Source organism: Chiloscyllium plagiosum, unplaced genomic scaffold (genome assembly GCF_037043375.1).
Source record: "Chiloscyllium plagiosum isolate Xiang-an unplaced genomic scaffold, Cpla_swu_hap1 HiC_scaffold_12, whole genome shotgun sequence".
In the NCBI taxonomy this organism is placed as follows: domain Eukaryota; kingdom Metazoa; phylum Chordata; class Chondrichthyes; order Orectolobiformes; family Hemiscylliidae; genus Chiloscyllium; species Chiloscyllium plagiosum.
Window position 1 is genome coordinate 90,071,222 of NW_028270150.1, and position 72,089 is coordinate 90,143,310.

The 72,089-nt window shown below is 49.0% G+C and overlaps 1 protein-coding gene across 1 annotated transcript; it reads left to right on the plus strand.

Moving 5' to 3' along the window:
- The first annotated feature begins 1,743 nt into the window (after positions 1–1,743).
- Positions 1,744–29,871, plus strand: LOC122555531 (seven in absentia homolog 3-like). The gene is made up of 2 exons (XM_043701550.2): positions 1,744–1,878; positions 29,024–29,871. The coding sequence occupies exons 1-2, from the start codon at positions 1,744–1,746 to the stop codon at positions 29,549–29,551; spliced, it is 663 nt and encodes a 220-aa protein (XP_043557485.2). The 3' UTR covers positions 29,552–29,871.
- The last annotated feature ends 42,218 nt before the right edge of the window (positions 29,872–72,089 follow it).

Sequence of the window (72,089 nt, forward strand, 5' to 3'; positions counted from 1 at the left end):
GTGCAGGTCAGGTGAATTGGCCATGCTAAATTGCCCGTAGTGTTAGGTAAGGGGTAAATGTAGGGGAATGGGTGGGTTGCGCTTCGGCGGGGCGGTGTGGACTTGTTGGGCTGAAAGGCTTGTTTCCACACTGTAAGTAATCTAATCTAATCTAACCCTGACTGTAACTCTCCCCACGACCCTGTCTATAACTCTCCCCATTACTCTGTCAGTAACTCTCCACCAGACCCTGACTGTAACTCTCCCCATTACCCTGTCTGTAACTCTCCCCCAGACCCTGACTGTAACTCTCCCCATTACCCTGTCTGTAACTCTCCCCCAGACCCTGACTGTAACTCTCCCCCACACCCTGTCAGTAACTCTCCCCCAGACCCTGACTGTAACTCTCCACCAGACCCTGTCAGTAACTCTCCCCCAGACCCGGACTGTAACTCTCCACCAGACCCTGACTGTAACTCTCCCCCAGACCCTGACTGTAACTGTCCCCCCGACCCTGACTGTAACTCTCCCCCAGACCCTGACTGTAACTCTTCCCCAGACCCTGACTGTAACTCTCCCCATTACCCTGTCTGTAACTCTCCCCAGACCCTGACTGTAACTCTCCCCATGAACCCTGACTGTAACTCTCCCCATGACCCTGACTGTAACTCCCCCACAGACCCTATCTGTAACTCTCCCCAGACCCTGACTGTAACACTCCCCCTGACCCTGACTGTAACTCTCCCCCAGACCCTGACTGTAACTCTCCCACAGACCCTTACTGTAACTCTCCCCATGACCCTGACTGTAACTCTCCCCATGAACCCTGACTGTAACTCTCCCCCAGACCCTGACTGTAACTCTCCCCCAGACCCTGACTGTAACTCTCCCACAGACCCTATCTGTAACTCTCCCCAGACCCTGACTGTAACTCTCCCCATGACCCTGACTGTAACTGTCCCCCCGACCCTGACTGTAACTCTCCCCCCGACCCTGACTGTAACTCTCCCCCAGACCCTGACTGTAACTCTCCCACAGACCCTATCTGTAACTCTCCCCAGACCCTGACTGTAACTCTCCCCATTACCCTGTCTGTAACTCTCCCCATGAGCCTGTCTGTAACTCTCCCCATGACCCTGTCTGTAACTCTCCAACTCCCTGATACTCCTACAAACCCCAGGAGCAAGAGTTGATGGCGTTCCTACACTGAGTGTTGTTCGTTTTGCCGGACTGGATTCCTGGCTGAACCTGGAATGGGTGTCAGTGCAGCGCTGGGACAGTCCTGTCCCAAAGCAGAACCGCAATAGGAAATCAGTTTTTAAAAAAAAATAATAGAAATTGAAGTTCAGTTCCCTCTAAAAACAAGAAGAAAGGTCACAGAGTCAAGTGTTTTTTTTCAAGGTTTTTAACACTGTTTTCCAGATTGGCTGTGCTTACAGTTTCCAAGCAGGAAGGACAGTGGTGTTGAAGAGGGTTTATCAATGTTATCTCTACACATCAGGGGGTATCTGTGTGTGTGTGTGAGAGACAGAGATGGGAAAGGAAGATGGGGAGGGCTCTTTTTTATTGGCTCCCTCTGGTACTTGAGGATAACGTTGCTGCCTCTCTGATTGGTCAGTTCCTTGCTGCAAGAACTCTTGAGCATTTTATATCGACTTGCCAAGCTCCACTCAACTCTGCCGCCGTTCAAAATTATCCTCAGTCTGCCGCTCACCCCTTCGATGTCTGCCTCCAGCTAAAAGGAGGAGGGGATTTAAGGTGACAATGCTATTCTTTACACACTGTTTTGGCTTTGTGTTAGACCTTGTGCACTTCAGGTCCCAGTACTACAAGGCAAGTGCAGCTTTCTCAGCCGCTGTCCAACTTGTGTGTGTTGTGCGCCCTACAACCAGCCCGACGGTAAGTCCTAGTACAGAGTTTAAATGCTGAATCAACCGCCACGGAAAGCAGCTTAGGTTTCCATTTTTTCCATCTCTTCCCCCCCCCCTATAACCCCTGGCTATTTAAATAACAATCCAGTGACCCACTTATTTGGGAACGTGGTGATTTGTCCTCACTCACCCTTTTTTGAGTTGTGTGCAACTACAGGTCACAGCAAGCAAACGCTTCTCTCTCAGTTACACTGGCCCAGAGCTGCCAGTTATCAAGCCCCCCTCCACCCCCCCCCCCCCCCCCCCCGACAGACTGGCAAATCCAATCGCTCCCCCAGCAACAGAATCCAGAAAGGCATTTGCCTTTCACCGTCAATGATGAGGGTGGCAGTTTCTGGAAGAGCACAGCAGTTCAGGCAGTATCCGAGGAGCAGCGAAAGCCCTTCATCAGGAATACAGGCAGAGAGCCTGAAGGGTGGAGAGATAAGCGAGAGGAGGGTGGGGGTGGGGAGAGAGTAGCGTAGAGTACAAGAGGTGAGTGGGGGAGGGGATGAAGGTGATAGGTCAGGGAGGAGAGGGTGGAGTGGACAGGTGGAAAAGGAGATAGGCAGGTCGGACAAGGGGACAGTGCTGAGCTGGAAGTTTGGAACTAGGGTGAGGTGGGGGAAGGGGAAATGAGGAAACTGTTGAAGTCCACATTGATGCCCTGGGGTTGTTCCGAGGCGGAAGATGAGGCGTTCTTCCTCCAGGCGTCTGGTGGTGAGGGAGCGGCGGTGAAGGAGGCCCAGGACCTCCATGTCCTCGGCAGAGTGGGAGGGGGAGTTGAAATGTTGGGCCACGGGGCGGTGTGGTTGATTGGTGCGGGTGTCCCGGAGATGTTCCCTAAAGCGCTCTGCTAGGAGGCGCCCAGTCTCCCCAATGTAGAGGAGACCGCATCGAGAGCAACGAATACAATAAATGATATTAGTGGATGTGCAGGTAAAACTTTGATGGATGTGGAAGGCTCCTTTAGGGCCTTGGATAGAGGTGAAGGAGGAGGTGTGGGCGCGGGTTTTGCAGTTCCTGCGGTGGCAGGGGAAGGTGCCAGGATGGGAGGGTGGGTTTTAGGGGGGCGTGGACCTGACCAGGTAGTCACGGAGGGAACGGTCTTTGCGGAAGGCGGAGAGGGGTGGGGAGGGAAATATATCCCTGGTGGTGGGGTCTGTCGGAAATGTCGGCGGATGATTTGGTTTATGCGAAGGTTGGTAGGGTGGAAGGTGAGCACCAGGGGCGTTCTGTCCTTGTTACAGTTGGAGGGGTTGGGTCTGAGGGCGGAGGTGCAGGATGTGGACGAGATGCATTGGAGGGCATCTTTAACCACGTGGGAAGGGAAATTGCGGTCTCTAAAGAAGGAGGCCATCTGGTGTGTTCTGTGGTGGAACTGGTCCTCCTGGGAGCAGATATGGTGGAGGCGGAGGAATTGGGAATATGGGATGGCATTTTTGCAGGAGGTGGGGTGGGAAGAGGTGTAATCCAGGTAGCTGTGGGAGTCGGTGGGTTTGTAAAAAAATGTCAGTGTCAAGTCGGTCGTCATTAATGGAGATGGAGAGGTCCAGGAAGGGGAGGGAGGTGTCAGAGATGGTCCAGGTAAATTTAAGGTCAGGGTGGAATGTGTTGGTGAAGTTGATGAATTGCTCAACCTCCTCGCGGGAGCATGAGCTGGTGCCAATGCAGTCATCAATGTAGCGGAGGAAGAGGTGGGGAGTGGTGCCGGTGTAATTACGGAAGATCAACCGCTCTACGTAGCCAACAAAGAGACAGGCATAGCCGGGGCCCATACGGGTGCCCGTGGCTACCCCTTTGGTCTGGAGGAAGTGGGAGGATTCAAAGGAGAAATTGTTAAGGGTGAGGACCAGTTCGGCCAAACGAATGAGAGTGTCGGTGGAAGGGTACTGTTGGGGACGTCGGGAGAGGAAAAATTGGAGGGCTTGGAGGCCCTGGTCATGGCGGATGGAGGTGTAGAGGGATTGGATATCCATGGTGAAGATGAGGCATTGGGGTCCAGGGAAACGGAAGTCTTGGAGGAGGTGGAGGGCGTGGGTGGTGTCTCAAACGTATGTGGGGAGTTCCTGGACTGGGGGGAATAGGACAGTGTCGAGGTAGGGAGTGTCGAGGTAGGGAGATCTCCTGGGTGGGAGATCTCCTGAGGTGATGAGGTTCTGTATGGTCTGGGAGATGATGGTTTGGTGATGGGGGGGGTGGGGTCATGGTCGAGGGGACAGTAGGAAGAGGTGTCCTCGAGTTGGCGTTTGGCTTCAGCAGTGTAGAGGTCAGTGTGCCCCCTTTATCTGCTGGCTTGATGGTGAGGTTGGGATTGGAGTAGAGGGATTGGAGGGCTGCGCATTGTGAGGGTGAGAGGTTGGAGTGGGGGAGGGAGGTAGCCAGGTTGAGGCTGTTAATGTCCCGGCAGCAGTTGGAAATGAAGAGGTCGAGGGCAGGTAATAGACCAGCGCGGAGTGTCCAGGTGGATGAGGGCGGCAGTGTCAGGTTTAAATAAAAGGGCCCTCCTATAAAATAAAACTGGGGCGGGCGACTGGAAAGCACTGGGTGATGTGGAGGGTGGACGCAATCTTCACTTTGTGGGGTGGTGGGTGGAGTGGGGAGGAAGGGGGGAATCTTTAAGAATTTAGCTAAAGCTGTTCTGAAAGAAAGGTCACTGAACCCGGAATGTTAACTGATTTCTTCCCACAGATGCTGCCAGACCTGCTGAGTTTCCCCAGCAGTTTGTGTTTTTGTTCCTGATTTCCAGCATACGCAGTTTTTTTGTGTTTCTTTTCTTTCTAGATAAAGCTTTGTTTATTATTTCATTGTGATCACCGACACTTGAGAGTCTTGTGAATTTAAATGGGCATTTGCTATTCAGTGCCACCTGCAGGATTTAACACTCAGCGGTCAGCTAAGGGAGCCCAGGTTAAAAAGAAAGTATACATCTGCCTTAAATATACTGCTGGAAATCTTGGTCGTATTGGTACTCCTTTCCTTATGCCCGCAACATCGACTCTCCCCCTCCTTGGATGCTGCCTGACCTGCTGTGCTTTTCCAGCACCATTCTTCTGGACTCTGATCTCCAGCAGGCTGGTTGCCCTGGGCCGTCAGAGACTGAGGGGTGACCTTGTAGAGGTTTGTAAAATCATGAGGGAGCATGGATAGGGTCAACAGACAAGGTTTTTTTTACCCTGGAGTGGAGGAGTCCAGAACTAAAGGGCGTAGGTTTAAGGTGAGAGGGGAAAAATTTAAAAGGGACCCAAAGGGCCAACCTTTTCATGCAGAGGGTGGTGCGTGTATGGAATGAGCTGCCAGAGGAAGTGGTGGGGGCTGGTACAATTACAGCATTTAAAAGGCATCTGGATGGGTATATGAATACACCTGCGCATGTACCTACAGCGCAGACTTACAATGTCACAAAGTTAAAAATCACACTACACTGGGTATTAGTCCAACAGGTTTATTTGGAAGGGTTTAGAAGGATATGGGCCAGTGCTGTCAAATGGGACTAGATTAGTTTAGGATATCTGGTCGGCATGGACGAGTTGGACCGAAGGGTCTGTTTCCGTGCTGTACATCTCTCTGACTCTATCTGCGAGTTCCCACTTTCTCCTACTCCTTTTGGAACCTGATTTCTTCTTCTATTGTGCGATACGATGGCCTTGATAATAATAAGCAGCATTGTTAGTTTGCCTGTATATATGAGCTGCCTCTAGGAATTTGCTTATAAACAGTGAACGTCAATACCTCTGTGTTTATTTTAAACATTATTTACTGAGTGCCTGCGGTATAGGGGCACATTAGTGGTCCCACAGTGTGCAGGGATAGGGGTATGAACATCTCAGAAAGGCCCAGGGTAGGCTAGTGAATGGCCAGTGTTTCAAAGTGATTCCCATTCCAGAAACTGCATGGGTTACACATCATTCAAGTCAATGGAGCTGGAAGGCTGGATATAGATGGGGTGGCTTATCTGCACAGTCTGTTACAAACCAGAAATGTATCTGCTGTGTTTGCTGATCTTCTGCTAAATCTGCATAACCCCCTGATGAGATGAAGTGAAATTCATCTTTGCCACTGCTTCCATCCGTCTCTGCCTGTGTGAGTCAGAGGAGGAGAGTGAGATTGATACCTGGAATGATTGCGTTGTCGTACCAGGGTAGGTTGGACAGGCTGAGCTTGTTTGCATTGGAGTTTAGAAATGCCAGAGATGACCTGGTTAAAATGGGAAATGTGCTGAATGGGACTTGACAAGGTGTATCTGGGAAGAATGAGTAATCTTGAGACGAGTCGTTTAAAAATAGGATAGAGAAAAGGAGTTTATTTTCTGTCTGTCAGAGGGTTGCTGTGAATTTGGAGCTCTCTGTCTGAAAGTGGATGTTTGTAAATATCCAGGATTATCGGGAGAGGGTGGGAAATGTGGAATTTAAAACACCAAGGAGTCAGCTACAATCTTATTGAACGGTGAGGCAGGTCTGAGGGCCCGAATAATACATTTCTGCTTCTTTTTGGTACGTGCATAGGAATTGGCAGCATCTCCAGAGATTCCAGTCGGAGCATTTAGTGTTTCAATCCTTTCCCAAGCTCCATCACCCAGCATTCCCATCAGCCCATCTCCTTTCATTGCCACCCCTCCATTCGCAAACTTTCTCCATCCCCCTCCAATCCTATTCTGTCCCCTTGCATTCCCACTCCATCCCCGATTATTCCCACCAACAGTCCCCTCCATTCCCAGCTCCGCTCCCCCGTGTTCCCATCCTGTCCTGCTCCATCCCTACTCCATCCCCCTCCAATCCCCCCCCCATACTTGCTCTTCCCATTCTGTACTGAGAGCAATTTTTCAGCTATTCCGAACACAACGGGGAATTTAAATTTTGATCATTTGGGATTTATTTGGATGTGATGCACCCCATTAATCTGAAAGTTACACCACACATGCAGTACATTCTCTTTAGCATCGAGCTGAGGAATGGATCAATAAATGAATTGTGACACTAACGGCTTTACATGGTTTAAAAAGCCTTGGTATCGATGATGACAATTATTTCACTCAGTTCCCCCCCTCCAACTCCCCGTCCTTTCATCTGACACGGCATTAACAAGTAAATTCCTTTAGGGAATATAGATTTACTTTTTGAAAAGAAGGCTACATTTTATTCAACATTTGAACAGAACTGCCTTTTAAAATGAACTAATATTGTTTGGAAAATAAATGTTCTTTTAAAAGGTAGCACTTAGCTCTAAAAATACAGGTATTATTGCTCCCTCGGGATTTATTAGTGTCTAATTTCAGTTGCTTTTCCTCTAACAGTGCTGGTCTGGACCAAAAAAAAAGGTAATTACATTTCTTAATTTGAGCACTATCTGGTGGTGTTACTAATGGCACTCAGACAGAGATGGCTGTTTCAAATGGCATTTATTGCAAAATGCTCAGCAGATTGCTGCCACTTATTGACTTCTCTGAGAAATGGGAGATGGTTCATATTGTTTCCTTTTCAGGTTTATTTGTCTGCTATTCCAAGTCTGAGGCTGCATGCTCCCACCCACCAATTCTCCACCCTCACCCCCACACTCTGCCCATCTCCGAACCATACCTATCCCAGAGTGTCCCTTTCAGCACACACCCTTCGGCTCACAACCGGTGCTCCTCTCCCAAACCCCTCTCCAATAGACTTCGCTCACTTTGACTGAGAGTCGAGGCGAATACCTGTCAGCCCCCTCTGGCTGAGCTGCTTGGAGTGAATGGGCCTGAATTTGATCATTTCTGCAGTCACTGCAAGTTACAGGCATGTGCCTGCAGTGAAGACTTACAATGTCACAACGTTAAAAATCACACCACACCGGGTTGTAGTCCAACAGGTTTATTTGGAAGCACTAGCTTTCGGAGTGCTGCTCCTTCATCAGGTGTTGTGGAAGAGGACTCCCCTCACCTGTCCATATCCTCCCCCCACCTGTCCATATCCTCCCCCCACCTGTCCATATCCTCCCCCAACCTGTCCATTTCCTCCCCCAACCTGTCCATTTCCTCCCCCCACCTGTCCAATTCCTCCCCCCACCTGTCCATATCCTCCCCCCACCTGTCCATATCCTCCCCCCACCTGTCCATTTCCTCCCCCCACCTGTCCATATCCTCCCCCCACCTGTCCATATCCTCCCCCCACCTGTCCATATCCTCCCCCCACCTGTCCATTTCCTCCCCTCACCTGTCCATTTCCTCCCCTCACCTGTCCATATCCTCCCCCCACCTGTCCATATCCTCCCCCCACCTGTCCATTTCCTCCCCTCACCTGTCCATATCCTCCCCCCACCTGTCCATATCCTCCCCCCACCTGTCCATATCCTCCCCTCACCTGTCCATATCCTCCCCTCACCTGTCCATATCCTCCCCTCACCTGTCTATATCCTCCCCTCACCTGTCAATTTCCTCCCCTTACCTGTCCATTTCCTCCTCTCGCCTGTCTATATCCTCCCCCCACCTGTCCATATCCTCCCCCACCTGTCCATATCCTCCCCCAACCTATCCATATCCTCCCCCAACCTGTCCATATCCTCCCCTCACCTGTCTATATCCTCCCCCACCTGTCCATATCCTCCCCCAACCTATCCATATCCTCCCCCAACCTGTCCATATCCTCCCCTCACCTGTCCATATCCTCCCCCCACCTGTCCATATCCTTGCTGCACATATCCATATCCTCTCCACATACATCCATATATTTCCCCAACTGTGCGTATGCTCCCTCACCTGTCCATTTCCATGTCACCCTCCATATAATCCCCACCATCTGTAACCCGCCACCGCCCCATATCTCCTCCCATAGCTCCCTCCCCGCATCTCCCCCAATTTCCATGTGTCCCTCACCCATCCATATTATCCCTGCACCTCTCCTAATCCCAGCATTTCCAACCTTTCTCCTCTCTGGGTATTGAAGCGCAGGGAATAAAGAAGCTTTGCAATTAGCAAAAACCGTGCAGTTTGAATTGAAGGACAGCCGAGCGAATGGCCTCTGCAGAAATTCGTGCAAAATGTTACTTTTAAAATGACCCGTGAAGCACCACACGGGCTGTCACTGCCTCGGAACAATATTGCTGCATGTGAATCATTGTCGGCATGTGCCAGCACGTCCTGAAGCTTCCGTAAGCGGTGCATAGCCTGCTGGGATTTGGCCGGAAGCAAGCCGAGAACAGGAAGTGTGTGGGACCGTTCACCGACAGACTTAGTTTGCACTGGGTCGTACTGCTGGTAACATCGGGGGGGGGGGGGGGGGGGGGCCACAGCCAACGAGGTGGTGGTGCTCATGCTCACAGCAATTGTTTCCATAATCCCCCATTCCCTCTTGCAGCGCTGCCCTTTTGGAACCATCAAAGGGTGAGGCTGGACGTCAGCCCTTGTGGCACTGTCGCAGGCACATTGCCACTGGCATCCAGTGACTGCCCAGTCCAGCCGTGCTCCCGCACCCCCATCCCCACCCCCACCCCCAGTTCAGACTGTGTAACGCCAGCTGTTTGCACACCAGGAACAGAATAAGCCAATGCAACGTCTCATTGTTGGGGGCATCACTGGCAAGGTTGCCATGGTGTTACCCAACCTGTGGCCTGGTCAAAGGAGTTGGTGAGGGACCTTTCATGGGTTTATTTCATGGTAATAGAAGCAGGCAGAGGCCATTTGGCCCATTGAGCCTGTTCTGCCATTCATTAAGATCATGGCTGATCTATCCATTGTCTCAGCTCCTCCCGCCTGCATTATCCCCCTAACCCTTCATTCCCCTACCATGTAAAAACCCATCCAACTGTGTCTTGAATATGTTTAATGAAGCTGCCTCTACTGCTTCCTTGGGCAGAGAATTCCATAGATTCACTACTCTTTGAGAAAAGCAGTTCCTCCTCATCTCTGTCCTCAATCTACTCCTGCTAATCTTGAAGCCATGTCCCCTAGTCCGAGTCCCTCATACCAGAGGAAACAATGTGCTTGCCTCAGTCTTATCTATCCCTGTCATAATTTTATAGGTTTCTGTAAGATCCCCTCTCATTCCTCTTGGTGCAGACGGGTGGCTGGGAATCGAGTATCCTGGTGGGTGACTGGGGTCACGCTTGGCCGGCCAGGTTGTAGAGACGTTCGAGTATCCAGGGGGAGGCCATTCGTCCCATCCAGTCCCTGTGGGCTTCCTTCCCTTAATAAAAGGAATGTCAGTGAACTGCTCATGCCTTCACAGGATTCTTTTCTGACAAACAGAAGTGGAGAAGTGGCCACGTTGGAGCTAAATTCTCATTCTCCAACACAGAACTTGAACTCTGATTTACCAAATGACTTGTCCAGTCCCACATCGTGGCCTGCCATTCGAGCTGCACTGCCAACAGCCTCAGTGGGGGGCGGGGGGGGGGGAAGAAATGGTGTGTGGAAAGAGTGTTAAGAACTGGGAGATGTTAGAGATCAAAAAGCCCTCTAGTACCATTCAGGAGTCATTGGCGTAATTATCTCTGCTCCCTGTGACTAACAGATTTATTTCGACCCCGGCATTTTGCAACAGGAACTTGTAAATGTTAGCTCAGTTTGCCAACCTGACGCTCACCTTCTGCTGCCACCTCACAGCATGTCGATGAAGGAAAATAAAATCCGATTAATTCAAAACTTTGGACCCAGGCCAGACAATTAGTGAGCAAGAACTATCCCCGGGCATCTGGCTGTACAATGCTCATGTGTAGAATGGCTACTCAAAAGAAACCACCCCTCCCCCCCCCCCCCCCCCGGTATAATGTCAGAACAGACAAGTGTATCGCAGTTCCTGCAGATAAATGTTGTCACCTACAAGTATGAAATTGTGCTTGCTCCGTCCTTGTGGGGATACATTACCTCAAGAATGACTTTGCTTGCAGTCGGCTGACCAAATGCAACCCATCTGATGTTGCATTTTGAAAAGGCAAATCAGGGCAGGATTTATACATTTAATGATAGGCTCCTGGGGAGAGTTGCCGAACAAAGAGACCTTGGAGTGCAGGTTCACAGTTCCTTGAAACTGGAGTAACAGATAGATAGGATAGTGAAGAAGGCATTTGGTATGCTTTATCAGTCAGAGTATTGAGTTTAGGAGTTGGGAGGTCATGTTGCAGCTGTACAGGACATTGGTTAGACCACTTTTGGAAAACTGCGTTCAGTTCTGGTCTCCCTGCCGCTATGGGAAAGATGCGGTTGAAAGGGTTTAGTAAAGATTTCCAGGATGTTGCTGGGGTTGGAGGGTTTGAGCTATAGGGAGAGGCTGAGTGGGCTGGGGCTGTTTTCCCTGGAGTGTCGGAGGTTGAGGTTTATAAAATCATGAAGGGGCATGGGTAGGATGAATAGACAAGGTCTTTTCCCCAGGGTAGGGACATCACAGGGGGTGGTGTGTGTATGGAATGAGCGGCCAGAGGATGTGGTGGTGGCTGATACAATTACAGCATTTAAAAGGCATCTGGAAGGGTACATGAATTGGAAGAGTTTAGAGGGATAACGGGCCAAGTGCTGGCAAATGGGACTAGATTAGGTGAGGATATCTGGTTCGGCATGGATGAGTTGGACCGGAGGGTCTGTTTTAATGCTGTACATCTCCATGACTACCTGAGCTCAGAGCACTTCCACTAGGAATCTGTTCGTTGACACAGTAATACAAAAACCAGGAGAGTTCTATGTGACTTTTGGAATACTGCGTAACAATTCTGGTCACCCTGCTGCAGGAAAGATGTTGTTAAACTAGAAGAGGTGCAGATAAAGTTGACAAGGATCTTGCCAGGACTGGAGGGTCTGAGTTATAAGCAGAGGCTGGGGCTTTTCTCCCCTGGAGTGTCGGAAGCTGAGGGGTGACCCATAAAGAGGTTTATAAAATCATGAAGGGCATGGAAGGCAGTATGGTGCATTAGTGGTTAGCACTGCTGCCTCACAGACCCAGGGACCTGGGTTCGATTCCAACCTCGGGCGACTGTCTGTGTGGAGTTTGCACATTCTCCCCGTGTCTGTGTGGGTTTCCTCCGAATGCTCCAGTTTCCTCCCAAAGTCCAAAGATGTACATGTTAGGTGGGTCGGCCGTGCTAAATTGCTCATAGTGTCCAGGGATGTGCAGGTCGGTGGTTTAGCCACGGGAAATACAGGGTTACAGGGATAAGGGATAAGATCTGGCTGGAATACTCCGCGTAGGGTCAGTGTGGACTCAATAGACCAAATGGTCTGCTTCCACAGTGTAGGGATCTCTCATACTTACCATGAGGTCCATCCTCAGTCTCAATAAGAGACCAGATTTCAATGGATAATTGAAGGCCATAGGGATGTATGTGTGGCCAGGCTTTCTACTGTCTCCATTATCAGAGCCAGGTCCCACATAGGAGTAAAAAGTCATTCAAGTCTTTCATATTATTCCACTATTCTATCAGATCCGAGCTGATCACCTCAATTTCATTCATCTGCACTTACTCTCTGTGCTTTAAAACTACGCCCAAACCATAATTGACTGATAACAAAAATGAAATACCGATGATCTGAAATAAAAAAACAGAAAATGCTGGGAAGTGCTGGCGGCGAAATAAGCCGGGTTAATATTCCAAATAGAGCGTGACTCTTCGCAGGAACTTAAAAATGGTAGGAAGGTTATGAAATGAGTAACTCCGAGTGTTGGAGATCTGAGACGGCAACAGAAAGTGCTGGAGGAACTCAGTAGCTCTGGCAGTGTCTCTGGGGAGAGAAAGAGTTTAGAGTCCAGGGAGCCTGCTAGAAATGTGATGGGCTCTGCTCAGATGAAAGAGGAGAGAGAGAAAATCTGCGTAGAGGGCAGGAGAAATTAAATGACAAAGATGTCATGCAACTGAAGGCAGCAGGACAGGTAACAATTGTAGTGAAGAAACAAAGCATTGGTCCAAACTGAGTGTGGATGGCAGGACAATGAACAGCTCTATCAAAAAGCAAAACGTGAGAAAGAGAGAGAGAGAGAGAGAGAGAAAAAAAAGCCAGAATCGATATGGGAGAGAACATTCATGGGCTGAAATAGATGAACCCTATGATGAGTCCAGGAGCTTGTAAATTGAAAGATGTAGTGCTGTTCTTTGATCTTGTGTTGACATTCCTTGCAGCAGGATGAGGACATGGATGTCAGTTTTTTTTATAATTCACTCAAGGGATGTGGCTGGGCCAGCGTTTATTGCCCATCCCTAGTTGCCCATGAGAAGGTGGTGGTGAGCTGCTGCCTTGAATCCACTTGCTGTGGGTTAACCCGAAATGCCCTTAGGGGGGGAATTCCAGGATTTTGACCCAGCGACAGTGAAGGAATGGTGATATATTTCCAAGTCTGGCTGGTGAGTGGCTTGGAGGGGAACTTGCTGGGGGTGGTGTTCCCATATATAAGCTGGCCTTCTTTTAAATGGAAGTGATTGTGGGTTTGGAAAGTGCTGTGTGAGGATCTTTGGTGAATTTCCGTAGTGCAACTTGTAGATAGTGCACACTGCTGCTACTAAGTGTTGGTGGTGGATGGAGTGGATGCTTGTGGATGTGGTGTCAGTCAGGTGGGCAGCTTCGTCCTGGATGGTGTCAATCTTCTTGAGTGTTGTTAGAGTGGCATCCATCCAGGCAAATGGGGAGTATGCCATCACAATCCTGACTTGTGCCTTGCAGATGGTGGACAGGATTTGGGGAGTCAGGAGGTGAGTTAATCACCGCAGTATTCCTGGCCTCTGCTCTTGTTGCCACTGTATTTATATGGTGAGTTCAGTTGTGTTTCAGATCAATGGTAAACCCAAGAATGTGGGAGAATCAGTGATGGCAACACTGTTGAATGTCAAGGGCTGGTGGTTAGATTGTCTCTTATTGGACATGGTCATTGCGTGGCATTTGTGTGGCACAATGTTATGCAAATGTGTGAAAGCAATTAAAATAGCCAACAACCTCCATTCTATTGATCCTGATCTGGTAAATTTCCGTGGTCTTTGGAACTGTATCCAATCAAATGAGGGACCCCAACTGCCATTTTCCTTTTGTGTGCCGAGTAAAGAGTCATTCTGGACCCACAGGTTAACTCTGCTTTATCTCCGCAGATGCTGCCAAGCCCTGCTGGGATTTGGGAGCGATTTATGTTTTTGAGTAGAACAGGTTTCCCAATTGCACTTTTAAATGGCTCCGCTCGGACTTTACGTCCCCTTTGCTACAGATTTTCCCGCTAGAGAAAATAGGGTGTTTGCATCTATCTTTTCAGAGTCACCTATAATTATAACCATACCTGTTAGATCCCTCCTCAACCTTTTCAGGTGAGGAAGCAAGCCACGTTTTGCTGAGAGATACCTGTGCACAGACTGCTCTGAGTTTCGTTATAAATTAGCAACAAATGTAAAACTGACTGACTTTGTCAAGCTGTCATTGACTATGTGACTGACTGACAGAATTTATGTGAAGCATTTGGTAAAAAGCTGCGAATTGTTTGCCAAACCACCCCCCCCCCCCCACACACACCCAGCTTGCAATCACTTAATTGTTTTTAAGAAGCTGCACACTGTTAAATTTAGAGCAGTTGTCCTTTAGTAACTGAAGGTGGGGAGTTCCTTTTGTAAAAGAAACTGTGCCAGAAATAGGATATTGTAAGCTTGACACTGATTGCGTCTCGAAGGGCTGGCTCATCCATCTCCTGGATTTCAGACTAATGCACTATTCCCAGAGTCCCTTTAACTGTAATCATTGAACCTGTCCAATAAAGTACAGACAGTCATCAAATACTGAAGGCCTGCATATGGATGAGGCTGTAATGGGTTGGAATATAAACAGATCGGCCCACTGATGCGGTAAATTCAGTCAGCTCCTCAGCTTTCAAGCCTCTCGCTACCAGAATGCTGAATTGTACCAGTTCAGCTTTCAGTCTAATACAGTTCAAAGTCTCTTCATATTTGATCCAGTCACTGGAATGACAGAAGAGCCCCTGGACTGCTCGATCAAGCTTTTAACCCCCACATTCTTTCCAAATAGTTTTTATCTGAAGAACTTGACGCTACATTTATTTGAGCAATTGGCTATAAAAATGAATGTAATGGTGCATCATACAAATGTGTGAAACGACAGTCTGCCTCATATATGTGTGTGTTTGTATGTGTGTGTATATGTATATATAGGGTAGATTCAATCCATTCTGTATAGTTCCATCCACCTCATTTAATTTCCTTTCAAATTGGTTTAACAGCCATAATGACAAGATATTTGCAATGGACAAATGTTCAAACAAAAAATCAGTTCACAACAAATCACAGAATCGAGCAGTGCAGAATGGGAAACTCAGTTCATTTAGTCCCCTGCACACCCTGTCTCTTTCCCAAAACCCCTGCAAATGTTACCTTTTACAAGTGTTTAACCCATCATTGTGTTCACTAACATTCACCTTCTATGTCAGTGCTAACCAGTGTTCACTGTCTGGGTCAAGCAGTGCTAACCCGTGTTCACTGCGTGGGACTCACAGTGCTAACCAGTGTTCACTATCTGGGTCAAGCAGTGCTAACTCGTGTTCACTGCGTGGGTCTCACAGTGCTAACCAGTGTTCACTATCTGGGTCATGCAGTGATAACCAGTGTTCACTGTCTGGGTCACACAGTAATAACCACTGCTCACTATCTGGGTCATGCAGTGCAACCCAGTGTTCACTGCCTGGGTCACACTGTGCTAACTAATGTTCACTGTCTGGGTCACACAATACTAACCAGTGTTCACTGTCTAAGTCATGCAGTGCTAACGAGTGTTCACTGTCTGGGTCACACAATACTAACCAGTGTTCACTGTCTGGGTCATGCACTGCTAACCAGTGTTCACTGTCTGGGACACACAATACTAACCAGTGTTCACTCTCTGCATCACACTGTGCTAACAGTGCTCACTCTGGGTCACTCAGTGCTAACCAGTGTTCACTGGGTCACACAGTGCTAACCAGTGTTCACTGTCTGGGTCACGCAGTGCTAACCAGTGTTCAATATCTGGGTCATGCAGTGCTAACCAGAGTTCACTGGGTCACATAGTGCTAACCAGAGTTCAGTCTCTGGATCAGTAAGTGCTAACCAGTGTTCACTATCTGGGCCATGCAGTGCTAACCAGTGTTCATTCTGGGTCACGCAATGCTAACTAGTGTTCACTGTCTGGTTCACACTGTGCTAACAATGTTCACAGTCTGGGTCACGCAGTGCTAACCAGTGTTCACTGTCTGAGTCACACAGTGCTAACCAGCATTCACTACCTTGGTCATGCAGTGATAACCAGTGTTCACTGTCTAGGTCACACAGTGCTAACCAGCGTTCACTACCTGGATCATGCAGTGCTAACCAGTGTTCACTGTCTTGGTCACACGTACTAAGTGTTCACTGTCTAGTTCATGCAGTGCTAACCAGTGTTCATTATCTGGGTCACACTGTGCTAACCAGTGTACACTGTCTGGGTCATGCAGTGCAAACCAATGTTCACTGACTGGGTCACACAGTGCTAACCAAGTGTTCACTCTGGGTCACGCTGTGCTAACCAGTGTTCACTATCTGGGTCATGTAGTGCTAACCAGTGTTCACTGTCTGGGTCACATAGTGCTAACCAGTGTTCACTGTCTGAGTCATGCCCTGCTAACCAGTGTTCACTATCTGGGTCATGCAGTGCTAACCAGTGTTCACCGTCTGGGTCACACAGTACTAAGTGTTCACTATCTGGGTCACGCAGTGCTAACCAGTGTTCACTATCTGGATCGCGCAGTGCTAACCAGTGTTCATTATCTGGGTCATGTAGTGCTAACCAGTGTTCACTGTCTGGGTCACACAGTGATAACCACCATTCACTGTCTGGGTCACACAGTGCTAACCTGTGTTCACTGTCTGGGTCATGCAGTGCTAACCAGTGTTCACCATCGGGTCACACTGTGCTAACCAGTGTTCACTGTCTGTGTCACACAGTGCTAACCAATGTTCACTATCGGGGTCACGCAGTGCTAACCAGTGTTCACTGTCTGGGTCACACAGTGCTAACCAGTGTTTCCTGTCTGGGTCACACAGTGCTAACCACTGTTCACAGTCAGAGTTACACTGTGCTAACCAGTGTTCACTGTCTGGGTCACACTGTGCTAACTAATGTTCACTGTCTGCGTCATGCAGTGCTAACCAGTGTTCACTATCTGAGTCACACAGAGCTAACCAGTGTTCACTCTGGGTCACACAGTGCAAACCAGTGTTCACTGTCTGGGTCACGGCTGACCCGTGTTCACTCTGGGTCTCACAGTGCTAACCCGTGTTCACTGTCTGGGTCACACAGTGCTAACCAGTGTTCACTCTGGGTCACACAGTGCTAACCAGTGTTCATTCTGAGTCACACAGTGCTAACCAGTGTTCACTGTCTAGGTCACGCAGTGCTAACCACTGTTCACGGTCAGAGTTACACTGTGCCAAACAGTGTTCACTGTCTGGATCACACTGTGCTAACTAATGTTCACTGTCTGTGTCATGCAGTGCTAACCAGTGTTCACTGTCTCGGTCACGCAGTGCTAACCAGTGTTCACTGCCTGAGTCACACTGTGCTAACTAATGTTCACTGTCTGGGTCATGCAGTGCTAAGCAGTGTTCACTGTCTGGGTCACACAATACTAACCAGAGTTCACTGTCTGGGTCACGCAGTGCTAACCAGAGTTCACTGTCTGGGTCACATAGTGCTAACCAGTGTTCAGTCTCAGGATCACGAAGTGCTAACCAGTGTTCACTACCTGGGTCATGCAGTGCTAACTAGTGTTCACTGTCTGGTTCACACTGTGCTAACAATGTTCACAGTCTGGGTCACGCAGTGCTAACCAGTGTTCACTGTCTGAGTCACACAGTGCTAACCAGTGTTCACTATCTGGGTCATGCAGTGCTAACCAGTGTTCACTTTGTGTCACTCAGTGCTAACCAGTATTCACTATTTGGGTCACATAGTGCTAACCAGAGTTCACTGTCTGGGTCACATAGTGCTAACGAGTGTTCACTATCTGGGCCATGCAGTGCTAACCAGTGTTCATTCTGGGTCACGCAGTGCTAACTAGTGTTCACTGTCTGGTTCACATTGTGCTAACAATGTTCACAGTCTGGGTCACGCAGTGCTGACCAGTGTTCACTGTCTGGGTCACACTGTGCTAACCAGTGTTCACTATCTGGGTCACATAGTGCTAACCAGAGTTCATTCTGGGTCACGCAATGCTAACTAGTGTTCACTGTCTGGTTCACACTGTGCTAACAATGTTCACAGTCTGGGTCACGCAGTGCTGACCAGTGTTCACTGGGTCACACAGTGCTAACCAGTGTTCACTATGTGGGTCACACAGTGCTAACCAGCGTTCACTACCTGGATCATGCATTGCTAACCAGTATTCACTGTCTGGATCACACAGTACTAAGTGTTCACTGTATGGTTCATGCAGTGCTAACCAGTGTACACTGTCTGGGTCACGCAGTGCTAACCAGTGTTTACTCTGTGTCACGCAGTGCTAACCAGTGTTCACTGTCTGGGTTACACAGTGCTAACCAGTGTTCACTGTCTGGGTCACACAGTGCTAACCAGTGTTCACTGTCTGGGTCACACAGTGATAACCAGTGTTCACTGTCTGTGTCACACAGTGCTGAACAGTGTTCACTATCTGGGTCACGCAGTGCTAACCAGTGTTCATTGTCTGGGTCACACAGTGATAGCCAGTGTTCACTATCTAGGTCACACAGTGTTAACCAGTGTTCACTGTCTGGGTCACACAGTGCTAACCAGTGTTCACGATCTGGGTCACGCAGTGCTAACCAGTGTTCACGATCTGGATCACACAGTGCTAACCAGTGTTCACTGTCTGGGTCTTGTAGTGCTAACCAGTGTTCACTGTCTGGGTAATGCAGTGTTAACCAGCGTTCACTGTCTGGGTCACACAGTGCTAACCAGTATTCACTATCTGGGTCACGCAGTGCTAACCAGGTTCACTATCTGGGTCACGCAGTGCTAACCAGTGTTCATTGCCTGCTTCACGCAGTGCTAACCAGTGTTCACTGTCTGGGTCACGCAGTGCTAACCAGTGTTCATTCTCTGGGTCATGCAGTGTTAACCAGCATTTGCTCGCTGAGTCACACAGTGCTAACATACGTTCACTGTGTGGATCACGCAGTGTTAACTAGTGTTCACTGTCTGGGTCACACAGTGCTAACTAGTGTTCACTGTCTGGGTCACACAATACTAACCAGGGTTCACTCTCTGCGTCACACTGTGCTAACTAGTGTTCACTCTCTGCACATACTGTGCTAACAGTGTTCATGCTGGGTCATGCAGTGCTAACCAGTGTTCACTGTGGGTCATGCAGTGCTAACCAGTGTTCATTATCTGGGTCATGGAGTGCTAACCAGTGTTCAGCCTCTGGATCACGCAGTGCTAACCAGTGTTCACGGTCTGGGTCATGCAGTGCTAACCAGTGTTCACAGTCTGGGTCACACAGTACTAAGTGTTCACTATCTGGGTCATGTAGTGCTAACCAGTGTTCACTATCTGGGTCATGCAGTGCTAACCAGTGTTTACTCTGTGTCACTCAGTGCTAACCAGTATTCACTATCTGGGTCACATAGTGCTAACCAGTGTTCAGTCTCTGGATCACGCAATGCTAACTAGTGTTCACTGTCTGGTTCACACTGTACTAACAATGTTCACAGTCTGGGTCACACAGTGCTAACCAGTGTTCACTGTCTGAGTCACACAGTGCTAACCAGCATTCACTATCTGGGACACGCAGTGCTAACCAGTGTTCACTGTCTGGGTCACACAGTGCTAACCAGTGTTCACTATCTGGATCATGCAGTGCTAACCAGTGTTCATTATCTGGGTCATGTAGTGCTAACCACCGTTCACTGTCTGGGTCACACAGTGCTAACCAGTGTTCACTGTCTGGGTCATGCAGTGCTAACCAGTGTTCACTGTCTGGGTCACACAGTGCTAACCCACGTTCACTACCTGGGTCATGCAGTGCTAACCAGTGTTCACTGTCTGGATTACACAGTACTAAGTGTTCACTCTCTGGGTCATGCAGTGATAAGCAGTGTTCACCTTCTGGGTCACACTGTGCTAACCAGTGTTCACTGTCTGGATCATGCAGTGCTAACCCGTGTTCACTGTCTGGGTCACGCAGTGCTAACCAGTGTTCACTGTCTGGGTCATGCAGTGCTAACCAGTGTTCACTATCTGGGTTACGCAGTGCTAGCCAGTGTTTCCTGTCTGAGTCACACAGTGCTAACCAGTGTTCACTGTCTGGGTCACGCAGTGCTAACCAGTGTTCACTGTCTGGGTCACACAGTGCTAACCAGTGTTCACTATCTGGGTCACGCAGTGCTAACCCGTGTTCACTGTCTGGGTCACGCAGTGCTAACCCGTGTTCACTGTCTGGGTCACACAGTGCTAACCAGTGTTCACTATCTGGGTTACGCAGTGCTAGCCAGTGTTTCCTGTCTGGGTCACACAGTGCTAAGCAGTGTTCACCTTCTGGGTCACACTGTGCTAACCAGTCTTCCCTTTCTAGATCATGCAGTGCTAACCAGTGTTCACTGTCTGGGTCACGCAGTGCTAACCAGTGTTCACTGTCTGGGTCACGCAGTGCTAACCCGTGTTCACTGTCTGGGTCACGCAGTGCTAACCCGTGTTCACTGTCTGGGTCATGCAGTGCTAACCCGTGTTCACTGTCTGGATCACACAGTGCTAACCAGTGTTCACCTTCTGGGTCACACTGTGCTAACCAGTGTTCACTGTCTGGGTCATGCAGTGCTAACCTGTGTTCACTGTCTGGGTCACACAGTGCTAACCAGTGTTCACTATCTGGGTCACACAGTGCACCCGGAGGAAACCCACGCAGACATGGGGAGAACATGCAAACTCCACACAGTCAGTCGCCTGAGGTGGGAATTGAACCCGGGTCTCTGGCACTGTGAGGCAGCAGTGCTAACCACTGTGCCACCGTGCAGCCCACTATCTGGATCACGCAGTGCTAGACAGTGTTCACTGTCTGGGTCATGCAGTGCTAACCAGTGTTCACTATCTGGGTCACGCACTGCTAACCAGTGTTCACTGTCTGGGTCACACAGTACTAACCAGTGTTCACTATCTGGATCACGCAGTGCTAACCAGTGTTCACCATCTGGGTCTTGTAGTGCTAACCAGTGTTCACTGTTTGGGTCACACTGTGCTAACCAGTGTTCACTATCTGGGTCACGCAGTGCTAACCAGTGTTCACTGTCTGGGTCACGCAGTGCTAACCAGTGTTCACTGTCTGAGTCACACAGTACTGTGTTCACTATCTGGGTCATGCAGTGCTAACCAGTGTTCACCATCTGGGTCACACTGTGCCAACCAGTGTTCACTGTCTGGGTCATGCAGTGCTAACCAGTGTTCACTGTCTGGGTCACGGCTAACCAGTGTTCAATCTGTGTCACACAGTGATAACCAGTGTTCACTATCTGGATCACGCAGTGCTAACCCATGTTCACTGTCTGGGTCACACAGTGCTAACCAGTGTTCACTATCTGGGTCACGCAGTGCTAACCAGTGTTCACTGTCTTGGTCACGCTGTGCTAACCTGTGTTCACTCTGTGTCACACAGTGCTAACCCGTGTTCACTGTCTGGGTCATGCAGTGCTAACCAGTGTTCACTATCCGGGTCACGCACTGCTAACCAGTGTTCACTCTGGGTCACACAGTACCAGCCAGTGTTCACTATCCGGGTCACGCAGTGCTAACCAGTGTTCACTCTGGATCACACTGTGCTAACCAGTGTTCACTGTCTGGATCACGCAGTGCTAACCAGTGTTCACTGTCTGTGTCACACAGTGCTAAACAGCATTCACTGTCTGGGTCACACAGTACTAAGTGTTCAGCCTCTGGGTTATGTAGTGCTAACCAGTGTTCACTATCTGGGTCATGCAGTGCTAACTAGTGTTCACTGCCTGAGTCAAGCAGAGCTAACCATTATTTATTATTGTACCCAACACCACCGTAATATTTGAGGATGTTATCAAGGATACTTTAAGTTGATGGGGTGGGATTGAATTGCAGACAGTAATCCATCCTGAGCTACTCTCGATTAAAATTAACATGAATATCAGTCAGGAAAAGTAGGAGCATGGATTTGTGGAATGGCTTTGACAACCTCAGGAGTGATCTGGAAAGGCTGAACTGTCCAGGAAGGAGACGACTGAATGGCAGATGTTTTAAGAGCAAGAGGAGGTTAGATTGGGGAAATGTAAGGAAGATCTTTCCACTGATGGGTGGGTCACAAATTTATCATAACATAAATCCCAACTGGGAAATCACGAGCAACTTTCTCACTCGGCAAGTGCTCAGTAAAAGGTGGATCTTAAGGAGGGTTTTCGATGGGAGGAGGAGGCAGAAAACTGTGTTGGGGCGAGTTCTACTGAGCTGCAACTAAACACCTTTGGAGAGCCTCAAGGTAGGAATCCAGATGGGCCGGGGAACTTGGTGGAGGGTTGCTCCAGCCGAAGGACAGTGCTGAGTTAGTGAGGGAGAAGACCATGGATAGATTGAATCAGAGTACTTAGAACATTACAGCGCAGTACAGGTCTTTGATGTTATGCCAACCTGGTGAAACCGATCCAAAGCCCATCTAACCATAGAACATTTCAGAGGGATGAGAGTTTTAAAATTGTGCTGCCAGAGGAGTGGGAACAATCGATAAGGACAGGCTAATGGATTAGTGGACAGGGTATAGATCTCATAGACAAATCCTTCATTAGTGCGGAAACAGTTTGGATGTGTCTTTTACTTTTGACCAGCAACTGGCCTGGTGCCTCTCAGATTAACCGTGCTGATCGATCTCATTCTGAGTGGCTGCAGTGAATGAACAGCTGACCCTGGGGAGAGGTGGGCAGCTGAGGGGGGTTGTGGAGGGCGATGTGGGAGATGTTGGTTGGGGAGGCTCGAGATAACAGCGTTCGATAAGCTGAGAGCAGTTAGCTGTCCTAAGCGAAGCAGATGATTCTGTTACCGGAGCATTGAGACATCAATCAAAGTCACTGAAAAGCTAGGGCTGGGAGTGAAACCTCAGGAAATGGTGGGCTAAGTGGAATCATTCACTTCAAAAGTGGATTTTGCATATAGTGGGTACAATGTATATATGATACTTTTATGAATGAATTATATTTTTGAAATAAAAAGAAATGGGGCACAATATTCCACACACGAATCACACTCTGCTTTAAAAAGTTGCCCCTCAGGTCCCTTTTAGATCTTTCCCCTCTGGTTTTGAACTCCCCCCTCCCTGGGGAAAAGACCTCGCAATTCACCTTATCCATGCCTCTCATGATTTTATAAAACTCTATAATAAGGTCACCTCTCAACCTCTTATGCCCCAGTGAAAAAAGACCCAGCCTATTCAGCCTCTCCTTATAACACAAACCCTCCAGTCCCAGTAATATCCTTGTAAATATTTGGACCAAGGAGTCTGTTTCCATGCTGTTTGACTCAATGATTGTATGGGAGGACATGTCTGGGCTCCACTGCCTTGCCCCATCTAGTTGAATAGTTCAGTGTAAAAGTTTACAAGTATCTATGTTGGCCTGTGGAGAAAGAGTGTTTGAAGGTGACAGGCACTTGTGTGACTGTGGCCCTGCCCCAAACCAATGGCATTTTAAATTACGAGCTGTCATTTTAGAGTTCAAAGGTCATGGGTTCAAGTCCCACTCTGTGAACACCGAATTAGGCTGATACTTCCAGGGCAGTGCAGAGGGAGTGCCGCACTGTCTGAGGTGCTGGCTTCTACTGAGATGTTAAACTGAGACCCTGTCTGCTTTCTTGAGAGCACATGCAAGATTTCATAGGAGTAATCTGAAAAAAGAAAAACTCCTTCAGGATTTATTCTTAAACCATAGTCATAGAGATGTACAGCACTGAAACAGACCCTTCGGTCCAACTTGTCCATGCCGACCAGATATCCCAACCCAATCTAGTCCCGCCTGCCAGCACCTGGCCCATATCCCTCCAAACCCTTCCTATTCATATACCCATCCAGATGCCTTTTAAATGTTGCAATTGTACCAGCCTCCACCACTTCCTCTGGCAACTCATTCCATACACGTACCACCCTCTGCGTGAAAAAAATGCCCCTTAGGTCCCTTTTATATCTTTCCTCTCTCACCCTAAACCTATGCCCTCTAGTTCTGCACTCCCCCACCCCAGGGCAAAGACTTTGTCTATTTATCCTATCCATGCCCCTCATAATTTTATAAACCTCTATAAAGTCACCCCTCAGCCTCCGACGCTCCAGGGAAAACAGCCCCAGCCTGTTCAGCCTCTCCCTATAGCTCAAATTCTCCAACTCTGGCAACATCCTTGTAAATCTTTTCTGAACCCTTTCAAGTTTCACAACACTTTTCTGATAGGAAGGAGACCAGAATTGCACGCAATATTCCAATAGTGGCCTAACCAATGTCCTGTACAGCTGCAACATGACCTCCCAACTCTTGTACAACCAACACCAATTAAAAGAAAAACAAATTAGAAGTTAGGGATTAGGAAAGTTTGTTACTTGTTTCTGACCAGCACAGACTCAATGGACCAAAGTGCTGTAGTCGCTGTGTGGTCTGAAATTCCTTGACTGTTTATCTCATTGCTATTAGTGGGAGCTGGCTGGCTGCAAATCGATTGCTGAATTTCCCACAGCATCAAATTATTGCATCGGCTATGAAGTGGGATGATCTGACGTTCTGGCAGATATTATATAAATGCACAAAGACCCTTTTCGGCCCCAGAGCTGTTTGAGAACTCACTACTCGATCTTAAATGCCAGGGCGTGGGGAGCTGGTGGTGACCTGTTGGCTCACTGTGTGGATTAGCATGCTCCCTACAACTCCCTATTCCAGTAAATGTTTGGGGCCTGGCAGATTTGGGATGTTTTCCACTTGGATGTATCATATCCTCCATCCAACACGGCCCCACGGGGTTGGATCACTCTAACACTCCAGCATTGACTGAAATCTCCAGGTCCAAGGAGGGGTCTCAAACTGGTCACTCTTACAGGCAAACCCAGGCCTAAGCAAAAGGATCTCAGTGGAGCTTCAGCCTTGAGAGAGTTTGAGGTTAACATGCCCTTTTGTATGAAACCCTACTTCCTGACAGCATCCTGGAAGGTCGTAGCTGTCATTTTAAAGCTGTGCTCCCACCCTATAGTCTCTCCTGACATGCTCTGTCAATCCCTTTTATCACCTCTATTAGTTTTCTCTTTCTGATTTATTCTTTAGGGGGATGTGGGCCCCAATCACTGACAAGGCCAGCGTCGAACTGATTGCCCGTTGAACTGAATAGCTTACTAAACTACTTCAGAGGACAGTTAAGAGTTATCCTTGTTGCTGTAGGCCTGGACCCGCATAGAGTCATACAGCACAGAAACAGGCCCTTCGGCCCAACCAGGTTTCCTAAACTGAACCAGCCCTGTTTGCCCACGTTTGGCCCATGTCTGTCTGAACCTTTTCTATTCATGTATCTGTGCAAATGCCTTTCAAATCTTATAATGTTACCCACCTCTACCACTTCATCTGGCACTTCAATCCATACACGCACCAGTCTCTGCATGAAAATGTTACCCCTATGGTCACTTCTAAATCTTTCCCCTCTCACCTTAAACCTATGCCCTCTGGTTTTGGACTCCCCACCCCTGGGGAAGAGACCTTGGCTATTCACCCTTTCCATGCGCCTCATGAACCTCTTTAAGGTCACTCCTTGGCCTCTTATGGTGTAGGAGAAAATAGTCCCGGTCTATCCAGCCTCCCCTTATAACCCAAACCCTCCAGTCTTGATAACATCCTTGTAAATATGTTTTGCACCCTTTGCAGTTTAATAACATCCTTTCTATAGCAAGGCGCCAGAACTGCACGCAGTACTCCAAATGTACAACTTTAACATGACATCCCAACTCCTGACCAATGAAGGCAAATGTGCCAAACCACCCTGTATACCTGTGACGTTGCTTTCAAGGAACTATGTACTGGCACCCCCTTGGTCAGATGGGAGATTTCCAACTCTGAAGCGTTTCTTGCATTTTTAAACAACAATTGGCATTAATTTAATGGTCACTCTTGCTAAGACTGGCCTTCAATGCCAGATTTATATGTTGCATTTTTGATTTGATTTGTTGTTGTCACGTGTACCTAAGTGCAGTGAAAAGTTTTGTTTTGCGAGCAGTGCAGGCAGATCATACCGTACAAAGACATGCAGATCATGGGGTGTTCAGGCAGAGCGAGACATGCAAGGTTAAACTGCATGGGACGTGCAGTGCACAAAGCAAGTTCAACATTACATTTGAAGTTCGAGAGGTCCATTCACCTGTCTAATAACAGCAGGGAAGAAGCTGTTCTTGAACCTTTTGATGTGTGTTTAAGTGTCTGTGTCTTCTGCGTGCTGGAAGAGGGCATACCTGGGTGGGAGGGGTCTTTGATGATGTTGGCAGCCTTTCCACAGCAACGAGAAATGTAGATGGAGTCCATGGATGGGAGGTTGGCTTCGTGATGGTTGGAAAAGCACAGCCGGTCATGCAGCATCTGAGGAGCAAGAGAGTTGACATTTCGAGCATAAGCCCTTCATCAGGAACACCATCAGGATCAGACTCTGATCTCCAGCATCTGCAGTCCTCACTTTCTCCTTATGTGATGGTCTGGGCTGTGTGCACAATTCTCTGTAGTTTCTCATGGTCCTGGGCAGAGCAGTTGCCAGAGCAAGCCTTTATGCTTTCTGTGGTGCGCCTGTAAATGTAATGTTGATCTTGCTTGGTCCAACTCTTGTTGGTGAGCAACCTTATGGACATGCTGAATTTCCTAAGCCACCTGAGGAAGTAGAGGTGTTCTTGTGCATCCTTGACCACCACATCGACGTGACAGGTCCAGATTGTAGGTTATCGTCACTCCCAGGAACTTGACCCTCTTGACCCTCACCTCCGTTGATGTAGATGGGGGCACATCCTCCTCCTCTCAATCAAATCCCATTGGCTACAGGATTTGAACCTTTACCCCCAGGGCATTAATCTGGCGCCTGTAGGTTACTAGTCCAGAGGGATTACCATTACCCCACCATCGCAGTTTTCACCCCGCCCAATGTGACCGTCACCCCTGAAGACCTCATTTTCAAAGCAATGCGAACTCTGGTATGGAAAACCAGCCTTTTTCACCTCTTTTAGAATAAATCTTTATTAAAGCCAGTAGTGAGAGCCAGGAGCTGGCTGCTTGTAAATAAATGGATGCACATTCCACATCCGTTATCCCTACTGTTTCTCTCTTACTACTTTATGCTTCCTGTAAAGCTTCACTTCTTTATCTGGACCCCCCCCCCCACCGCGACCTTTCATTTCTTTTCACTTATCCCGCTATGTACTGTCTTAGCCGTTATTATTCACTTGCCAAAATTGAGTGCAGAAATGGAAACGCTGCAGATTTAAATAGAAGTGGCGGCACGTCCCAGAGCTTTGCATCAAATGCGTGTGAATGATTGAAGACAATGAGTAATATCCCCTGTGCCATTGGTTAACCATCTGCTACTTTTTTTTTCGACATGACGGGTTGCATTTTGATTCAACGACGAAACCTTTAATGAGAACATGAATAAGATCAGTGTGGGAATTGATATTCATTGTAAATTGCAGTCGCCGATAGTAATGAACCTGAAATTTTCAAACGCAGACTCGGACTTACAAAGCAGCTGCTGTGATAAATGTGCATCTGCCTACGATATATCATTTAATGGCATATAATGTGCTCTCCCACTCACAGTCTCAATCTCTGGCTGAATACCCTGAACCTATGCACTGCCATTATTCAAAGGCGTTACAGTATATTTGCTGCAAAGACTTCCCATATTGTCCCTTCGTATTGAAGGATGGTTCGGGAATTTCTAAACAGTGACTAAATCTAGAATTGAAAGCTGTCTTTAATAGTGGGGACCCTGAAATGAACATTAGTTGTTGCTAAGAATCCTCTGGTCTCCTTATCTAAGGAAAGATATTCTGATGTTGGAGGCAGTCCAGAGAAGGTTCATCCTGAATATGGAAGAATTGCCCTTGTGAGGAGGGGTTGAGTAAATTTGGCCATTCTCCCATTGGAATATCAATGAATCAAAGGAGACCTTATTGAATCATACAAGATTTGTAGAGAACTTGATGTGGTGAGGCTGTTTCCTCTTGGGTGAGAGTCTAGGACCAGAGGGCATCATCTCTGAGTTAGGGGGTCACCCACACAAGACAGCAGGGAGGAGGAATTTCTTCTCTCAGAGGAGAGCGAATCTGAGGAACTTCTTTGCTGGAGAGGGCTGGGTCATTAAGTATCTTCAAAGCTGAGAGAGACATTTTTTCAGACAGTAAGGGGGGATTGAGGGTTATGCGGGAAAAGGCAGGAAAGGTGGAGTTGCGGATTATCAGATCAGCCAGGATCTAAGTGAATGGCAGAGCAGACTCCGAAAGGCCTACTCCTGCTCCTGTACATTAATGGCCGCACGGATCACTTGGGGAGTGAGACCTACCACCCTTTCATGGACGTAACTCCAGTCCAGTCCCCCAGTGATGTTGGGTTGTCCCAAGTGCCCTTTGAAATGGGGCAGTTAGAGGTTTGGGTTAGAGATTAGAGATTAGGGTTACAGGTTAGGATTAGGTATTATGGATAGAAATTAGGGTTAGGGTTAGATATAAGAGTTAGAGATTTGAGGTTATGGTTAGAGATTAGGGTTAGATGTTAGGGTTAAAGATTGAGGATAGGGTTTGGGATTAGGGTTAGATATAGGGTTAGAGATTAAGGTTAGATATTAGAGTTAGAGATTGGGGAAGGAGTTGGAGTTTTGTGTTAGGGGAAGAAACTAGGTTTATTGTTAGGGGTAGAGACCTGGTTAGATTTGGAGATTAGGGTTAGGCTGAGAGTTTAGGGTTTGGGTCAGGACAGAGAAGCCCCTTCACTCAATGCCTCGTGGGTCTGACCAAATGGATGGGTGGAAGGGCACAAGTCTGTACTAGTCGTGCCAGCGAGTGCCCATCACTTGGCATTTGGCTCCCAGAAAGAGTTGTGGGGGCAGGGTGGGTTTCTTCCTGCCGGGTGGTGGCTGGGTGGAGTAACGCTAATGATCTCTTTCTGTCTCTCTTTCTCTCCCCATGTTGCTGGCCCATGAACCTCAGCGGCAGGCCCCAGCTGCAGGCTGGCTCTCGGCAAGCGGGGAGGAGACCGCGGGAGGCTGCCCGCTGTCCTGGCCATGCCCGGGCGGACCCCGCTGCAGCGAGTGCCGGGGCCTGCTGAAGGCTGCCCTGCCGGACCTGGGCTCGGTGGCCACCCTGCGGGGGGACAGCATCGTGTTCCGGGCCAGCGGCATCCAGGGCCCGGGCCCGGGAGGCTGGGCGGCCTTGCAGTGCTGCCTGGGCCAGCACTTTGTGGTGCTGCTGGAGAGGAATGAGCAGGTGGGCGGGCGGCACCGCTTCCTGCTGCTGGTGCTGCTCCTGGGCACTGCCCGGCAAGCCGAGAGGTTCTCCTACCGCCTGGTGCTGAGCCGCCAGCGCCGACGCCTGACCTGGGAGGCCAACCCGCGCGGTCTGACCGGCACCGGCTCCCCGTCCACCGCCGACAGCCTGGTCTTCGACACCGTCGTCGCTCAACTCTTCGCCGATAATGGCAGCCTCGCCATCAACGTGACCATATCGAGCTGCCCGTGACAGGACTGCCCTCCTCCTCCTCCCTGTGTGACCTCCGCACAAATGTCAGGTCCCTACCTCTGAGCCGGGAGTCCAGCCTCCACGTTCTCCAGCATTGTCTCGAAAATCTCCGTCTATCTGCTCGTGTTTCAAGAAAAAAATTTACAGGTATTGCCCGAAAGTCGAGCCAAAATGACGTAAAGTGAAGAAGCGTTAGTTTATTTGGAAAGAGATTGGCCTTTCTTTCTTAAAAGCAAAAACTCTCTTTGGATTTCTTTCTGTTAGTGAAAACAGGTACTGACGTGGGTCTTCGGTAAAAGTGAAGTGGCTTAAAGCAAACGTTCGAAAAGTAGGAAATACCTGTAGCTGCAACCAACTCAACCAAGACCCGCTCCCCCACTCCAAGCTGCTTTGTGGTAACTGTCTTTCCTTCGATTACTATTACAGGTCGTCCTGCTATAAACCACGCCTCGTATCAATGCGAATTGGCTGTAACGCGATTGACGAATGGGGGCACTGTTTCTAAAGCACAACCTTTTAAGACGCGTGTTGGCTACAACACGATTGCATCGCCAACAGTTTAAGTACTTTTTTTTTCTGCAGCCGGGGTCACACAAGAACACGACCGTCACGTTACAGAAGAACTACCTGTGTTATGTAACAAGCACACTATCAGTGACTGGCTGTCTGAGGGAATAACACTGAGGACTCGGCATTTAGAGTTTCAGGCAAAAGCCCTTGAAGGGCTTTTCCCACTCCTCGGATGCTGCCTGACCTGCTGTGCTTTTCCAGCACCACTCTAATTTTGACTCTAATCTCCAGCATCTACAGTACCCACTTCTGCCTTGCCGGGATATGGGCCAAGCGCAGGCAGGTGGGACTAGTTTAATTTGGGATTACGGTCAGCATGGACTGGTCGGACCGAAGGGTCTGTTCCTGTGCTGGATGACTCTAAATGCCGAGTCCTCAGTGTTATTCCCTCAGACAGCCAGTCACTGATGGTGTGCTTGTTACATAACACAGGTAGTTCTTCTGTAACGCGATGGTCGTGTTCTTGTGTGACCTCGCGCTGCAGAAAAATAAAGCACTTAAACTGTTGGCGATGCAATCGTGTTGTAGCCAACACGCGTCTTAAAAGGTTGTGCTTTAGAAACAGTGCCCCCATTCGTCAATCGCGTTACAGCCAATTCGCATTGATACGAGGCGTGGTTTATAGCAGGACGACCTGTAATAGTAATCGAAGGAAAGACAGTTACCACAAAGCAGCTTGGAGTGGGGGAGCGGGTCTTGGTTGAGCCCTTGAAGGGCTTTTGCCTGAAACGTTGACTTTCCTGCTCCTCGGATGCTGCCTGACCTGCTGTGCTTTTCCAGCACCACTCTAATCTTGACCCATATCCCTGCAAACCTTTCCTACTCATGTACTTATCCAAACGTCTTTTAAACATTGTAACTGTACCTGCATCCACCACTTTCTCTGGAAGTTCATTTCACACGTGAACCACTCTGTGTGTAACAATGTTGTCCCTCGTGTCCTTTTAAAACCTTTCTCCTCTCACCTTAAAAGTATGCTTCCTCATCCTGAAATCCCCACAATTGGGAAATGTACCTTGTTGCTGGCCTTGTCGGTGCCCCTCATGATTTTATAAACCTCTAAAAGTTCTGCTGCAACCTTTATAAGGGGCTCTTGTGGTACAGTGGTAGTGTCCCCACCTCTGAGCCAGGAGGGCCAGACTCATGTCCCATAAGATATATAGGACCGGAATTAGGCCACACAACCCATCGAGTCAGCTCTGTCATTCAATCATGGCTGATATGTTTCTCAACCCCATTCTCCTGCCTTCTCCTTGTAACCTTTGACCTCCTTACCAGCCAAGAACATATCCATCTCTGTCTTAAAATGCACTCCATGACTTGGCCTCCACAGTCTTCTGTGGCAATAAATTCCACAGATTAATCACCTCTGGCTGAAGAAATTCCTCCTCATCTCAGTTCTACAGGGTCGGCCCTTCGCTCTGAGGCTCTGTCTCTGGGTCCTAGTTTCTCCTTAGTAATGGAAACATATTCTCCGCAGCCACTCTGTCCAGGCCTCTCAGTAATCTGGAAGTTTCAATCAGACCTCCCCCACTCCCATCGCCATTATCCTTCTCCAGTGTTGTATTACGATGGATTTGAAAAACAATCATGTGGGATTGCCCCTCTGAGCAGACCCATTTCTGTAATAGTTGCTGTGGAGTAACCCTCTCTTTTCTTTGTTAATTATATAACAAACCTGGAACCAGGTGGCTTCTGAGGGAATAACATTGAGGACTCGGTTTTTGCTATACGTTTTATAAAGCTGGTAGTTTAGGGACTCGTGTGGTGCAGTGGTAGTGTCCCTGCCTCTGATGGGAGGCCTGAGTTCAAATCCCACCTGTTCTAGAGGTGTGGCATAACATTATTGATACAGATTGGCTAGGAAAAATATGGAGAAAATGAGGACTGGAGATCAGAGTGGCGAGTGTGGTGCTCAAAAGCACAGTGGGTCAGGCAGCATCCAGGGAGCAGGGGAATCAACATTTCGGGCAACAGTCCTGATGAAGGGCTCTTGCCTGAAACGTTGATTCTCCTGCTCCTCAGATGCTGCCTGACCTGTCGTGCTTTTTCAGCACCACACTCTCGACTTGGAAAAATATGTACTGGGTATTATTTGTCTGGTTCCCACAGAGGTCACCTTGATTTTGATTTTTGGGATCACTATGTTGGCAATTGTTGGCACACAGTTTGAAACAATGCATACATTGGACGTGTACCTTCCTGAGGGCAAATACTCCAAATTGAGAATTCACTGACTATGAAACCCTTTGCAACAGTAGCTCAGCTGGATTGGATCCGGTGGTTCTGCCGACGGTCTGCCCTCCGTGTTCTGGCCAAGTTTCATACATTTCCAAGTGTTTTTTTTTAATTATTCATTCATGGTTGACAGTGGGTTTGGCCTAGATTTTCTTGGCTTGCTCAGACCATTTGAGAGGGCAGTTAAGAGTCAACCACATTGCTATGAATCTGGAGTCACATGTAGGCCGGACCAGGTAAGGACAGCAGATTTCCTTCCCCAATGGACGTTGGTGAACCAGATGGAATTTTAAACTACAATTTCAGATGGAATTTTAAAATACACTTTCAGAAATACAAGTTTTACCATTGGCAGGTTTTGAACTGAAAGAATTTAGACTGGGTTTCTTGGATTACTAACACTAGGCCACCACCCCAGATCAAATCTTAGTATCCCGTATATATTCTTCTGTTCAGAAATGTTATGACACAGGTCGGATTTGAACCTAAACCTCCTCATCTAAAAGTAGGGTCACTACCATGGTATAACAAGGGCACCTCAGCTAACTGCTCTATAAAACTTACAGCAAATGCCAAACATCAATGTTATTCTCTCAGATGCCACATTTCCTGGTTCCAGATTTATTACATAGCCTCAAGGGCGCTTGGAAATACTAGGCTATTCTGGCTGTGATACTGGGGAAGATTTTCTTTATATGTAAGTGTTATCATACGCAACTAAATGGCTTTCCCACCACCTAATCACCATGACTTTCTTTTTGTTGTTTTTCTTAACAACAGCAAACTTTGTTTTAATGGGTACCTTGTGAACCGGCACTCTCGATAAAAATTATACACCTCAAATACCGCAAAGTTTACTGTCTTATTCAGTCCAATTATTATAATTATTTAATTCATTTACCTCGATGTAAATATAGCTGGTTGTTCAATCGAATTGATTCAATTTCGAGTCAATTTCCCCTCAAATACTGCAATCTACTGCCATGCCTGAGTAGTTAGTTGAGGGTGGGATTGAGAAGGCTCTCAGCCAGTAAGGTTTGTTTAAGGAAATGTTGCATTATTGTTGGATAAGTGCTTTGCGCTGTATAATGGTCATGTGTCTGCCCCCTGCATCAAACTTCTATTACAGAGTGTGTGTTTTTATCGATTGTGTGGGCCTCTTGATTATCCAGAATATCTGATTAAGTGGCCCATTCCTTACACCCAAAGGTGCAAGTCAATAAAATGTTTACTGTATTAATCGACCGTGTAGACTGGGGAAGATTTCAACTTTGTCCTAAAATGTATTTCAGGTGATTGTGAGTCAGCAGCCTGGTCTTGTATCACCTCCTGGTTTTTAATTTCCATCTCATTCTGCTGATAGCTCAGCATCAGTCAATAGAAACCAGTGACTAACAGGGCTTGGTGATCCTGTTAAACAGTTGAGGGGAGTCATTGCTGCTGCTGAGCACATATTAAGCTAAGGGGAGTCCAGAGAGGGGCTGGTACTTGAGTTTGGAAAGGGTGTTGTTAAATCAAAACGCTGCAAGTCCAGGCACAGTGCGACCAGATTTTGAGTTAATTATGTCATGTTACCTTAAAGGGCTCCAACTTCCAAAACCTATCAGTTCACCCTTGCTTAATAGTGAGCTTCCTCCTCCTGTGCTAAGTAGATCCAGGGTTTTGTGTTGTGATTCCCAGCAAGAGGGGGGGGGAAAGGCCATTCGGCCCATCAAGTCCACTCCAAAGAGTATCTCACCCATCTACCCCAATCCCTGTAATCCTGCATTTCCCACTAATCCACTTAGCCTGCACATCCCTGGACACTATGGGCAATTTAGCACGGCCAATCCACCTAACCCACACAGCTTTGGATTGTGGGTGGAAATCAGAGCACCCAGAGGAGACCCATGCAACAATGGGGAGAATGTGCAAACTCTACACAGACAGTCGCCCGAGGCTAAAATTGAACCCGGGTTCTTGGTGCTGTGAGGCAGTCGCGCTAACCACAGAGCCACAGCGATGCCCCAAATTCACCTGTCATTGTCATTGTTGACAGTTTATCGTGGATTGTTGATAAAGTGCATTCATTCAACCCCTTTCACACTGACCAATGGCCTTTTGCGAAGAAAACAGGCCTCGAGCCAAAGAGGAGGAGAGATGGATTCGCAGGGAAGGAGAGTGCTGCATAAGAGACGGTAGGAATGGAGGAGGTGGCAGAGATCGGGAGGTTGGGGGGGGGGGGGGTAGAGGTGATGGGCACCTTGGGCGATTTAAGCTGAGGAACGAGAACTTTAAAGTCGAGACGTTAGGAGGTGTAGGTGTGTGAACAGCGCAGAGAGAGTATGAGCAGGAGGGTTTTGGATGACATTGAGCTAATGGGACGTAAGAAACGAGGAGTTACCTAGAAGGCACCTGGTGTAATTGAGTCTGGAGGTGGTACTCATATGGATGAAGGAGTCTTCTCGATTGCCCAACATCATGTTCATTCTCTGCACTGCTCTTCATAACATCGCTATATATTTACCAGGCGCCTAAAGATCCCTCACTTCATTGACCTTATTTTCCCCATGACTTTCAATTCTACGTTTAGAGTTCATTCTCCAGTTCATTTCCCCTTCCTTTAGCTCAATGTTATACTAGATCTTATTGTGAAGATGTCAGTCATAGCTCAGTGATCATACTTTCAACCTCCCCCATCCCAGTCAGATGGATTCAGGTTCAAGTCCCTGAGCGCAGCATCCACTTTAACTCCAGTCTGTCCTGAGGGAATGCTGCTGCGAGATGCTGTCTTTCAAATAATTAGCCCTCAACCGACACATAAAAACTGGTCCCTATCCCAAGGTGCTTTTTATGGGAACTTGAATGGTGCTGATTGTAGCTTTCATACTCTACTCCTCAACAGTATTCCATTGGCTGGAAAGGTCTCCGAAATATCCTAAGTTCTTGCAAGGCACTGTATAAATAAATGTGTTTTCTCTCTTTAGCTTATATTTTCCTCATGAAATCAGCTGTATCCAGTGGGTACCAGTTTTTGATAATTAGAAATATTTTCTCAACCTCCGTCGTGAGTATTGGTGGAGAAATTGCTCTTTTATTGTCCCTGATTAATCTTTTCTGATAATCTTTTCTCTATTCGCTCTGCTTGAACAAAGTATATTAAAATGCCAGTGTACTCGTTATTTCAATCTTTTAAATCTTCGGCTGGAATTATAATTTAATAATGAAAGTGAAGTTCAAATCTATAAATCTTTTTATATGCCTGACACAGTTATTACATGTCAGTTCACTGTGAAATTCGATCGATGAACTAGTCTGTGTGTCTAAGTGTTTTTATTTGGTGTGTTAACAGTATGTGCACTGAAGAAAAATTAGTTGGTTGTATTATTCCAGTTGTGAGAGGTTTCTTAATAATAAACCAGTGACTTTTCCATTTGTAAATTAATAAAAAGTTTGCAATACTATCTATTGTGCTTCACTTGTGTATGTTGTGTATCATCTGTACCCAGGGTTAAGAGAAAGCATTGCAGTTTAAATATAATGTTGAAACTCAATCACATGTTTGTACTCATACTTTCTCTCATTCATAGAATCCCTACAGTGTAGAAGCAGGCCAGTCAGCCCATAAACTCCCGCTAGATCCCACCCAGATCCACATCCCTATGCTGGCTAACCTACCTCGTCTGCACATCCCTGGACACCACAGCCTGGCCAATCCACCGAACCTGCACATCATTGTCTGTGGGAGGAAACCAGAGCACCAGGAGGAAACCCATGCAGGCACGATGTGCAAAACTCCATACATTCTCCCAAGGCTGGAATTGAACCAGGTCCTTGTGCTTTGAGGCAGCAGTGTTAACCACTCAGCCACTGCAAGCTCGTTTGTTCTCATTCTCAAGCCCAGTCACTCTTGCTCGCACAGACTTGCACTCAGTCTCGCTCGCACTCACTCACCCTCATACTCACATTCACTGTCACGCTCACTCTACCCTCATACACACATTCACTCTCACACTCACTCACCCTCATATACACATTCACTCTCGCTCGCACTCACTCTACCCTCATACACACATTCACTCTCACACTCACTCACCCTCATATACACATTCACTCTCGCTCACATTCACTCTACCCTCATACATTCACTCTCACACTCACTCCACCCTCGTACACACATTCACTCTTGCTCGCGCTCACTCACCCTCATACACACATTCACTCTTGCACTTACTCACCCTCGTACACACATTCACTCTCGCTCGCGCTCACTCACCCTCATACACACATTCACTCTTGCACTCACTCATCCTAATACACACATTCACTCTCGCACTCACTCACACTCAAGCACAGATTCACTCTCGCACTCACTCCACCCTCGTACACACATTCACTCTCGCACTCACTCACCCTCATACACACATTCACTGTCACGCTCACTCACCGTCATACACACAATCACTCTCGCGCTCACTCACCCTCATACACACATTCACTCTCGCGCTCACTCACCCTCATACACATGTTCACTCTCGCGCTCACTCACCCTCATATACACATTCACTCTCGCTCACATTCACTCTACCCTCATACATTCACTCTCACACTCACTCCACCCTCGTACACACATTCACTCTCGCTCGCGCTCACTCACCCTCATACACACATACACTCTTGCACTCACTCACCCTCGTACACACATTCACTCTCGCTCGCGCTCACTCACCCTCATACACACATTCACTCTTGCACTCACTCATCCTAATACACACATTCACCCTCGCACTCACTCACACTCAAGTACAGATTCACTCTCGCACTCACTCCACCCTCGTACACACATTCACTCTCGCACTCACTCACCCTCATACACACATTCACTGTCACGCTCACTCACCGTCATGCACACAATCACTCTCGCGCTCACTCACCCTCATACACACATTCACTCTCGCGCTCACTCACCCTCATACACATGTTCACTCTCGCGCTCACTCACCCTCATACACACATTCACTCTCGCACTCACCCTCATACACACATTCACTGTCACGCTCACTCACCCTCATACACACATTCATTCTCGTGCTCACTCACCCTAATACACACATTCACTCCTGCACTCCCTCACCCTCATACACACATTCACTCGCACTCACTCACCCTCATACACACATTCACTCGCACTCACTCACCCTCATACACACATTCACTCCTGCACTCACTCACCCTCATACACACATTCACTTTCGCACTCACTCACCCTCATACACACATTCACTCACACTCACTCACTCTCATACACACATTCACTCGCACTCACTCACCCTCATACACACATTCACTCCTGCACTTACTCACCCTCATACACACATTCACTGTCACGCTCACTCACCCTCATACACACATTCACTTTCGCACTCACTCACCCTCATACACACATTCACTCGCACTCACTCACTCTCATACACACATTCACTCGCACTCACTCACCCTCATACACACATTCACTCCTGCACTCACTCACCCTCATACACACATTCACTCGCACTCACTCACCCTCATACACACATTCACTCCTGCACTCACTCACCCTCATACACACATTCACTTTCGCACTCACTCACCCTCATACACACATTCACTTTCGCACTCATTCACCCTCATACACATGTTCACTCTCGCGCTCACTCACCCTCATACACACATTCACTCTCGCACTCACCCTCGTACACACATTCACTGTCACGCTCACTCACCCTCATACACACATTCATTCTCATGCTCACTCACCCTAATACACACATTCACTCTCGCACTCCATCACCCTCATACACACATTCACTCGCACTCACTCACCCTCATACACACATTCACTCTCACACTCACCCTCATACACACATTTACTTTCGCACTCACCCTCATACACACATTCACTGTCACGCTCACTCACCCTCATACACACATTCACTCTCGTGCTCACTCACCCTAATACACACATTCACTCTCACCCTCATACACACATTCACTCGCGCTCACTCACCCTCATACACACATTCACTCTCGCATTCCCTCACCCTCATACACACATTCACTTTCACGCTCACTCACCCTAATACACACATTCACTCCTGCACTCACCCTCATACACACATTCACTCGCGCTCACTCACCCTCATACACACATTCACTCTCGTGCTCACTCATCCTAATACACACATTCACTCTCGCACTCCCTCACCCTCATACACACATTCACTCTCGTGCTCACTCACCCTCATACACACATTCACTCTCGTGCTCACTCACACTCATACACACATTCACTCGCGCTCACTCACCCTCATACAGACATTCACTCTCGTGCTCACTCACCCTAATACACACATTCACTCTCGCACTCCCTCACCCTCATACACACACTCTCGCACTCCCTCACCTTCATACACACATTCATTCGCACTCACTCACCCTCATACACATGTTCACTCTCGCACTCACTCACCCTAATACACACATTCACTGTCACGCTCACTCACCCTCATACACACATTTACTTTCGCACTCACCCTCATACACACATTCACTTTCGCGCTCACTCACCCTCATACACACATTCACTCTCGCACTCACCCTCATACACACATTCACTGTCACGTTCACTCACCCTCATACACACATTCACTCTCGTGCTCACTCATCCTAATACACACATTCACTCTCACCCTCATACACACATTCACTCGCGCTCACTCACCCTCATACACACATTCACTCTCGTGCTCACTCACCCTCATACAGACATTCACTCTCGTGCTCACTCATCCTAATACACACATTCACTCTCGCACTCCCTCACCCTCATACACACATTCACTCTCGTGCTCACTCACCCTCATACAGACATTCACTCTCGTGCTCACTCACCCTAATACACACATTCACTCTCGCACTCCCTCACCTTCATACACACATTCATTCGCACTCACTCACCCTCATACACATGTTCACTCTCGCACTCACTCACCCTAATACACACATTCACTGTCACGCTCACTCACCCTCATACATACATTCACTCTCGCACTCACCCTCATACACACATTCACTGTCACGCTCACTCACCCTCATACACACATTCACTCTCGCACTCACCCTCATACACACATTCACTGTCACGCTCACTCACCCTCATACACACATTCACTCTCGCACTCACCCTCATACACACATTCACTCTCGTGCTCACTCACCCTAATACACACAATCACTCTCGCACTCCCTCACCCTCATACACACATTCACTCGCACTCACTCACCCTCATACACATGTTCACTCTCGTGCTCACTCACCCTCATACACATGTTCACTCTCGTGCTTACTCACCCTCATACACACATTCACTTTCGCACTCACCCTCATACATACATTCACTGTCACGCTCACTCACCCTCATACACACATTCACTCTCGCACTCACCCTCATACACACATTCACTGTCACGCTCACTCACCCTCATACACACATTCACTCTCGTTCTCACTCACCCTAATACACACATTCACTCTCACCCTCATACACACATTCACTCGCGCTCACTCACCCTCATACACACATTCACTCTCGCATTCCCTCACCCTCATACACACATTCACTTTCACGCTCACTCACCCTAATACACACATTCACTCCTGCACTCACCCTCATACACACATTCACTCGCGCTCACTCACCCTCATACACACATTCACTTTCGTGCTCACTCACCCTCATACACACATTCACTCGCGCTCACTCACCCTCATACACACATTCACTCTCGTGCTCACTCATCCTAATACACACATTCACTTTCGCACTCCCTCACCCTCATACACACATTCACTCTCGTGCTCACTCACCCTCATACACACATTCACTCGCGCTCACTCACCCTCATACAGACATTCACTCTCGTGCTCACTCACCCTAATACACACATTCACTCTCGCACTCCCTCACCCTCATACACACACTCTCGCACTCCCTCACCTTCATACACACATTCATTCGCACTCACTCACCCTCATACACATGTTCACTCTCGCACTCACTCACCCTAATACACACATTCACTGTCACGCTCACTCACCCTCATACACACATTCACTCTCGCACTCACCCTCATACACACATTCACTGTCACGCTCACTCACACTCATACACACATTCACTCTCGCACTCACCCTCATACACACATTCACTGTCACGCTCACTCACCCTCATACACACATTCGCTCTCGTGCTCACTCACTCTCATACACACAATCACTCGCACTCACTCACCCTCATACACATGTTCACTCTCGTGCTCACTCACCTTCATACACATGTTCACTCTCGTGCTTACTCACCCTCATACACACATTCACTCTCACACTCACCCTCATACACACATTCATTTTCGCGCTCACTCACCCTCATACACACATTCACTTTCGCGCTCACTCAACCTCGTACACTCATTCACTCTCACTTGCGCTTACTCACCCTCATACACACATTCACTCTCACGCTCACTCACCCTCATACAAACCTTCACTCTTGCACTCCCTCACCCTCATACACACATTCACTCTCACTCACTCACCATCATACACACATTCACTCTCGCACTCACTCACCCTCGTACACACATTCACTCTCGCTCGTGCTCACTCACCCTCATACATTCACCCTCGCACTCACCGTCATACACACATTCACTGTCACGCTCACTCACCCTCATACACACATTCACTCTTGCTCGTGCTCACTCACCCTCATACATTCACCCTCGCACTCACCGTCATACACACATTCACTCTCGCACTCACTCACCCTCATACACACATTCACTGTCACGCTCACTCACCGTCATGCACACAATCACTCTCGCGCTCACTCACCCTCATACACACATTCACTCTCGCGCTCACTCACCCTCATACACATGTTCACTCTCGCGCTCACTCACCCTCATACACACATTCACTCTCGCACTCACCCTCATACACACATTCACTGTCACGTTCACTCACCCTCATACACACATTCACTCTCGTGCTCACTCATCCTAATACACACATTCACTCTCACCCTCATACACACATTCACTCTCGCATTCCCTCACCCTCATACACACATTCACTTTCACGCTCACTCACCCTAATACACACATTCACTCCTGCACTCACCCTCATACACACATTCACTCGCGCTCACTCACCCTCATACACACATTCACTTTCGTGCTCACTCATCCTAATACACACATTCACTCTCGCACTCCCTCACCCTCATACACACATTCACTCTCGTGCTCACTCACCCTCATACAGACATTCACTCTCGTGCTCACTCATCCTAATACACACATTCACTCTCGCACTCCCTCACCCTCATACACACATTCACTCTCGTGCTCACTCACCCTCATACAGACATTCACTCTCGTGCTCACTCACCCTAATACACACATTCACTCTCGCACTCCCTCACCTTCATACACACATTCATTCGCACTCACTCACCCTCATACACATGTTCACTCTCGCACTCACTCACCCTAATACACACATTCACTGTCACGCTCACTCACCCTCATACATACATTCACTCTCGCACTCACCCTCATACACACATTCACTGTCACGCTCACTCACCCTCATACACACATTCACTCTCGCACTCACCCTCATACACACATTCACTGTCACGCTCACTCACCCTCATACACACATTCACTCTCGCACTCACCCTCATACACACATTCACTCTCGTGCTCACTCACCCTAATACACACAATCACTCTCGCACTCCCTCACCCTCATACACACATTCACTCGCACTCACTCACCCTCATACACATGTTCACTCTCGTGCTCACTCACCCTCATACACATGTTCACTCTCGTGCTTACTCACCCTCATACACACATTCACTTTCGCACTCACCCTCATACATACATTCACTGTCACGCTCACTCACCCTCATACACACATTCACTCTCGCACTCACCCTCATACACACATTCACTGTCACGCTCACTCACCCTCATACACACATTCACCCTCGTTCTCACTCACCCTAATACACACATTCACTCTCACCCTCATACACACATTCACTCGCGCTCACTCACCCTCATACACACATTCACTCTCGCATTCCCTCACCCTCATACACACATTCACTTTCACGCTCACTCACCCTAATACACACATTCACTCCTGCACTCACCCTCATACACACATTCACTCGCGCTCACTCACCCTCATACACACATTCACTCGCGCTCACTCACCCTCATACACACATTCACTCTCGTGCTCACTCATCCTAATACACACATTCACTTTCGCACTCCCTCACCCTCATACACACATTCACTCTCGTGCTCACTCACCCTCATACACACATTCACTCGCGCTCACTCACCCTCATACAGACATTCACTCTCGTGCTCACTCACCCTAATACACACATTCACTCTCGCACTCCCTCACCCTCATACACACACTCTCGCACTCCCTCACCTTCATACACACATTCATTCGCACTCACTCACCCTCATACACATGTTCACTCTCGCACTCACTCACCCTAATACACACATTCACTGTCACGCTCACTCACCCTCATACACACATTCACTCTCGCACTCACCCTCATACACACATTCACTGTCACGCTCACTCACCCTCATACACACATTCACTCTCGCACTCACCCTCATACACACATTCACTGTCACGCTCACTCACCCTCATACACACATTCGCTCTCGTGCTCACTCACTCTCATACACACAATCACTCGCACTCACTCACCCTCATACACATGTTCACTCTCGCACTCACTCACCCTAATACACACATTCACTGTCACGCTCACTCACCCTCATACACACATTCACTCTCGCACTCACCCTCATACACACATTCACTGTCACGCTCACTCACCCTCATACACACATTCACTCTCGCACTCACCCTCATACACACATTCACTGTCACGCTCACTCACCCTCATACACACATTCGCTCTCGTGCTCACTCACTCTCATACACACAATCACTCGCACTCACTCACCCTCATACACATGTTCACTCTCGTGCTCACTCACCTTCATACACATGTTCACTCTCGTGCTTACTCACCCTCATACACACATTCACTCTCACACTCACCCTCATACACACATTCATTTTCGCGCTCACTCACCCTCATACACACATTCACTTTCGCGCTCACTCAACCTCGTACACTCATTCACTCTCACTTGCGCTTACTCACCCTCATACACACATTCACTCTCACGCTCACTCACCCTCATACAAACCTTCACTCTTGCACTCCCTCACCCTCATACACACATTCACTCTCACTCACTCACCATCATACACACATTCACTCTCGCACTCACTCACCCTCGTACACACATTCACTCTCGCTCGTGCTCACTCACCCTCATACATTCACCCTCGCACTCACCGTCATACACACATTCACTGTCACGCTCACTCACCCTCATACACACATTCACTCTTGCTCGTGCTCACTCACCCTCATACATTCACCCTCGCACTCACCGTCATACACACATTCACTCTCGCGCTCACTCACACTCAAGCACAGATTCACTCTCGCACTCACTCCACCCTCGTACACACATTCACTCTCGCACTCACTCACCCTCATACACACATTCACTGTCACGCTCACTCACCATCATACACACAATCACTCTCGCGCTCACTCACCCTCATACACACATTCACTCTCGCACTCACTCACACTCAAGCACAGATTCACTCGCACTCACTCCACCCTCGTACACACATTCACTCTTGCACTCACTCACCCTCATACACACATTCACTGTCACGCTCACTCACTGTCATACACACATTCACTCTCGCGCTCACTCACCCTCATACACATGTTCACTCTCGCGCTCACTCACCCTCATACACACATTCACTCTTGCGCTCACTCTCATACACACATTCACTCTCGTGCTCACTCACCCTCATAGACACATTCACTCTTGCGCTCACTCACCCTCATACACATATTCACTCGCACTCACTTACCCTCATACACGCATTCACTCTCACACTCATTCACCCTCATACACGCATTCACTCTCACACCCATTCACCCTCATACACACATTCACTCTCGCGCTCACTCACCCTCATACACACATTCACTCTCGCACTCACTCACCCTCATACACGCATTCACTTTCACTTGCACCCTCACTCGCACATGCACTCACTCTCACAATCACACTCTTGCTTGCACTCTCGTTGTCACTCTTGACTGCAGTCTCCCACTCACTCTCACTCCCTTATCCTCACTGTCACATTCAGAAAGGAGTGAATAACGCAGCATTGGGAGATCACTGCACCAGGTCTCAGTGAGAAAGAATGCCCTGGGCAATTTGCTGTATCCTCCTCAGCTGATAATTGCTATTGGACAGAATGATACCACCCATTGGTCAGGTCACCTGTCAATCAGGATCTGGTCTGGTTGGCTGCTTTAGGCATCGACCATGCCGATTGACAGGCTACTCAGCTAATGAGACCGGGAAAACATGGCACAGCCCTCTCTCTGGCCTTGGCACGCCTTTGAGGGGTTTGGTAAAAGAAGCAAAGGTGATACAAGATGAACAGCTTCATCGTTCAGCATGCGGTTCAGGTCTGGATACACCACCTGAGAGTGTGGTAGATTGAGGCAGGTTCAGTTGATTGACTCAAACGGGAATTAGAAAAGGTGGAAGGTGCTGGGTAACAGGAGGAGAAGACATGGTGGGAACTGCCCCACGCAGAGAGAGGGTGAAGGCACGATGGGCTTTCTGCGCCGTGGCAATGCCGAGGTTCTGAGAGATGGGAGGGAGTACCATGTTACACAGTGAGTGGCAATGAACCAGGCCTAAGAGTGGACACCAACTGTCAGGCATAGAGTCATACAGATGGACACAGACCCTTCGGTCCAACCAGTCCATGCCGACCATAATCCCAAACTAAACTAGTCCTTCCTCATGGGCAGTTCATTCCATACACACACCACCCTCTGTGTGAAAAATTTCCCCCTTGGGTCCCTTTTTCCTTTCAACTTAAACCTATATCCTCTGGTTTTGAACTCCCCCCACCCTGGGAGAAAGACCATTGTTATTCACTTTATCCATGCCCCTCATGATTTTATAACCTCCATAAGGTCACCCCTCAAACTCTTACGCTCCAGTGAAAAAAAATCCCAGCCTATCTAGCCTCTCCTTAGAACTCAAACCCTCCAGTCCTGGCAACTTCCTGGTAAATCCTTTGTGAGTCCTCTCCAGTTTAATAACATCCTTTCTACATTAGTGCGACCAAAACTGGACACAGTATTCCAAAAGTGGCTTCACCCAAGTCCTGTGCAACCTCAAAATGCCGCCCCAAATCCTATACTCAATGGTCTGAGCAATGAAGACAAGTGCGGCAGACGTCTTCTTATCCAGCAAGTCCTCCTGTGACCCAAATTTCAAAGAACTGTGCACCCGAACCCCTAGGTCTCTACCCAGGGCCTGACTGTTAATTGTATAAGTCCTGTCCTTGTTTGCTGAGCCACAATGCAACACCTCACATTAATCCAAATTAAACTCCATCTGCCACTCTTCGGCCCAATTGATCAAGATCCTTTTGTAATCTTACATAACCTTCTTCACTGTCCATTATACCACCAAACTAGCCAGATATGCCTTCTATATTCTCATCCAACTCCTTTATTTAAATGCCAAAGAGTAGACCCAATGGAACACCTTTCCAAAAGCACTCACTACCGTAAGGCCCTTGTTTTCTGAAAATACTAAGACTTATCATCTGGAGAATTATCTCACAGGTTAGGGTGGCATGGTGGCTCAGTGGTCAGCACTGCTGCCTCACAGCATCAGCGTCCCAGGTTTGATTCCCAACTCGGGCGACTGTCTGTGTGGAGTTTGCACATTCTGCGTGGGTTTCCTCCCACAGTCCAAAGATGTGCAGGCCAGGCGAATTGGCCATTGCATTAGTCAGAGGGAAATGGGTCTGGGTAGGTTACTCTTTGGAGGGTCGGTGTGGACTGGGGGCCTGTTTCCACACTGTAGGGAATCTAACCTCATACCATCAACAAATGTGGCCTGGTTCGTGCTGATTGTACAACTAAAGTGTTTTATCTTTCAGGCTTCCTGAAATCAAATTATTAGTCGTGAAGGGGATTTCACAATTCAATATGAGCTTTCCTTTCTCAGTCACCAGGAGGCACTCTGTAGACCTTGTGATTGAATGTTGCAATATGCTTGGCTCTGTTTAAGAGCTGCACAGAGTAAGTGGAACTTTCACTCAGCGTTAAAAAGCTGTGATGATAAGGTTTCATTGGATATTTGATCCATGCGGGTGACTACACTGACCAGCATTTTCAGATTCCTGCTCCTTAATCTATAATTTTAACCTGTTTGGACAGCAACAATTTCTCACCCAGTGAGCACTGCAATCTCACCACCGGCAAGTTGGCCAACTCTCAGAGAGCACACAGTGAGATTTCAGTCACAAGGCTCTGTCAAATTTCCGAACTTATCCTCGGCTGGCTGCACTTTGCGTTCCCACGTGGTGAAGGGTCAGGGATTTGAAGCAGTCAGATCGACCAGCCAAGAAATTGCGCAGTGACTTAGGCTCACTCCTGGGTCATCAGAAAGCAGCTCTGCGATGATCGCACCTCAATTGGGGGTAACCCACTGCATTCGCATAGCACCACACTGACACTGAGCCACGAGTGAACCTTAGGCTTGAGAAGGGGAGCCAATGTTCAGGACATAGAACAATACAGCGCAGAACAGGCCCTTCGGCCCTCAATGTTATGCTGACCTGTGAACTAGTCTAATCTCATCCCCCTGCACTATCCCATCATCATTCTTGTGCTTATCCAAGGACTCTTTAAATGCCCCTAATGTGGCTGAGTTAACTACATTAGCAGGTAGGGTATTCCACCCCCTTACCACTCTCTGTGTAAAGAACCTGCCTCTGACATCTGTCATAAATCTATCACCCCTCAATTTGTAGCTACGCTCCCTCATACAAACTGATGTCATCATCCTAAGAAAAAAACTTTCACTGTCTACCCTATCTAATCCTCTGATCATCCTGTATGTCTCTATTAAATCCCCTCTTTGCCTTCTTCTTTCCAATGAGAACAGACCCAAGTCTCTCAACCTTTCTTATAAGACCTTCCCTCCAGACCAGGCATCATCCTGGTAAATCTCCTCTGCACCTTTTCCAATGCTTCCACATCCTTCCTGTAATGGGGCAACCAGAACTGTACACAATATTCCAAGTGCGGCCACATTAGCGTTTTGTACAGTTGCAGCATGACATCACGGCTCCGGAACTCAATCCTTCCATCAATAAAACCTAACACACTGTATGCCTTCTTAACAGCACTATCAACCTGGGTGGCAACTTTCAGGGATCTATGGACATGGACTTCAAGATCCCTCTACACATCCACACTACCAAGAATCTTTCTATTGGCCCAGTATTCTGCCTTCCTGTTATTCTTCCCAAAGTGCATCACCTCACATTTATCTGCATTGAACTCCATTTGCCACCTCTCAGCCCAATTCTGCAGTTTATCCAAGTCCCCCTGCAACCTGTAACATTCTTCCACACTGTGCACTACTCCACCGACTTTAGTGTCGTCTGCAAACTTACTAACCCATCCACCTATGCCTGAGTCTTAAGTCATTTATAAAAATGGCAAACAGCAGTGGTCCCAAAACAGATCCTTGTGGCACACCACTAGTAACCGGACTCCAGGATGAATATTTTCCATCAACTACCACTCGCTGCCTTCTTACAGAAAGCCAGTTTCTAATCCAAACTGCTAAATCATCCTCAATCCCATGCTTCTACATTTTCTCCAACAGCCTACCATGTGGAACTTATCAAAGGCTTTACTGAAGTCAACTGCCCTTCTCTCATCTACATGCTTGGTCACCTTCTCAAAAGACTCAATGAGGTTTGTGAGACATGCCCTGCCCTTGATGAAACCATGTTGGCTATCTCTAATCAAATTGTTGCTTGCTAGATGATTATAAATCCTATCTCTTATAATCCTCTCCAAAACTTTTCCTTCAACAGATGTAAGGCTTACTGGTCTATAATTATCTGGGTCATCTCTACTGCCCTTTTTGATCAAGGGCACAACATTTGCAATCCTCCAGTCCTGTTGGTACCAAATCTGTAGACAATGACAACTCAAAGATCAAGGCCAAAGGCTCCAACATCTCCTCCCTAGCTTCCCAGAGAATCCAGGCCAGGGGACTTGTCTACTTTCACTTTATAGCACCTCTTCCTTACTAACCTCGATCCTTCCTAGTCTAATATCTCATATCTCATTCTTCTCCTCGACAATATTCTCCTTTTCCTGAGTGAAAACCAATGAGAAATATTCATTTAGCATCTCTCCGATCTCCACAGGATCTACACACAACTTCCCACTTCTGTCTTTGACTGGCCCTATTCCTAGGCAAAAGTGAGGATTCCAGACGCTGGAAATCAAAGTCTAGATTAGAGTGGTGCTAGAAAAGCACAGCAGGTCAGGCAGCATCCGAGGAGCAGGAAAATCGACGTTTTGGGCAAAAGCCCTTCATCAGAAATGAAGGTTTTTTTTTAAAACCATTGGTGAATTCATTCACCCCCAACCTCCCTATATTGAATTTGATTGATTTTGTTTGCAAAACAAGCTTTTAGAATTCACTCCCAAGTTACAAGATGAGGTGGCACTTTAAAACGACTTGGGAACAAGGCTGAATTTTGCCCTTGATGGCAATAGTTTGAAAACAGAGTAATAAAACTGACAACTGAGGCTCTTTCCAACACAGAAAACCCTGCAGTACTCCATATCGAAAGGAGTACTTCATGCCTGATGAAGGGCTTTTACCTGAAACGTCGATTTTCCTGCTCCTTGGAGGGATGTTGTCTGGCCCTATTCCTACCCAAGTCATCCTTTTATTCCTCACATACCTATAGAAAGCTTTAGGGTTCTCCTTTATTATACCTGCTAAACTGCTCATGTCCTCTCTTTGCTCTTCTTAACTCTCTCTTTACTGGACCAAATACTACAGATCGGAAACAAAAGCAGAGACTGCTGGAAGTCAGGGTTCAGTCACCATGGTCTTACCAGACTATAGGGCTGCTCTCTCATTGGAGAGAGAGAGATGGCTAATGGCAGTTTAAGCATGCCTCGGTTGAGGAGAGAGGTTGAAAAGGAGACACCTCCATAGAAACCTCAGGCTGTGCAGGGATGGGAGCCATAGGGACATACAGTACGGAAACAGACCCTTCAGTTCAACCAGTCCAGGCCAACCAGGTTCCTATATTAAACTAGTCCCACCTGCCTGCACTTCGTCTCAATTCCTCCAAACATTTCTAATTCGTGTAGAACATAGAATATTACAGCACAGTGCAGGCCCTTCGGCCCTCGATATTGCGCCGTCCTGTGAAACCAATTTGAAGCCCATCTAACCTACACTATTCCATTCTCATCCATGTACCTAACCAATGACCATTTAAATGCCCTTAAAGTTGGCGAGTCTATTACTTTTGCAGCCAGGCCACTCCATGCCCTACTACTCTCTGAGTAAAAAAACTATTTCTGCCATCTGTCCTATATCTACCATTTCTCAATTTGAAGTTGTGGCCCCTCGTGCTAGCCATCATCGATTGAGGAAAAAGGTTCTCACCGTTTAATCCTCTGATTATCTTATAAGTCTCGATCAAGTCACCTCTCAACCTTCTTCTCACCAACGAAAACAGCCTCAAGTCCCTCAGCCTTTCCTCACATGACCTTCCCTCCATACCAGGCAACATCCTGGTAAATCGCCTCTGAACCCTTTCCAAAGCTTCCACATCCTTCTTATAATGTGGTGATCAGAACTGTACACAATATTCCAAGTGCGGCCGCACCACAGTTTTGTACAGCTGCAGCATGACCTCGTGGCTCTAAAACTCAATCCCTCTATTAATAAAAGCTAACACACCGTATGCCTTCTTAACAACCCTATCAACCTGGGTGGCAACTTTCAAGGATCTATATATATATGGACACTGAGATCCCTCTGCTCATCTACACTACCAAGAATCTTACCATTAGCGCAGTACTCTTTATTCCGGTTACTCCTTCCAAAGTGAATCAGCTCACACTTTTTCACATTAAACTCCATTTGCCACCTCTCAGCCCAGCTCTGCAGCTTATCTATGTCCCTCTGTAGCCTGCAACATCCTTCTGCCATCCACAACTCTACCAACGTTAGTGTCATCCGCAAATTTACTAACTCATCCTTCTATGCCCTCATCCAGGTCATTTATGAAAATGACAAACAGCAGTGGACCCAAAACAGATCCTTCTGGTATACCACTAAAAACTGAACTCCAGGATGAACATTTCACATCAACCACCACCCTTAATTCCCATGCCCCTGTATTTTGTGCAATAGTCTACCGTGGAGAACCTTATCAAATGCCTTACTGAAGTCCATGTACACCACATCAACCACTTTACCCTCATTCATCTGTTTGGTCACCTTCTCAAAGAGCTCAATAAAGTTTATGAGGTGCAACCTACCCTTCATGAAACCATGCCAGCTATCCCAAATCAACTTATTCCTCTCTAGATGATTATAAATCCTGTCTCTTATAACCTTTTCTAAAACATCACCCACAACTGAAGTAAGGCTTATAGGTCTCGAATTACCAGGGTTGTCTCTACTCCCCTTCTTGAACAAGGGAACATTTGCTATCCTTCAGTCTTCTGGCACTATTCCTGTAGATAATGACAACATAAAGATCAAAGCCAAAGGCTCGGCAATCTCCTCCCTCTGGCTTCCCAGAGAATTCTAGGATAAATCCCATCCAGCCCAGGGGACTTATCTATTTTCACACTTTTCTGAATTGCTAACATCTCCTCATTGTGAGCCTCAATCCCCTCTAGTCTAATAGCCTGTATCTCAATATTCTCCTCACCAACATTGTCTTTTTCCAGTGTGAATACTGATGAAAAATATTCATTTAGCGTTTCCCCTATCTCCTCTGACTCCATGCACAACCTCCCACGACTATCCTTGATTGGCCCTAATCTTACTCTAGTCATTCTTTTATTCCTGATATACCTATAGAAAGCCTTAGGGTTTTCCTTGATCCTATCAGACCAATGACTTCTCATGTCCCCTCCTGACTCTTCTTAACTCTTTCTTCAGGTCATTCCTGGCTAACCTGTTACTCCCAAGTGCTCTAACTAAGCCTTCATGTCTTATCCTAACATTAGCCTCCTTCTTCCTCTTGACAAGAGATTCAATTTCTTTAGTAAACCACAGCTCCCTTGCTCGACCACTTCCTCCCTGCCTGACTGGTACATACTTATCAAGGACACGTACCAGCTGTTCCTTGAATAAGTTCCACATTTCAATTGTGCCCATCCCCTGCAGTTTCCTTCCCCAACCTATGCACCCTAAATCTTGCCTAATTGCATCATAATTGCTTTCCCCCAATTATAACTCTTGCCCTGAGTTATATACCTATCCCTTTCCATCACTAAAGTAAACATAACCGAATTGTGGTCACTATCACCAAAGTGCTCACCTTCCTCCAAATCGAACACCTGGCCGGGTTCATTCCCCAGTACCAAATCCAATATGGCCTCGCCCCTTGTTGGCCTGTTTACATACTGTGTCAGGAAACCATCCTGCACACATTGCACAAAAACTGATCCATCTAAAGTACTTGAACTATAGTATTCCCAGTCAATATTTGGAAAGTTAAAGATTCCCATAAAAACTATCCTGTTACTTTTGCTCCTATCCAGAATCATCTTTGCAATCCTTTCCTCTACATTTCTCAAACTATTCGGGAGCCAATAGAAAACTCCCAACAGGGTGACCCATCCTTTCCTGTTTTTAACCCCAACCCATACCTCAAGTCCTCAAACGTCCTTTCTGCCACCATTATACTGTCCTTGACTAACAATGCCACCTCCCCCCCCCCCCCCATTCCCCACCCCCCAATCGCAGGTACCAATCCATGCTGCAAGTCCACCCACCTTATTCCTGATGCTCCTGGTGTTGAAGTAGACACACTTCAAACCAATTTCTTGCTTGCCAATGTCCTCATGCGACCTTGAAACCCTATTTCGGACCTCATTACTCTCAGCCTCCTGTATACTCAAATTACAATTTGGGTTCCCATTCATAGAGTCATAGAGATGTACAGCACAGAAACAGACCCTTCAGTCTAACCTGTCCATGCCGACCAGATACCCAATCCAATCTAGTCCCACCTGCCAGCACCTGGCCCATATCCCTCCAAACCCTTCCTATTCATATACCCATCCAGATGCCTTTTAAATGTTTCAATTGTACCAGCCTCCCCCGCTTCCTCTGTATCATTCCATACACGTACCACCCTCTGTGTGAAAAAGCTGCCCCTGAGGTCTCTTTTATATCTTTCCCCTCTCACTCTAAACCTGGACTCCCTGACCCCAGGGTAAAGACTTTGTCTATTTATCCTATCCATGCCCCTCATGATTTTATAATCCTCTATAAGGTCACCCCTCAGCCTCCGACGCTCCAGGGAAAACAGCCCCAGCCTGTTCAGCCTCTCCCTGTAGCTCAGATCCTCCAACCCTGGCAACATCCTTGTAAATCTTTTCTGAACCCTTTCAAGTTTCACAACATCTTTCCGATAGGAAGGAGACTAGAATTGCACGCAATATTCCAACAGTGGCCTAACCAATGTCCTGTACAGCCGCCATATGACCTCCCAACTCCTGTACTCAATATTCTGACCAATAAAGGAAAGCATACCAAACGCCTTCTTCACTATTCTATCTACCTGTGACTCTACTTTCAAGAAGCTATGAACCTATGAACCTCTTTGTTCGGCAACAGTCCCTAGGACCTTACCATTAAGTGTATAAGTCCTGCTAAGATTTGCTTTCCCAAAATGCAGCTCCTCACAATTATCTAAATTAAACTCCAACTGACATTTCTCAGCCCATTGGCCCATCTGGTCCAGATCCTGTTGTAATCTGAGGTAACCTTCTTCACTATCCACTACACCTCCAATTTTGGTGCCATCTGCAAACTTACTAACTGTACCTCTTATGCTCACATCCAAATCATTTATGTAAATTATGAAAAGTAGAGGACCCAGCACCGATCCCTGTAGTACTCCACTGCTCACAGGCCTCCAGTCTGAAAAACAACCCTCAACCACCACCCTCTGTCTTTCATTCCCCTTGCTGAATTAGTTTAAATCCATCTGGAGAGCGTTAGCAAATTGTCCCCCTCCCCCCAGTATATTGGTACCCCTCTGGTTCAGGTGAAGTCCATTCTGTTTGCAGAGGTCCCATCTACCCCAGAAAGAACCTGAATTAGCCAGGAATCCAAAATCCTCTCTCACCTCACTAGCACATGGGACAGGCAACAAACCAGCAATAACAGCTCCGTTTGTTCTAACGCTATGCCTTCACCCTAGCTCCCTGAATTTCTGCCTTAATTCCCCATCTCTCTTCCTGCTATGTCACTGGTATCTATGTGGACCACAACTTGGGCTGTTCCCCCTACCCCTCAAGGATACCGAAAACATCACGAACCCTGGCACCTGGGAGACAACACATCAATGATGAGTCTCCCTCGTTCCCACAGAACCTTTTATCTGTCCCTCTAACTATGGAGTCCCCAATAACTAATGCTCTGCTCCTCTACCCCCTCCCTTCTGAGTAACAGTAACAGACTCTATGCCAGAGACGTGTACCCCATGCCTTACCCCTGGTAACCCGTCCCCCCTAACAGTATCCAGAACAGTACACTTGTTATTGAGGGGAACAGCCATAGGGGATCCCTGCACTGCCTGCCAGTTCCCTATCCGTCCTTTGACAGTAACCCATCTACCTTCTTCTTGTACCTGGGGTGTGACTACCTCTCTGTAACTCCTCTTAATTACCCCCCTCACCCTCTCAAATGATCCGAAGTTCATCCAGCTCCAGCTCCAGTTCCAACGCGATCTCCGAGGACCTGGAGTTGGGTGCACTTCCCGCAGATGAAGTCAGTGGGGACATCAGTGGCTCTTACCTCCCACATGCTGCAGGAGGAACATTCAACAGCTCTAACCACCATTCCCACTATTCTAAATTCCCAATGAGAAAACCAAAACAAAAGTACAATCCAGTCTACTTACCAATCCGGTGCACTGAACCTTTTTTTGGTTAGCGGGGGAGGATGGTTGAGAGACATTACCCGAGTATTGTTGCGGGTAAAGCAACCACTCAAGTAAAAAGCCTCACTTACCCAGCAGCCCCGTGTCTGCTCCTGCTCAGTGTGATCTCTGCCTATACACGAGGTAAGTTTATATACTTTAAAGTTACCTCCCCATCGGGCCCCTGGTCCTCGCTGTCGCTTCTCCCACATCAACTGCTGCTGAAAACATGAAGCCCAATGTACTTATCCAAATGGCTTTTAAATGTTGTAACTGTACCCACACCCACCACTTTCTCTGAAGGTTCATTCCGTACACGAACCACTCTCTGTGGAAGAGATGCCCCCCCCCCCCATGTTCTTTTTAAATCTTTCTCCTCTAACCTTAAAATATGTCCCCTGGTCTTGAAAACCTCCACCCTAGGAAAAAGACACCTGCCATTCACCTCATCTATATCCTCTTGATTTTATAAACCTCTATAAGGTCACCCCTCAGCCTCTTACACTCCAATGAAAAAGTCAATGAAAAAATTAATCTTGTTCCAATTGCCAGCACTTGGCCCATTTCCTCCAAATCCTTCCTATTCATATGCCCATCTAGATGCCTTTTAAATGTTGGAATTGTACCAGCATGCACCACTTCCTCTGGCGGCTCATTCCATACACTGCATGAAAAAGTTGCCCCTTAGATCTCTTTTATGTCTTTCCCCTCTCACCTTAAATCTGTGCTCTCTAGTTTTACATTCCCCCACCCCGGGAAAAGACCTTGGCTATTCACCCTATCCATGCCCCTCCCTATAACTCACACCCTCCATTCCTGGCAACAAACTGAGAGATCTTTTCTGAACCGTCTCCAGCTTATTAATATCCTTCCTATTTCGGGCGATCAGAACTGGAGACAGTATTCCAGAAGAGGCCTCACCAACATCGACATGATGTCCCAACTGTTACAAACCAGCCATCCAGCCAACTGAGCTAGAACAACTCCGAAAGGCCAGACTGCGTCTGTGGAGAGAGAGAGAAAGTGCTAACGTTTCAGGTCTGTGGACTTTCATTGCATTTTAAAGGATGTTTTAAAAGAGGAGGGAGCACCGAGAGGTTGGCTGAGCAACTCCTGAGTTTGGGAACCCAATAATTAAAGAGCTATGTACCAGGAGTGGAGTGATTAAAATCGAGGATGTCAAACATTGGTCATCGCAAGAACTCAGCAGGTATTTACAATTGTAACTGCTCATTCTACGTTACACGTGGCTTCTTATAAAGCACTGGTAGACCCTCAGTTTGATCTTACGGTATAGTTCTTCATGTTAAGTTAATCCTTCAGCCAGCGTTTGCTTTAATTTTTCTCTGGATTTACCTCTAGTGTAAATCATTGATGCAGCATCTGAGATTTTGTCGTCTGTGGTGACATTGATCAAGGCACCCGGTGAATAAAACGGAACTTAACAAGGTCAATAGGTCTGTGAAAAATTGCATTTGCCACACGACATGGAGCCGTTTGATTTTACTGCACACCACCACAGGATTCTGACAGGTAATTGCTGCCTGGAACAACACTTTCGATGATTGCGATCGCTCAGGCAAGTCTTATTGCTCGCTGTTAACCAGCTGTTTTGATAAACGTTTACTGCCTGTAGCCCTTTGTACTCTGTGTGAATGTGAGACTGTCATAGAGTCATAGAGATGTACAGCACAGGAACAGATACTTCGATCCAACTCGTCCATGCCGACCAGATATACTAAATTAATCCAGTCCCAATTGCCAGCATTTGGCCCATAACCCTCCAAACCCTTCCTATTCATGTACCCATTCTGATGCCTTTTAAATGTTGTAATTGTACCAGCCTCCACCACTTCCTCTGGCAGCTCATTCCGTACACACACCACCCTCTGTGTGATTCCTCCTTAGAATCCTTTTATATCTTTCCCCTCTCACCTTAAATCTATGCTCTCTAGTTTTACATTCCCTCACCCCGGTAAAAGACCTTGGCTATTCACCCTATCCATGCCCCTCATATGATTTTATAAATCTTTATAAGGTCACCCCTCAGCCTCCAACGCGCTAGGGAAAACAGCCCCAGCCTATTCAGCCTCTCCCCATAGCTCAAACTCTCCAAACCTGGCAACATTCTTGTAAATCTTTTCTGAACCCTTTCAAGTTTCACAACATCTTTTTTGTAGGAGGATTGAACTTAAGAGTTGGGAGGTCATGTTACAACTGTATAGGATATTGGTGAGGCCACTTTTGGAATATTATTGGAATATTGCAATTGCACACAACATTACGAAATTGGCCTAACCAATGTCCTATACAGCTCCAACATGACCTCTCAACTCCTGTACTCAATACTCTGACCAATAAAGGAAAGCATACCAAACACCGCCTTCACTATCCTATCTACCCGTGACTCCACTTTTAAGGAGCTATGAATCTGCACTCCAATGTCTCATTGTTCAGCAACACTCCCTAGGGCCTTCCCATTAAGTGTATAAGTCCTGCTCTGACTTAATGTACCAAAATGCAGCACCTCACACTTATCTAAATTAAACTCCATCTGCCACTCCTTGGCCCCTTGGCCCATGAATGTTTTCCCTTTGCCAAAGTCAGCCCCGAGTCCAGTGGTTTCCAGTCTGGTGCTATTCCCTTTTTATAATGGAGTCCCCAACATTCCCACTCTGCCACCCAGGACCCACCGGCAGGAATTCAGAGAATCATGTCACTCTGCCCAAAGTCAAGGCAGACTGTCATTGTCAGCACCTTCCCCAAGGGTTGTGGGTGCACTGCCTTTTCTGTTGGGATAGTCTGAAGACCACCAGATTGGTCTGTGGAGAGGGGCATTTCAAGCTCCTTATCAGAGAGCCTACTTCAGGTTTGAAAAGAAAAGCCACATTCCGAGCTGCTTTCTGTCTGGTTTTCGTGATTCCCCAGCCCCAACCGCAGCTTCCACGCATCACAAATGTCAACCCCATGGCAGAGTCGAGAGCCTCAGTGAGGGGGGGGGGCTGTTGTGTTGTGGAGAGGGATCGATGTATTTCTGCGCTGAGGGGTGAAGGTGGAGGGAGTTGGTGTCCTCCCTCCAACGGGTTAGACAGGTCCTACTGCACTGGTTGGGGGGAGAGATATGCAGAGGAACCCACGCAATATTTGTTCAACAACCATCACCACATCTTCAGTGGAAGGTGAGAGTCACATAACACAGTTTAGGAGCAAATAGAGGTGAGGGGGAAATTTATTCTCTCCGAGCGTTGTTACCATCGGGCATCTCTTCTCCAGGGAGAACTGGAGGCTGGGTCAAACATTTATTGGGGAGGTTTTTGAGGGACAAGGAAGTCAGTGGTGTTGGTGGGTGAGGTAGGGAGGTGATGTGAATGTGGAAAAGGGGTGGGGGGGGGGGTGCGAGATGGGAATGAGAGGTTGAGCCCACAACCAGGCTGCCTAAATCTGATAGGCGAAAGTGAGGACTGCAGGTGCTGGAAATCAGAGTTAAGATTAGAGTGGTGCTGGAAAAGCACAGCAGGTCAGGCAGCATCCGAGGAGCAGGAAAATCTGATATTACTCTTCTCCCCAATACCGCTGACATATGAGTTACACCAGATGGCCAAGAAAGAGACATGAAACACACTTCATCTTCAATAGATAGAGGACTTCACCTTGTTTGGAATTTTAACTGGACCGGCAGGATAACACATACCTGATCCATGGGCCACACGTTGGCTCAGTGGTTAGCACTGCTGCCTCATGGCGCCAGGGACCTGGGTTCGATTCCACCCTCAGTCTGTGTGGAGGTTGTACATTCTCCCTGTGTCTACATGGATTTTGTCCGGATGCTCCAGTTTCCTTCCACAGTCCAAAGGTGATGCAGGTTAGGTGGAATAGCCATGCTTAATTGCTCCACAGTGTCCAGGGATGTGCAGGCTGGGTGGGTTAGCCATGGGAAATGCAGGATTATGGGGATTGCGGGGAGGGGGGTCAGTCTGGGTAGGATGTTCTTCGGAGAGTTGGTGTGGACTTGTTGGACCGATTGGCCTGTAGGGATTCTATTCATAATTAAGTCAACCCTAAGTTGAACAGCAAGATATAGTTAAAAAATCTCATGAGACCAGGTTATAAACTGTCTTCATGAGATGTGGCTGCTTAATGCCCTCTCTGCTGTGTTGGCAGCAGACTGGGGCACAGTCTGTGCCACGTGGGCTGCCTTTTTGTAGGGTGCTGGGACTAACCATGGGGGTCAACCAACAATCCAACTGACCCATGGGATAGTCTTCCGGAACTTTCCCTGGTCCGACTTCCCCCTGAATGTGAAAAGTTTGACCAAATCCATTACTGACCCCCATTGTAATCCAGCTTGAGTCAGAAACCACAGGGAAATACTTCAAACTTTGCAGGTGACATTTGTATGGACATATGACAGAGAGTAGGCCACTCATCCCCCTTGAGCCTGTTTCACCGTTCAATAAGATCACGGCTAATCCGTCAAACAAGAATCAATTTACCTCTTCCTTCAAAATATTCGATGGTTCCACCCGCTCCCCCAACCTGTAGAGAATTGCGTGGCTTATAATGCATGGCTTAGAAAGGGTGGACGCTGGAAATTTGTTTCCGTTAGGCGAGGAGACTAGGACCCATGGGCACAACCTTAGGATTAGAGGGGGTCAATTTAGAATGGAAGTGAGGAGACATTTCTTCAGCCAGAGAATGGTGGGCCTGTGGAATTCATTGGCATGGTGCTCAGTGGAGGCCAGGACGTTAAATGTCTTCAAGGCAGAGATTGATAAATTCTTGATCTCACAAGGAATTAAGGGCTACGGGGAGAGTGCGGGTCAGTGGAGTTGAAATGCCCATCAGCTATGATTAAATGGAGGAGCAGACTTGATGGGCCGAATGGCCTTACTTCCACTCCTATGTCTTATGGTCTTAATTGAATTGAATTGAATTAGCTTTGTTGTCACATGTACTCAAATGAGTACAGTATAAAGTTTATAAATCACCACTTGCGGTGTCATCTCAGGTACAAAGGGACCCAGGTATTCTTGGTTACAGAATAATGAAGAGGAAAAAGGTTACCATGGTATAACCACAGGAAAGAGAAAACAAGAAGGAAAGTTAAAAAGACAATACTCAAACCCTCTGAGAGAAAGTATTTCTTCTCATTTCTGACCTAAAAGGGCAAGCCCACATTTGAAAACAATGTCCCCCCACCCCCCAATTTCTGGACTGTCCCACGTGAGGAAATGTCCTTTGAACATTCATGACCAATCAGGATCTAATGTCCTTTTCATCAAGTCTGTCCTCACTCCTCTGGGCTCCAGTGTAAACAAGGCCAGCCTGTCCACTCTATTCCATTCAGCTGACCCACTCATCCCAGGGATCAAGCTAGTAAATCTCCTCTGAACCACCTCCAATGCCTTCCCTCAGTGAGTGTGGAATATGGCGGCTCCCTCCCAGTGGTCAGGTCCTCCAAATGTCAGGGGGCCGCCATCTGTGTCGGCAACAGTATGGCTCCCCTTGGCGATCAATGCGAGAATCGCAGGCTGACTGAGACTCCAGGCCTTGGCTAGGCCCCACTGCCTGAGTCGATGGTAAGTCTTAGACTTTAGGATCTGGACACTTTACTGATCTTCTGGCTTTTCAAAACAAATTCTGCTGTTGTCTGTTTTAAAAGTTCTGGCTTTGTAGCCAAGATGGTACCAGAGAATGGTGATTCTGTATTCATGTACCCCTGTGCTTGAGTACAATAAAATCTAAATCTATAATTCTAAAAACTGTACACAGCGTTCACGATGTGGTCTCACCAGTACCCTGTGTGACAGAAGCGTGGCTTTAATGTTCGACTCCCCATCATAAGGAAGCGCATTCCTAATCTTTCCGAAGTCAGTCCCGGTGCTGGTGGCTGGAAGAAGCAGGAATCTCAGGAGGCTTCCCGTGTTGTTCAGCTCCTGTCTTGCAAGTGTTGGTTGAAGATAAACCAAACCCAGCGCAAAGCACACGATTGCACATTCTGCTCATGAAGCGACTCTCGCTTGTGGAATCAAAATTGCAGGGAAACCGTTGAATAATTCAATTGCGATTGAGTGGCCAACACAAAGCACTGTTCGGAGCATCCTCCAGGACATGAAGAGGTTTGTGAATGTTTATTAAAGTCCAACACTTCAAACAGGGCTCAGATCACTGTGACTCACTTCACGTTCAGGAATGGCTTGCTAATGGTTTCTATTCAAATTAAAGGGAGCATCTGATTAACAAATACATTTCAAATAATACTTATAACGAGATACGTGTTTTAATTTTTTTTTCCCTACCGCTACCTTTTTGATCCCCAAAAGTGGATTTAAACAGCAAGCCCAATGAACACCTCCAGTAGGTTATGGGTATGTTATTGTAAAGTTCCCCCGTTCACTGGGCATTATATTTTTAGCAATTATTCTAATTGGTGAAAACATTTTATAGTGGGAATCGGCTGGATATGTTCTAACAATGTCAGCACTGCTGCCTCACAGCGCCAGAGACCCGGGTTCAATTCCCGCCTCAGGCGACTGACTGTGTGGAGTTTGCACGTTCTCCCCGTGTCTGCGTGGGTTTCCTCCGGGTGCTCCGGTTTCCTACGACAGTCCAAAGATGTGCAGGTCAGGTGAATTGGCCATGCTAAATTGCCCGTAGTGTTAGGTAAGGGGTAAATGTAGGGGTATGGGTGGGTTACGCTTCGGTGGGTCGGTGTGGACTTGTTGGGCCGAAGGGCCTGTTTCCACACTGTAATGTAATCTAATCTAATCTAATATAAAGATTTGATTTGTCTAGAATACATCAGGAAGACAAGAAAAACAATGTTTTGATAAATATTAAGGAGAAAGTGAGGACTGCAGGTGCTGGAGATCAGAGCTGAAAATGTGTTGCTGGAAAAACGCAGCAGGTCAGGCAGCATCCATGGAGCAGGAGAATCGACGTTCAGGAAGAAGGGCGCATGCCTGAAACGTCGATTCTCCTGCTCCTTGGATACTGCCTGACCTGCTGCGCTTTTCCAGCAACACACTTTCAGCTTTGATAAATATTAAGGCATCATTCTGGACTGCAAAAATACTTTAACAAAATAATGACTGTATGAAGTCTGTCCCACTTATTATGAGGTCCTCCAGCAGAATGAGATGACTGTAGCACAAATGAACACCTTGTGCAGGTATCCCTGACAGACCGCACAGTGGCTCAGCGGTTAGCACTGCTGCCTCACAGCGCCAGGGACCCGGGTTCGATTCTGGCCTCAGCTGACTGTCTGTGTGGAGTTTGCACATTCTCCCTGTGTCTGCGTGGGTTTCATCTGAGCCCTCCGGTTTCCTCCCACATTCCAACGATGAGCAAGTTAGTTGGATTGGTCATGCTAAATTACCCATAGTGCTCAGGGATGTGTAGGTTAGTTGCATTCGCCTTGGGAAATGCAGGGTTACAGGGAGAGGGGAGATGGGTCTGGGTGGGATACTCTTCGGAGGGTCAGTGTGGACTTGTTGGGCCAAGTGGCCTGTCCCCACACTGTGGGGAGTCAATGGTATTCTATGACTTGATGAGGACGCACCTAATGTGCTCACTTTCTAATGGAGGAAATACAGCACAGAATGTCAATAGTCACGATGTGATTGTCTCTACACTAGGGAGACAAAACGCAGACTGGAAGACCACTTTGTGCAATGCCCAAGTCCTGTCTGCAAAAATTACCCTGAGCTTCCAGTTGCCTGTCACTTGAACACACCACTGTGTTCCCTGGCACTCAGCTCTGTCTCAGACTGGCTGCAATGCTCTAGAACACACCACTGCGTTCCCTGGCACTCAGCTCTGTCTCAGACTGGCTGCAGTGCTCTAGCGAAACTCAGCATAAGCTGGAAGAACAACACCCCTCTCAAACGATGGAGAACATTTCACAAGGTCTATAGGATAAATAGACAAAGTCTTTTCCCTGGGGTTGTGAAACTTGAAAGGGTTCAGAAAAGATTTACAAGGATATTGCCAGGGTTGGAGGATTTGAGCTACAGGGAGAGGCTGAACAGGCTGGGGCTGTTTTCCCCTGGAGTGTCGGAGGCTGAGGGGGTGACCTTATAGAGGTTTACAAAATTATGAGGGGCATGGATAGGATAAATAGACAAAGTCTTTTCCCTGGGGTTGGGGAATCCAGAACTAGAGGGCATAGGTTTAGGGTGAGGAGGGAAAGATATAAAAGAGACCTAAGGGACAACTTTTTCACGCAGAGGGTAGTACGTGTATGGAACGAGCTGCCACAGGATGTGGTGGAGGCTGGTACAATTGCAACATTTAAGAGGCATTTGGATGGGTATATGAATAGGAAGGGTTTGGAGGGATATGGGCCGGGTGCTGGCAGGTGGGACTAGATTGGATTGGGATATCTGTTCGGAATGGACGGGTTGGACCGAAGGGTCTGTTTCCATGCTGTACATCTCTATGATCCTTTGACTTTATACCCAAGGTCACCATTTATCTCAATGACGTGCTAATAACAGGAAGACCAATAAGGAGCACTTACAGAAGTTAGAGATAGTCCTCAGATGTTTCTCCCTGGCAGGCCGTACACCTTAGAAGGGAAACATATATGCTTTAGGCACCCAAGTGATCTACTTGGGGTACAGAGTCAGAATGACATAGTTACACCCATTGGAAGATAAAGTGAGGGTGATCAAAGATGCCCCAGCTCCCATATCTGTACCCGAGCTGAGGCCTTTCCTTGGCCTGATGAATTACTATGGAACGTTCATACATAACCCAACCTCCACCCTGGCACCTTTGCATCAACTCCTCAAAAAGGGTCAGCCTTGAAAATGGTCACGTACCCAAGCCATAGCTTTCAGCGAAGTGAAGAAACAGTTATCATCCTCTAAGATGTTGGCGCACTATGATCCCAAGCAAGATCTGGTATTGACACTCATTGCCTTCCCATATGGCATTGGGGTAGTATTAGCTCGTAGGTGGCCCAACAGAGAGGGATGCCAATTGTGTAAGCATCCAGGACTTGGACTAATACAGAGTGTAAATACACCCAGATAGAGTAGGAAGGTTTGGCAGTCATATTTGGAGTCAGGAAGTTCCACAATACTGTTACAAACATAAATTTGTAATAATAATTGACCACAAACCCTTGCTAGGTCTACTTAAAGAGGACAAGGCAGTGCTTCAGGCCAAATCCAGTGGTGAGTTCTAATACTAACTGTGTATAATTATAAGTCGGAACACTTTCCAGGAAGACAAGTAGCAAATGTGGATGCATTGTGCAGCCTCCTGCTGGCACACACACCAGCAATGGTACTGCCACTGGAAGAGAACGTAATGGTTTTAAATTTTCTGGACACAATTCCATTCACAGCTGACAATTTCAGATGATGGACGTGGAAAAATCTGACCCTAGAAACAGCTGGAGGTGATGGGGGAAACCAAGGGGCAGTCACAACCAGAATTGAAACCTTTTTGCTCCCGGAGAGACCAGATCACAGTAGAAGACAACGTAATATTATGGGGAGCACGAGTGATTGTCCCGAGCAAAGGTTGCAGCCAGAGCAATACCGGCTGAACTCCACCCTGGTCATGTCTGGTGCCTGGGGTGTGCCGTGTTGCTGGGGCAAACATTACCACCAGCAGCTGCCCCACACTTGTGGGAATGGCTTGGTTACGCGTCAACCATGCAGGTCCTTTCATGGGTTCAGTGTTCTTAGTCATTGTTAATGTCCACTTAAAGTGACTGGACTGCATTGAGTTCATTCGTCAAACAAGGGAACGATGATAGGAAAACTTCACATATCTTTTGCAATACACGGACTCCCAGAAATGTTGATCATAGTTCAACATGGTCATTGTTTGCCGTCAGGAATTTTGAGTATTTCCTAAAGTTGAATGGTATTCAAAAGATAAGGACGTGCCCCATACCATCCATCATCTAAAGGTCTGGCAGAAAGAGCAGTCCAAGCTTTGAAGGCTGACTTAAAGAAGCAATCTATGGTTTCACCAGATACCAAACTGTCCCAGTTCCTATAGGATCATCCCTCATGCAACTTCAGGGATAAGTCCCTGCTAATGGGGAGAAGACAATGCACAAGGTTAAATCTGTTATTCCCAGATCTGGGGCAGAGGGGATGCCAATGCCGGACACAAGACTCTGCTAAGCGGGAGAGACAGTTTACTTCATCAGACGAAGTTTGGTGAATGGCCCTGCATGAGTAAAAGGCAAGGTCGATGTGTGGTTAGGTCAAGTGGCATATAACGTTTGAGTAGGTGTGATGGGCCTGAACAAGCATGTGGACCATACGAAAGCTACAAATTCGCAGACAGTGTGGGAGCAAAATGTGCTCAGCTCCTCGAAAGCCTTCCTGACTGTCTCGGAACGGGTGGGCTCTCCTTCTCTGTCAAGCGTTGAAGATACCTCAGAGTCTGGGATGGACATGGCGGATTTTGCCCCCTCAACAACTTTGCAGCCTGAAGTGGAGAATGAATTTCTTCCGAGACGATCCCGGGTGCAAGAGGCGAGCTACTGTGCATTACACTACTCCCATGTCAGAGGCAGTGATGGAGGAACCTGACCCGGTGCCCCAGGAGGAGCTATGCCCAAAAGGAACTGGGGTAAGGGGGTGGGGTTGAGGAGTGGTGGTGGGGGTGTTGGGGAGGGATGTAGTGACTGTAATAAAGTCAGCCAGGTGGACCTCATAGAATATGAGTTCCCTGATTGGGACTGTTGATCTGTTCCAATCAGGGAACCCTGGCTGACAGATATAAACAGGAGGGTCAGGGGTTCTGTTCATTCAGAGACCAATGTTAAGCATTCTCCACGTGTAAATAATGGCCAATTTGGTAATGCGATACCAGCCCCAGTGATGTTTGCCCAGCTGCAAACGGTGGTATTTCTTACGTTAGCTGTGAAGAGGTGTGTGTTGCACAAAAGGGAACTCAGCCATGTCCTCGAATGTAAAAGGAGCCATTGAAGTATCTATACAGACTGGGCCATATTAATGCCCTCACTCCGATTAAAGCAATGTTACACTGAGCGGGCCAGATACAATATAACAAGCTTTGCGATCTGGCCATGCTATTTACAGAAAAGTTCAGATTGCAGTAATTCATTTTCCTAATGGCAATACCCGTGAAGCAGGCTAATTTCATTAGAACAGAAATTTAAAATGATGTAGATTTAGGGAGTGTGGGTGCGACTGTTCGTACATTTACCTTTTATAGACATATGTATTTGAAAGTGATTAATTTAGAGGGCAGAGGGCAACGCTAAAGAATAAAATTAGATAGGTAGCTCTTTCAGGGGCCAGTAGGGATATGATGGGCTGAATGGCCTCCTCCTCCCCGAGACACTGCACCTGTCCTGAAGACAATGCACCTTACCCCGAGACACTGCAACTCTCCCCGAGACACTGCACCTCTCCCCGAGACACTGCCCCTCTCCCCAACACACTGCACCTCTCCCCGAGACACTGCCTGTCTCCCCGAGACACTGCGCCACTCCCCAGGACACGGCACCTCTCCCCAGGACACTGCCTGTCTCCCCGAGACACTGCACCACTCCCCAGGACACTGCACCTCTCCCCGAGACACTGCCTGTCTCCCCGAGACACTGCACCTCTCCCCAGGACACGGCACCTCTCCCCAGGACACTGCCCCTCTCCCCGAGACACTGCATCCCTCCCCGAGACACTGCCCCTCTCCCCGAAACACTGCACCTCTCCTCGAAACACTGCACCTCTCCCCAGGACATTGCCCCTCTCTCCGAGACACAGCACCTCTCCACGAGGAACCGCCCCTCTCCCTGAGACACTGCACCTCTCCCCAGGACACTGCCCCTCTCCCCGAGACACTGCCCCTCTCCCCAAGACACTGCCCCTCCCCTGGACACTGCACCTCTCCCCGAGACACTGCACCTCTCCCCGAGACACTGCACCTCTCCCCGAGACACAGTCCCTCTCCCCGAGACTCTGCCCCTCTCCACGAGACATTGCACCTCTCCCTGAGACACTGCCCCTCTCCCCGAGACACTGCACCTCTCCCCGAGACACTGCACCTCTCCCTGAGACTCTGCCCCTCTCACTGAGACACTGCACCTCTCCCCAGGACACTGCCCCTCTCCCCGAGACACTGCCCCTCTCCCCGAGACTCTGCCCCTCGCCCCGAGACACTGCCACTCTCCCCGAGACACTGCCCCTCTCCCTGAGACTCTGCCCCTCTCCCCGAGACACTGTCCCTCTCCCCAAGACACTGCCCCTCTCCCCGAGACACTGCCCCATCACCGAGACACTGCACCTCTCCCCGAGACTCTGCCCCTCTCCCCGAGACATTGCCCCTCTCCCCGAGACACTGCCCCTCTCTCCGAGACACTGCCCCTCTCCCCGAGACACTGCCCCTCTCCCCGAGACACTGCACTTCTCCCCGAGACACTGCCCCTCTCCCCGAGACTCTGCCCCTCTCTCCGAGGCACTGCCCCTCTCTCCGAGACACTGCCCCTCTCTCCGAGACACTGCCCCTCTCCCTGAGACACAGCACCTCTCCCCGAGACACTGCGCCTCTCCCCAAGACACTACCCCACTCCCCGAGACACTACACCTCGTCCCGAGACAGTGCCCCTCTCCCCAAGACAGTGCACCTCTCCCCGAGACACTGCCACTCTCCCCGAGACACTGCCCCTCTCCCCAAGACACTGCACCTCTCCCCGAGACACTGCACCTCTCCCCGAGACTCTGCCCCTCTCCCCGAGACACTGCCCGTCTCCCCGAGACACTGCACTTCTCCCCGAGACATTGCCCCTCTCTCCGAGGCACTGCCCCTCTCTCCGAGACACTGCCCCTCTCCCTGAGACACAGCACCTCTCCCTGAGACTCTGCCCCTCTCCCCGAGACACTGTCCCTCTCCCCGAGACACTGCGCCTCTACCCGAGACACTACCCCACTCCCCGAGACACTACACCTCGTCCCGAGACAGTGCCCCTCTCCCCAAGACAGTGCACCTCTCCCCGAGACACTGCCCCTCTCTCCGAGACACTGCACCTCTCCCTGAGACACTGCCACTCTCCCCGAGACACTGCCCCTCTCCCTGAGACTCTGCCCCTCTCCCCGAGACACTGTCCCTCTCCCCAAGACACTGTCCCTCTCCCCGAGACACTGCCCCATCACCGAGACACTGCACCTCTCCCCGAGACTCTGCCCCTCTCCCCGAGACACTGCCCCTCTCTCCGAGACACTGCCCCTCTCTCCGAGACACTGCCCCTCTCCCCGAGACACTGCCCCTCTCCCCGAGACACTGCACTTCTCCCCGAGACATTGCCCCTCTCCCCGAGACATTGCCCCTCTCCCCGAGGCACTGCCCCTCTCTCCGAGACACTGCCCCTCTCCCTGAGACACAGCACCTCTCCCTGAGACTCTGCCCCTCTCCCCGAGACACTGTCCCTCTCCCCGAGACACTGCGCCTCTCCCCGAGACACTACCCCACTCCCCGAGACACTACACCTCATCCCGAGACAGTGCCCCTCTCCCCAAGACAGTGCACCTCTCCCCGAGACACTGCCCCTCTCTCCGAGACACTGCACCTCTCCCCGAGACACTGCCACTCTTTCTGAGACACTTCCCCTCTCCCCGAGACACTGCCCGTCTCCCCGAGACACTGCCCGTCTCCCCGAGACACTGCACTTCTCCCCGAGACTCTGCCCCTCTCCCCGAGACACTGCCCATCTCCCCGAGACACTGCACCTCTCCCCGAGACATTGCCCCTCTCCCCGAGACACCCGCACCTCTCCCCGAGACACTGCCCCCCTCCCTGAGACACTGCCCTCTCCCCGAGACACCGCACCTCTCCCCGAGACACCGCACCTCTCCCCGAGACACTGCCCCCCTCCCTGAGACTCTGCCCTCTCCCCGAGACACTGGCCCTCTCCCCGAGACACTGCACCTCTCCCCGAGACACTGCCCCTCTTCCCGAGACACTGCACCTCTCACCGAGACAATGCACCTCTCCCCGAGACACTGCCCCTCTCCCCGAGACACTGCACCTCTCCCCGAGACACTGCACCTCTCACCGAGACATTGCCCCTCTCCCCGAGACACTGCACATCTCCCCGAGACACTGCCCCTCTCCCCGACACACTGGCCCTCTCCCAAGGACATTGCATCACTCTTCAAGACACTGTACCTCTCCCAGTGACCCTGCAACTCCCCCAGTGACACTGTACCTCTCCCAGTGACCCTGCAACTCCCCCAGTGACACTGTACCTCTCCCAGTGACCCTGCAACTCCCCCAGTGACACTGTACCTCTCCCAGTGACCCTGCAACTCCCCCAGTGACACTGCACCTCTCCCCAAGGAACTGCCCCTCTCCCTGAGACACTGCACCTCTCCCCAGGACACTGCACCTCTCCCCAGGACAATGCCCCTCTCCCCGAGACACTGCCTCTCTCCCCGAGACACTGCCCCCCTCCCCGAGACACTGCAGCTCTCCCCGAGACACTGCACCTCTCCCCGAGACACTGCACCTCTCCCCAGGACACTACCCCTCTCCCCGAGACACTGCCCCTCTCCCCGAGACTCTGCCCCTCTCCCTGAGACACTGCACCTCTCCCCGAGACACTGCCCCTCTCCCCGAGAGTCTGCCCCTCTCACCGAGACACTGCACCTCTCCCCAAGACACTGCCCCTCTCCCCGAGACACTGCACCTTTCTCTGAGACACTGCCCCTCTCCCCAAGACACTGCACCTCTCCCCGAGACACTGCACCTCTCCCCGAGACACTGGCCCTCTCCCCGAGACACTGCACCTCTCCCCGAGACACTGCAAATCTCCCCGAGACACTGCACCTCTCCCCGAGACACTGCCCCTCTCCCCGAGGCACTGCACCACACCCCGAGACACTGCCCCTCTCCCCGAGGCACTGGCCCACTCCAAGAGATAGTGCACCTCTCCCCGAGACACTGCCCCTCTCCCCGAGACACTGCACCTCACCCCGAGACACTGGCCCTCTCCCAAGGACATTGCATCTCTCTTCAAGACACCGTACCTCTCCCAGTGACCCTGCAACTCCCCCAGTGACACTGCACCTCTCCCAGTGACACTGTACCTCCCCCAGTGACCCTGCAACTCCCCCAGTGACACTGTACCTCCCCCAGTGACCCTGCAACTCCCCCAGTGACACTGTACCTCTCCCAGTGACCCTGCAACTCCCCCAGTGACACTGTACCTCTCCCAGTGACCCTGCAACTCCCCCAGTGACACTGTACCTCTCCCAGTGACCCTGCAACTCCACCAGTGACACTGTACCTCCCCCAGTGACCCTGCAACTCCCCCAGTGACACTGTACCTCTCCCAGTGACCCTGCAACTCCCCCAGTGACACTGTACCTCTCCCAGTGACCCTGCAACTCCCCCAGTGACACTGTACCTCTCCCAGTGACCCTGCAACTCCCCCAGTGACACTGTACCTCTCCCAGTGACCCTGCAACTCCCCCAGTGACACTGCACCTCTCCCCAAGGAACTGCTCCTCTCCCTGAGACACTGCACCTCTCCCCAGGACACTGCACCTCTCCCCAGGACAATGCCCCTCTCCCCGAGACACTGCCTCTCTCCCCGAGACACTGCCCCCCTCCCCGAGACACTGCAGCTCTCCCCGAGACACTGCACCTCTCCCCGAGACACTGCACCTCTCCCCAGGACACTACCCCTCTCCCCGAGACACTGCCCCTCTCCCCGAGACTCTGCCCCTCTCCCTGAGACACTGCACCTCTCCCCGAGACACTGCCCCTCTCCCCGAGAGTCTGCCCCTCTCACCGAGACACTGCACCTCTCCCCAAGACACTGCCCCTCTCCCCGAGACACTGCACCTTTCTCTGAGACACTGCCCCTCTCCCCAAGACACTGCACCTCTCCCCGAGACACTGCACCTCTCCCCGAGACACTGGCCCTCTCCCCGAGACACTGCACCTCTCCCCGAGACACTGCAAATCTCCCCGAGACACTGCACCTCTCCCCGAGACACTGCCCCTCTCCCCGAGGCACTGCACCACACCCCGAGACACTGCCCCTCTCCCCGAGGCACTGGCCCACTCCCAGAGACAGTGCACCTCTCCCCGAGACACTGCCCCTCTCCCCGAGACACTGCACCTCTCCCCGAGACACTGGCACTCTCCCCGAGACACTGCACCTCTCCCCGAGACACTGCCCCTCTCCCCGAGACACTGCCCCTCTCCCCGAGACACTGCACCTCGCCCCGAGACACTGGCCCTCTCCCAAGGACATTGCATCTCTCTTCAAGACACCGTACCTCTCCCAGTGACCCTGCAACTCCCCCAGTGACACTGCACCTCTCCCAGTGACACTGTACCTCCCCCAGTGACCCTGCAACTCCCCCAGTGACACTGTACCTCTCCCAGTGACCCTGCAACTCCCCCAGTGACACTGCACCTCTCCCAGTGACACTGTACCTCCCCCAGTGACCCTGCAACTCCCCCAGTGACACTGTACCTCTCCCAGTGACCCTGCAACTCCCCCAGCGACACTGTACCTCTCCCAGTGACCCTGCAACTCCCCCAGCGACACTGTACTTCTCCCAGTGACCCTGCAACTCCCCCAGTGACACTGTACCTCCCCCAGTGACCCTGCAACTCCCCCAGCGACACTGTACCTCTCCCAGTGACCCTGCAACTCCCCCAGTGACACTGCACCTCTCCCCAAGGAACTGCCCCTCTACCTGAGACACTGCCCCTCTCCCCGAGACTCTGCCCCTCGCCCCGAGACACTGCCACTCTCCCCGAGACACTGCCACTCTCCCTGAGACTCTGCCCCTCTCCCCGAGACACTGTCCCTCTCCCCAAGACACTGCCCCTCTCCCCGAGACACTGCCCCATCACCGAGACACTGCACCTCTCCCCGAGACTCTGCCCCTCTCCCCGAGACACTGCCCCTCTCCCCGAGACACTGCCCCTCTCTCCGAGACACTGCCCCTCTCCCCGAGACACTGCCCCTCTCCCCGAGACACTGCACTTCTCCCCGAGACACTGCCCCTCTCCCCGAGACTCTGCCCCTCTCTCCGAGGCACTGCCCCTCTCTCCGAGACACTGCCCCTCTCCCTGAGACACAGCACCTCTCCCTGAGACTCTGCCCCTTTCCCCGAGACACTGTCCCTCTCCCCGAGACACTGCGCCTCTCCCCGAGACACTACCCCACTCCCCGAGACACTACACCTCGTCCCGAGACAGTGCCCCTCTCCCCAAGACAGTGCACCTCTCTTCGAGACACTGCCCCTCTCTCCGAGACACTGCACCTCTCCCCGAGACACTGCCACTCTCTCTGAGACACTGCCCGTCTCCCCGAGACACTGCCCGTCTCCCCGAGACACTGCACCTCTCCCCGAGACTCTGCCCCTCTCCCCGAGACACTGCCCGTCTCCCCGAGACACTGCACCTCTCCCCGAGACATTGCCCCTCTCCCCGAGACACCG

Coding starts and splice junctions, on each gene's coding strand:
- LOC122555531 (XM_043701550.2), top strand. CDS start 1,744: ATGCTATTCTTTACACACTGTTTTGGCTTTGTGTTAGACCTTGTGCAC. Junction 1,879..29,023: donor GCCCTACAACCAGCCCGACG/GTAAGTCCTAGT, acceptor CATGAACCTCAG/CGGCAGGCCCCAGCTGCAGG.